Source organism: Salvelinus fontinalis, chromosome 3 (assembly GCF_029448725.1).
Source record: "Salvelinus fontinalis isolate EN_2023a chromosome 3, ASM2944872v1, whole genome shotgun sequence".
In the NCBI taxonomy this organism is placed as follows: Eukaryota; Metazoa; Chordata; class Actinopteri; order Salmoniformes; family Salmonidae; genus Salvelinus; species Salvelinus fontinalis.
In genome coordinates, this window is record NC_074667.1 from 55,994,387 (window position 1) to 56,065,516 (window position 71,130).

A 71,130-nucleotide genomic window follows, 5' to 3' on the forward strand; every position below is an offset into this window, starting at 1 on the left:
CCATGTTTCCTGATATGTTTCACGATATGCCACGGGTGTTTCCCGATATGTTTCACGATATGCCATGGGTGTTTCCCAATATGTTTCACGATATGCCACGGGTGTTTCCCGATATGTTTCACGATATGCCATGGGTGTTTCCCGATATGTTTCACGATATGCCACGGGTGTTTCCCGATATGTTTCACGATATGCCATGGGTGTTTCCCAATATGTTTCACGATATGCCATGTTTCCTGATATGTTTCACGATATGCCATGGGTGTTTCCCGATATGTTTCACGATATGCCATGGGTGTTTCCCGATATATTTCACGATATGCCATGTTTCCTGATATGTTTCACGATATGCCACGGGTGTTTCCCGATATGTTTCACGATATGCCATGGGTGTTTCCCAATATGTTTCACGATATGCCATGGGTGTCTCAGTCACCAGATCTCATCCCAATTGAACTCTTGAAAGATTCTGGAGCGGCACCTGAGACAGCGTTTTCCACCACCATCAACAAAACATAAAATTATGGAATTTCTCATGGAAGAATGGTGTCACATCCCTCCAATAGAGTTCCAGACACTTGTAGAATCGATGCCAAGGTGCATTGAAGCTGTTCTGGTGGCTCATGGTGGCCCAAACCACTATTAAGACACTTTATGTTGGTGTTTTCTTTATTTTGGCAGTAACCTGTATATACTGTACATGTATACAGTATATGTCATTTAGGAGACGTTTTAATTCAAAGCAACCTACAGTCATGCCCACTATCCTGGCGTTGCAACAGCCATGCTCTACCACACGTGTCAAACTCCCACACGTGTCAAACTCCACTTGTGTGGGTTGTACCGTGAGGTAAGACAACGTTTCCAAATCTCTTAGCTAGCTATAATAGTTAGCTAGTTAAGCTTAATAATATGCTGTCAAAACGCTTTGGGGCGTGGTTTCGACTTGGAATCGCTTGGAAGAAACTCACTGACCAAAGTGTGGTTTTGAATGTTGCTAGGCTACTTATAAGCGTGGTTTTGCACCAGGTAAATACTTTTTATCTGGTGACGCTATGGTGACGCTATGTATTTGTAATCAAGAATATATAAATTAATGTAAATAAAATGCATTCTTAATCTAAACACTACTCGTGTTTCAGAATACACTGTAAGGGTTCAGATGACACAACACTGTTTTAGCATCTACAGAATCATCGTTGCAGTGTCTAAAAGAAGGAAAAATGTCGCACATTTCACAACTTTTTATAAAAATATAAAGAATTGGATACAGATTTCAAAGGTATGCCGAACATCCTTCCCCCAAAGGACCTTTTTAGGGATTTAATTTCAGGAAGATCAAAAACATGATAAATATCTTTAGGCCATCCATCCATTCATGGAATTGCCCCACTACGGAAACATTGACTAGATTGCCCTTCTTTGCACAATGTTTGCTCCATGCTCTCTCTGTTACCTACAGAATGGGTAGTCTCAGTGAGTCCATTTCTCAAGCAGCTCTACCTGGTTTAAAGAATTGAATAAAAGGCCATGTGCATCTCTTTGCCACTTTCTTACCAGTTCATAGGTAACTACAGACTTGTAGATTTTTTTTCTAATACATGTACCATATGTCCATGAGTTTGACCTTGACTCCAGGGTTGGTGGCCAGTGATGTGGAGAGAATGTTGTTGAGAATGTTGTTGTTGATACTCTGTATTTTCAAGTATTGTGATGGCAGCATCATGTTACGGGTATGCTTGTCACCAGCAGGGACTGGGGAGTTTGTTACGATCAAAATAAATATGAAAGGAGCAAGGCCCTGGTAAGTTACAAGCACACATTTTAATGCCAGACACACAAGAATGGCTTTCCAAGAGATACTAAGTGTTCCTGAGTGGTCCAGTCTCAGTCCTGACTTAAAATCTGCTTTAAAAAAACATATTTAAGGTTTAAGTATAGCTTTTTTTTCACTTTGCCTTCTTTAAGGCAGCACAATGTGAAGACTAGGCACTGTACACTATACTCCTCGTAGCCCATACTGCCTCAATGCTTTGCTCTGTCCCATTCACAGGGAAACAGATTGGGATGGCATCTCTGCAGTAGAAAGACCATTAAGGTCCCAGATCTCTCTGGAGAAAATAGAATGCGACCATTGGCAAGGTCAAGTACAGCATGACAGGGTAAGGGAACAAATTGAAAGTATCCTTTTCAAATATATTGCGGTAAAATACATTGTCTGCATATCTCATTTATGCCTTGGTTGATAATCAACTGTGTTTACAAATGCTATAGTGTTCACAACACGCCCCTATCCTACCAACTATGTACTGTGTTCTATCCTCCAGAATGACGATAGTGAATCTTCCCAAGTCTGCTTTGGTACTGGTGCCAGGTACTGGAGTCAGGTACTGGAGTCAGCCTGGCAATTACGAATGCCTTCATCAACCTGCACGGGAACTGGAGGGTCCGATACTTCAGGTTCATGTGAGTTCATGAGTGTTCTTCTGCCCTGGTTCTAGGGAACCTCTGGGTTGTGCAGGCTTTTGTTCCAGCACAAGAGTAGCACACTAGCCATTTAAAACACTGTACAATTTCCTCTTGGGTCTATCCACACTCCAAGGGGCTCAATCAACAGCTCTTACTTTCTGTGTGACATTACAGAAAAAACTGACGGTAAATGGACTCACCATCACTGCCAGTATTGCACTCAAGAGGGATAAGACTGGTAGGCCAACGGTCAGCACTGTCAACTGTGTGGCCAACGTCATGTGTGGCCAACGTCAGCATCAAGGTCCATGGTGGGGCCAGGTAACTGGAGCATATACATGTATCTGAACTAAACACTATGATGCACTTAAAACTTTTAGGGCACACGTTACCGACTTAATCAATCCACAATGTCATCAAATTATTGCAATGTGGATTTATTGTGTTACTTGTTTTCTCAAATGCTTGGTTTCTGTTTTCCAGCAGGCTGGACAATCTTTTCACGTCCTACACTGACAAGGCCCTGCACAGTGCTCTGCAGAAACAGGTGAGGGAGAGAGATACGGGCAGTGTAATGCCAGACTACAAACTCAGCAGGTTAATCTCGTTCTGTTCTCGTGACAATAATAATCACTCTGTTCATTTTTACAGATGTGCCTCCTAGTGGCTGATCCTATTACTGCCATGAACCCACACCTCAAAACTCTCAAAACAAGATTTACAGAATTTAGCTTAATGAACATATGTGATTATTATTATGTTATTCATAGGCTACTAAATGGATCCTAAATATTTCATTTTTTCTGCCATCTTGACGATCTAGCCAAGAGGACAAGGATGCTGAAATTGAATATTACATTTTGAAATCATCCATTGACTTCAGTCTGAAGGTGAGAACTCCAGATTTGTGACTCCTAATCTTTCCTCATTTCAGAGTTGGAGTCACTAAGGCAAGAGGCTAAAGGTAAAATCTCTCTCGCTCTCTCTCCCTTTCTCGTTCCACCTCTCTCCCTCGCTCTCTCCTTCCATCTTTTTCTCCCTCCTTCCGTCTCTCTCTCTGTCTGTGTCTGTCTGTCTGTATCTGTCTGTTTGTATCTCTGTCTGTATCTGTCTGTCAGGTTGAATCTCGGTTTGTATCTCTGTCTGTATCTCTCTCTGTCTGTATCTTTGTTTGTATCTCTCTCTGTCTGTATCTTTGTTTGTTTCTCTCTCTGTCTGTATCTCTGTCTGTATCTCTGTCTGTCTGTCTGTCTCTGTCTGTCTGTCTGTCTGTCTGTCTGTCTGTCTGTCTGTCTGTGTCTCTCTCTCTCTCTGCGGGGTGAGTTCTACAACATTGTTAAGCACCAGGAGCCTCCGTTCTCTCCCACGCCCTTCTCCCTGCCTCCTCAGGACAAGTTTGGCTTCAAGAAGCCAGACCACAGTAATTCTTATGTTCTTGATAAGAGCCTATGACCGAATGATACTCTACAAGACATTACTTTATTACCGCAATTATTGGTTGGATTTGTGTCAAACCTTGTGACCTAGTTCTCAATGGCACCCATAAACATGCCATTGTTTACTTTCTCTTTACTGTATGTCCTGAACAAATCCTTCTCTGAATGGTATGAATGGAAGTCTGAAAATATGAATCTATTAGATTTGCAGAAATAACTAAGGGAATAGCTTAGACTGTTCTTCTTTGCACCATGTTTGCTCCATGCTCTCTGTGTTATTTACAGAATGGGTAGCCAAGTATCAGCCAGCCCATTTCTCAAGCAGCTCTTCCTGGTTCAGAGAAGTGAATCAAAGGCCATGTGAATCTCTTCTCCTTTCACTCTGCCCTGCCGCCAGCCAGGGAGCGACAACAACAGAAAAAAATCCACTTTCTTACCAGTGCATGAGGTAGGTAACAACGGAGTCGTGCATACAAAATAGACTGGCCTGTTTCTCTCTGTCAATTTAAAAGTTATCTCTCTTTTACAGAAGTGTGTCAGGTTTAGGTGAGCACCCCATTTTATCATTTGTGCTAATGTGTACATACTGTATGTGGGAGTGTTTTGCAGGTATTCAGGGAAAATGTATTGTAGGGTAATTTTATGAAAGCTGTCACTCCTCAATCTCCACTAAGTAAGCAGGCTAGATGATGGGTTGACATGGACATACAGTGTGGAAATTATACAGTATGTCAAAAGTGATATCTTTGTCCCTGGGTAGTTGAGAAACTGTCTATACGATTAGCGGTTTTAAACATTCTCCATTAGCGGTTTTAAACATTCTCCATTAGCGGTTTTAAACATTCTCCATTAGCGGTTTTAAACATTCTCCATTAGCGGTTTTAAACATTCTCCATTAGCGGTTTTAAACATTCTCCATTTGCTCAAGCGAGGGGGAAAAAAACACCGAAAACTGATTCCAATGGGGAAGTGGGGAGCAATCAAGAAACAGCTAACTTTCTATAGATACAGACAGTGGTGTAAAGTACTTAAATAAAAATACTTTAAAGTACTACTTAAATAGTTTTTTGGGGTATCTGTACTTTACTATTTCTATTTTTGACTACTTTTCATTTTACTTCACTACATTCCTAAAACAAATGATGTACTTCATACACTTTCCCTGACACCCAAAAGTACTCTTTACATGTTCAATGCTTAGCAGGACAGGAAAAGGGTCCAATTCATACACTTATCAAGAGAACATCCCTGATATCTACTGCCTCTGATCTGGCGGACTCACTAAACACAAATGCTTTGTTTGTAAATGATGTCTATCTACATTTTAAAACAAGAAAATGACATCGTCTGCTTTGCTTAATATAAGGAATTGGAAAGTATTTACTTTTGACACTTAAGTATATTTAAAACCAAATACTTTTAGACTTTTACTCAAGTAGTATTTTACTGGGTGACTTTCACTTTTACTTGAGTCATTTTCTATTAAGGTATCTACTTTACTCAAGTATGACAATGGGGTACTTTTTCTATCACTGGATACAGAGTTCCTTGAGAAACACACCAGTCACAAGTCTGTGAACCAAAGAAGGTGCCACTGCTCCGTAAAAGGATTGAAAATATGGGACTTTGTGTCACAAAGTGTTGATGGTATAAGGGAAGCTGCATGCAACAAAACAGGAAGTATTTGTCCATTGTAGAAATTCCCCTGCTCAGTTATAAGATTGTGGCAAAATATGGTTTCCTTATTGGTCAAAAGAAACCACGTCAGACGTAGGTCAATATTAGTGTTGAGAATACAGTGCACGTGTCTAGAAAATCAGTACAGTGGAAAATAAGGCTTTACACAAGAAACTGTCCAAACTTAATGTTCCTCCCATAAAAACGAAGCCTAAAAGTCATATGATTTCATACCTACCCAATTCTATTCATTAGACAATACACAATACACCTGTATTGTAATGTAGATATATTATTGTTTGTTCATCTTCCCTACAGGTGACTGCAGTCAAGATGTCTCCATGCTGTTTGTTGGCTCTGTTGGCTCTAATCCCCTTAACTCTGGCTGCCAACCCTGGAGTCAAGGTCAAACTCACAGACAAGGGCATTGAATATGGTATGTTTGAGGCAGGTGCAATAACATCACATGATTTTAGATCAAGATGAGGCTGTGTATTATGATCATGTGGCAAATAAATATACTCCTCACAGCCCATTCTGCCTCAATGCCTTGCTCTGTGCTGTCCTCAGGTAAACAGATTGGGATGGCATCTCTGCAGCAGAAACTTAAGACCATTAAGGTCCCAGATCTCTCTGGAACAGAGAAAGTGCCTCCCATTGGGAAGGTCAAGTACAGTTTGACAGGGTAAGGGAGAAAATCCTATGTCTTTTCCCAAACAAAATACATTGCAATCAAACACATTGTTAATTGTCTGCTTATCTCATTTATGCCTTGGTTGATAATCAACTGTGTTTACAAATGCTATAGTGTTCACAACACGCCCCTATCCTACCAACTATGTACTGTGTTCTATCCTCCAGAATGACGATAGTGAATCTGGGACTTCCCAAGTCTGCTTTGGTACTGGTGCCAGGTACTGGAGTCAGCCTGGCAATTACTAATGCCTTCATCAACCTGCACGGGAACTGGAGGGTCCGATACTTCAGGTTCATGTGAGTTCATGAGGGATGGTCTGAACACCCAGTGCATCCCCAGGACCAGGATTGAACAAGACTAAAACACTGCACAATTTTCTCTTGGGGTCTGCCTACCCATACCCAAAGGACTCAAACAATATTATTTTCTCGTTAACAATCTAGACAAGACCGTGGCTCCTTCGACCTGGCAGTAAATGGACTCACCATCACTGCCAATATTGCAATCAAGAGTGATGAGACTGGCAGGCCAACGGTCAGCACTGTCAACTGTGTGGCCAACGTGGGCAGCGCCAGCATCAAGTTCCATGGTGGGGCCAGGTAAATGGAGTATATAGAGGCACTTAACACTATACTGTACTTAAAACGTTGTGAGAACACATGTTATCGATTTAGGAATCATCAAACCACAATGTTAAAAAATGATTGCAATGTGGATTTACTTGTTTCCTCAAATGCTTTGGTTGCTGTTTTCCAGCTGGCTTTACAATCTTTTCAAGTCCTACATTGACAAGGCCCTGCGCAGTGCTCTGCAGAAACAGGTGAGGGACAGTGTCATGCCAGACTACAAACTCAAATTAATCTTGTTTGGTTCTCTTGACAATAACAATCCCTCTGTTCAACGTTACAGATCTGCCCCCTAGTGGCTGATGCTATTGCTGACATGAACCCACACCTCAAAACTTTCAATGGTAAAACAATATTTAAGGCCAAATGCAGCCAGTTTTTTATATCAAATAATTTCTGGGTAACAATTAAGTACATTATTGTAATATATTTATATTAAAATGAGCAAAAATAGCTTTTTAGCAAAACAATTATTTCTCAAGCAAGAATTTTGCTTGGACTGTCTGGGAGTGCTCTGAGGTAGGAGGGGAAAACTGAAAACAAGCTGTTATTGGCAGAGAGGTTTGGAACTCTCTTTGTTATTGGTCTATTAACCAATTTACAGCATGGCGATGTCACAATGGAAAGCCGAAAATCCCGCCCATACAAACCTGATGATTAGAAGGTCCTGTGTGGATTGTATTTTCAACCAGAAACTATCAAGAAATAACACTGATACATTTTTTTTATACTTTTACAGTGTTATTTCATCAACTGTTGTACAATATAATACAAAACACAGAAAAAACATAATTTTGACTGCACTGGGCCTTTAAACACTTATCCTCGTGAACATATTTGTATAAATCAAATCAAATCAAATTTTATTAGTCACATGCACCGACTACAACAGGTGTAGACCTTACAGTGAAATGCTTACTTATGTGCCCTTACCCAACAATGCAGTTTTAAAAAAGAATAAGAAATAAAAGTAAAAGTAACAAGTAATTAAAGAGCAGCAGTAAAATAACAATAGCGAGACTATATACAGGAGAGTACCTGTACAGAGTCAATGTTGAGGTAGAGTTATTTCGGAGCGGCAGGTAGCCTAGTGGTTAGAGCGTTGGACTAGTAACCGAAGGGTTGCAAGGTTAAATCCCCAAGGTTAAAAAAACTGTCGTTCTGCCCCTGAACAAGGCAGTTAACCCACTGTTCCTAGGCTGTCATTGAAAATAAGAATTTGTTCTTAACTGACTTGCCTGGTAAAATAAATATATATATTTTTTTATGTTATTAAATTGACAAATTACGGTGTTATTCATAGGCTACTAAATGGATCCTAAATATTTATTTTCTGCCATCTTGAAGTTCTAGCCAAAGTGGACCAGTATGCTGAAATTGAATATTCCATGGTGACATCACCCACCATTTCAAAGTCCTCCATTGAATTCAGCTTGAAGGTAAAAACTTCAGACTCCCAATCTACCTTTTAACGCTACAAACATATGGGCTCAGTAAGGCAAGATGTCAATTCTCCCTCTCTCTCTGTCTTCCTCTCTCTCTCTGTATCCCTTTCTCTCTCTGACTCTCCCTCTAACTCGCGCTGTCTATGTATCTTGCTCTCTCTCTTTCTTTCTCTCTCTGCAGGGTGAGTTCTACAACATTGTTAAGCACCAGGAGCCTCCGTTCTCTCCCACGCCCTTCTCCCTGCCTCCTCAGGACAACAACATGCTCTACATCGGGGTCTCTTCCTTCACCCCCAACTCTGCAGGCTTTGTGTACAACAATGCTGGAGCACTCAGCCTATATGTCACAGATGATATGGTGAGTCTAAATCTGATTCCCATCTACAGGGAGTGAGGTTTAACATAGTCCCATCTGCCTCGGGGGTGAGGTTAAACATAAGTGTTTCTTCCCCTGACAGATCCCTCCTAGCTCTCCCATCCGTCTGAACACTGGAACGTTTGGAGTCTTCATTCCAGAGGTGATACACCAGACCCCACTTTCACCATTCTACCTCCATATCACTTCACTTGTTTAGAGTAAAAAATCTATGAAATGAGTTTGGCTTTAGTGTCCATCCAGAGATGGAAATTAGCCTTTTGTTCAAACACATTTACTCTGTGTTTGTATCTAAGAGAGGATAAAGTTAATCAATCAATCAATCAATCAATTTTATTTTATATAGCCCTTCGTACATCAGATAATATCTCGAAGTGCTGTACAGAAACCCAGCCTAAAACCCCAAACAGCTAGAATGCAGGTGTAGAAGCACGGTGGCTAGGAAAAACTCCCTAGAAAGGCCAAAACCTAGGAAGAAACCTAGAGAGGAACCAGGCTATGAGGGGTGGCCAGTCCTCTTCTGGCTGTGCCGGGTGGAGATTATGACAGAACTATGCCAAGATGTTCAAAAATGTTCATAAGTGACAAGCATGGTCAAATAATAATCATGAATAATTTTCAGTTGGCTTTTCATAGCTGATCATTAAGAGTTGAAAAACAACAGGTCTGGGACAGGTGGCGGTTCCATAACCGCAGGCAGAACAGCTGAAACTGGAATAGCAGCAAGGCCAGGCGGACTGGGGACAGCAAGGAGTCACCAAGGGCGGCAGTCCCGACGCATGGTCCTAGGGCCCAGGTCCTCCGAGAGAGAGAAAGAAAGAGAAAAGGAGAAAATTAGAGAGAGCCAAGATTTTCAAAATGTTCATAAATGACAAGCATGGTCAAATAATAATCAGGAATAAATCTCAGTTGGCTTTTCATAGCCGATCATTAAGAGTTGAAAACAGCAGGTCTGGGACAGGTAGGGGTTCCATAACCGCAGGCAGAAGAGTTGAAACTGGAATAGCAGCAAGGCCAGGCGGACTGGGGGCAGCAAGGAGTCACCACGGCCGGTAGTCCTGACGTATGGTCCTAGGGCTCAGGTCCTCCGAGAGAAAGAGAGAAGGAGAAAATTAGAGAGAGCCAAGATTTTCAAAATGTTCATAAATGACAAGCATGGTCAAATAATAATCAGGAATAAATCTCAGTTGGCTTTTCATAGCCGATCATTAAGAGTTGAAAACAGCAGGTCTGGGACAGGTAGGGGTTTCGTAACCGCAGGCAGAAACAGTTGAAACTGGAATAGCAGCAAGGCCGGGCGGACTGGGGACAGCAAGGTGTCAGCATGCCCGGTAGTCCTGACGTATGGTCCTAGGGCTCAGGTTCTCAGAGAGAAAGAGAGAACGAGAGAATTAGAGAGAGCATACTTAAATTCACACAGGACACTGGATAAGACAGGTGAAGTACTCCAGGTATAACCAACTGACCCTAGCCCCCCGACACATAAACTACTGCAGCATAAATACTGGAGGCTGAGACAGGAGCGGTCAGGAGACACTGTGGCCCCATCCGAAGAAACCCCCGGACAGGGCCAAACAGGAAGGATATTAACATTCTTCTCAGGATTAAAGAAAGATGATGTATGTTGTTTCAGATAGCGAAGCGTTTCCCTGGAATGATGATGAAACTGCTGGTGAAGACGGTGAAGGAGCCCACCATCTCCCTTGAGCCTAACAACGTGACAGTCCAGGCCAGCGGCACAGTGACGGCCTACGCCATCCAGCCCAACACCACGCTCTCTCCCCTCTTTGTCCTCAACATGGTCAGTCAGTCTGTCAGTCACGCAGGAAGTAGAATACTGTAGCTTAGACTGTGAGAGTGATAATTAACTCTACAAGCTTTCTCTATCTCTGCAGGAGGGTAGTGTCAGCGCTCAACTGAACGTGACTGGAGTGAAGCTGGCTGGGGCTATCACTCTGAACAAGTAAGTATGATTGGCGCAAAAGGGGAACAAAAGCCCTTCAAACACTGACCAAAGTAAATTAATACTGTCTGCTTTTCACAGACTTGAGATGACATTGGGAACTAGTTACGTAGGACAGTTTCAGGTAAGAATGATATTTTCAGAGCTTATGACATGCATATAACTTGCTACCACTGAACCTAAACAATGAAATTATATCAAACAGGTTCAATCTCTTGACAACATCTTCCTGATGGTTCTGAAAGTGGTTGTGATACCTAAGGTCAATGGTGAGTGCTTTATTTCCATGTTTATTTATATTCATTGTTTCTGCACTGATTGGCCACTGGAAAACCATGTGTTTGTATCTTATAGCTCGCCTAGAGAAGGGTTTTCCCCTACCCTCTATTGGAAATATGAACCTTATCAACACTCAACTGCAAGTCCTGAAGGTACAGTCAGATATCTAAGAGCTCGTTGCTTCCTACATCTCTTCTCACGTCCAACATCTCCTATACTGTAGCCAGTGTGTGTCCTAACAACAAGCTACTGCTGATTTTCTGTCTCCAGGACTACATGCTGATTGGGACAGACGTTCAGTTCACAGGATAAGTGCCATGTAAATCCCAGTGCAAGTCATCATTAATCGATGATTGATCATGCATCAAATCATAAATCAAACCAATGAGACATGTAATGAATGTTTGCAAATCAAATCTATTATACTGTACATTTATACACTCAAACAATGCACCACATTCTGAAATGAAATACTGTATCTTCCAATCTTTTCAGTATTCCACTTCTATTCAATGTTGTAATTTATATTGAATACATTTGTATAAAAAAACAAATATCAGTAAAGCTTTCTTTTATTCGACAACAGTCTTCTTCAGTCTGTCTCTGGTTTGAGGTAACATCTTTGTCCATCAACTGCTGGCTTTATAACGAGCTATGCCCACAAAAATCCTACAAAGCACTGCTCAGCACCGTTGGGCCACAAAGGGTGTCCACTCCACACTCACCTTCAGGGAACAGAGGACTAGAGGACTAGACACTGTGTTGGTGGGTCAGACAGCCAGTTGTCCGTTATGGTGGTGGTCAGATATGTAGCTGTGTCACGCAGAGAGGTGTGGCTGAGGGCGTGGCCTCTCAGGCTCTCAGTTGGCTGATGTTATCTGCTATCTGAGACAGGCCAGTCAGTCACAGGGCAGGAACAGAGCAGGTTTGAACATGGTGCCCCAGTGACGGTAGTGTCTCATAATCCCTATAAAAAGCACTCATAAGCCATTATAAGCAATGGATGGACATGAAATGAAACATTTGAATCAAATCGAAGTTTATTTGTCACGTGCGCCGAATACAACAGGTGTAGTAGATCTTACAATGAAATGCTTACTTACAGGCTCTAACCAATAGTGCAAAAAAGGTATTAGGTGAACAATAGGTAAGTAAAGACATAAAAACAACAGTGAAAAACAGTAGCGAGGCTACATACAGACACCGGTTAGTCTGGCTGATTGAGGTAGTATGTACATGTAGATATGGTTACTTTCATACAGTATAATTGAGAGTGTGAGAGAAGTTAAAATATATATATATTATTTATTGAATATTCGAAACATACAATATACTTGCAGTGAAGCCGCTCAATAACCACATCATACCAGTCATCCAACAGATTCCCATTCAGAGCGACACACAGAAGCGTCCAGAGTCAATGCCCTGCTCATGGGCATGTTGACAGATCTACCACCAGGCCAAAAAACATGAACCAGAACCCTCCAAGATCCCTCCACAGTTCCCCAATAGCTGTCCCTCAACCATCCGAGACCGCTCCCACAGTCCCCCCAGGAAGAAAAATAAATAAAAAATGCAATTAATTCCATTCCCCACCCCAAGAACCCCCCAACGCACCAACAACCAAGAGAATGAATTAAAGAGAAAAAAGGAAAAGACAGAAAAAAACAGCAAACAACAATGCAAAACAATACATTTAAAACAAAGGACATCAAGGACAACTGAAATCATAACAGCAATGCCAACTGTATATGTTTGTGTGCATGTCTGGCACTATTACATGTATGTGTGTGTTCTTGTATGTGTTTATTTGAATGAGAGTGTGTATATGCATGTGTACAAACACCTGCACAGCATCAGCCTCAGGCAAACCGGCATTAGTTGTAAAAACACTGCCACTTAGTGTCTTTCAAATGTGCTTTTTATTATGTTTTATTTGGACTTTAATTTTTTAAAACTTTTTTATCTTTGACCATTCTATCTCTCACACAGTAACTCCACTCCCACTTGTCTCCAATTCCACATGTCTCCAATTCCACATACCAACCCTCAGTTTCCATCCGCCCATCCCATCTATCTCTGCTGGCCACCCACTTCAGGTTTCTACGCAACACATCTTTCAACTATGCTGTGATGTTTAACGTACAATTTCAATCTATATAATCGAATAGAATCCACAGATTATGATGAATACTTTTACTAAGAGTATTAATAATCGACTGACCTGGTCTCTCCAGATCTCCTAACAGTACTATTTCTAGGGTCAATTTTAGATGAATGTTATGCATTTTCAGCCATTCCTGAACCTGAGACTAGAAACAGGCTACCTGAGGGCAATACCAATAAATGGTCTATTGATTCTGTATCCTCACAACAAAATCTGCAGAGCTTCGATGATTTTATGCCCCAAATATTCAACATTTTGTTGGTGGCAAGAATTCTATATAATAATTTTAGCTGAAAAGCACGAAGTTTTGAATCCTGGTTGTTTTATATATCAACTCATACACCCTGTACCACGGAATCGGTACATCAAAAATCTCTTCCCAACTATTTTGCAATCTGTATGGCACAGTTGTCAACATCCTGATCCTCAAATGAAACTGGTATACTTTCCTATTTATGCTATTGTTATTCCTCCGCCAGTTTTGATGCTTTATATTGGGCAGACAGACCAGTTCCCCACCGAGCATCACAAACACCAGGAATCTTCTCCTGCAGTTGAACCACTTTCACATTTACCGCTACCCCAATAATCATCAGCAAAACAAGTCACAGCTCTTGTCCCCATTCACGTGGCGCGGCACGCCTGCTCCCTCTGACCAGCAGAAACACAAACAGACCACTTTGATTTTCTTCTCGTATCAGGTCAGTGAGCTATAATAAGAACTGATTGTGTGTAGATAACTATCCGTCTTTCAAATACGTCCTCAAGGACGTCCAACATTGTGGTCTGTCTTGAACCTCTTCCTTCACAAAAGGTTCCACTGTACTATACATTGTATTATACATTGGCCCACAATGAACGTGCCAGCGTTGTGCACCTTGAATGAAACTATAGAAACATTTTACCATAAAGATCAATATCTACAGTCTATACATATTTAAGAGAGAGAGACAGAGAGAGAGAGAAAAAAAAGAGAGCGAGAGAGAGAGCAAGAGAGAGAGAGAACAAGAGAGAGTGAGAGAGAGAGAAAAGAGACTGAGATGATGACCTGAACTAACATCAATGACTGCAGGAGAACCCAATAGAAAAAACTCACAAAGGATTAATCCAGAAGGTTTGTTTAAGATTGTAATGTTTTTGTGTGTGTCAATAACACCATTTGGTTATGATGGTGTCATTAATTGATAGTCTAACCCTGTCAAAGTGATGTACAGTTTATCAGAATTGCAACAACAAAAAACTATACATGAATATAATATTTAGATTGTTATCTGTATCAACTATATATGGTTATTTATTCTTCAAATAAAATTACTAAACTAACTGTTGTGCTTTATTTTGGATATATTGGTTGAAGAATCAAACAAAGCCAGACTTTGATTTTGCATTTTTTATGTATTTTACATAATAACTAAGATTTGGTTACATCCAGTATTGCTGCACTAAATAGTCTTCCTCTTGGTCAAAGTAATCATGAAAACAATGTCTACCTCTCCTAGAGAACTCCATGTCCACTGCAGTGATATCAGATCAGGGGCCAAGTGAGGAAAACTGTGGCTTCAGAGTTTTTTTCTAATGCAATTTTAACACTGACATTTTTTCTTGCTGTTTTCCAGAATTAGCCATTATGATGGAGAGAGCTGCACTGCTGGTGTTCTCCTGTCTGGTGACGTCTGTATCAGGCTCCCCACTCTGGCCATCTATTAGGTACTGTAAGAAACCAAGCATTCTGCATAACAGCAATTTCATTTCAAATCCAAAGTCATTTTAATAGTATTCAAATATGTTGCAGAATATTAACCAACATGCTAATTTGACAAATGCCTACCACGGGTTGTATGACATATGACAAAAGATAGCTTATTTTGCTTTAATGTGACTTAAAAAACTAAAATCTCAGAACTTAATGAATGAATGTTATTTAGAGAATGTTTCTAATAAAACATTATTTGAAGTTTGCTATCTGAAAATGCATTCTGATACAGCTATGGTAATTTAATACATTAAATCATTAAGTATTAATATGAATGCAATTGTAAAAGCTCACTAACCATAATGCACTTGAATAAGAAAGAACGATTTATGATTCTAGTACATTACTGCTAGAGTTTAAAAAACAAGGCTATCATCTATGTCCTATGAAGATCTAATTCAATTTAATTTTGAATCAACTGGACTTCCATGAACCCCTAGTAGCTATGTTAGTAGTGGTGTGCATTGCCTTTTGAGTGACATAAACAACACGCAAAGTAATTCTGGTGTATGGGCTTTGCCAGCAGACCAACAAAACAATTGCAATCATTAAATGTGTAAGTGTTCTAGTACCAATCTTTGGGGAACAGGAGCTGAACCCCCTATTATGTTACTCACCCTCTTGTTAGACAGGTTAATAATGTAGAGCACGTTGAGTGAAATAATCCACATCTGAACTGCAGTTATCCCCCCTACTCCGCCCCCAGTCTCATTGACCAGGGCCCAGGCATACACAATGGGCTTGCTCTGCTAGCTCCCTTTTCAAGAATTCCCTTTGCAGTCTGAAAAATGGATGTATGCTTCCTTCCTCTGATGGATGGTGTAACAATGGGAGCTAGCAGAGAGAGAACTGAGAGAGAGCATGATGTGTGGTTATCAAGGCTGGGACAGGCAGCCCAATTATTATATTTTTTTCATGAATTGGTCTTTTGTCCAATCATATTAGCTCTGAAAAATATCTGATGTGAAAAGATCTGATGTGATTGATCAAAAGACCAATTAGTGAAAAAAAGCTCAGAATTGGATTGCCTGTGTAAACACAGCCTACCAGACAGACTGGACCCCCACAAGAGGCCAGAGAGAAACAGAGAATCCCTGCAGCCAGCAGTCTGTCTGAACATGATGCACTAAATCTCTCAGGGGTCAGTCTGCCTGTCATAGTGTGCCCTGTTTTCTTGTTATGCTAACAGGGGTCAAGATGTTTGGATTAGTCACTAAAATGTGTAACATTTGTACAACACATTATTAATCACAGCTTTTGGGGACAAAGTATCAGATCATTATTATGCATATGAATGAAAAACACATCTACTGAAAATTATCACTTGACCTAACTATAATTGAGATAATGGCATTTAAAACATGGTCGTTTTTTTACATAGCATGTGAAACAAACATTACATTTACATTTTAGTCATTTAGCAGACGCTCTTATCCAGAGCGACTTACAGTAGAGTGCATACATTTTATTACATTTTACATACTGAGACAAGGATATCCCTACCGGCCAAACCCTCCCTAACGACGCTATGCCAATTGTGCGTCGCCCCACAGACCTCCCGGTTGCGACCGGCTGCGACAGAGCCTGGGCGTGAACCCAGCCCAGCCTGGGCGCGAACCCAGAGACTCTGGTGGCGCAGCTAGCACTGCGATGCAGTGCCCTAGACCACTGCGCCACCCGGGAGGCTGTTCACTTATACTACAGTCATGTCCACAAAAAAGTATTTGTTTATGTGGGCAGGCTTATCAGCATCACATGCTCTGCAGCCAAAAACCGCTTGCATTTGTTTGCGTCAGACAGACATGGGGGAGAGAGCGCCGGCGAGGCGTCTGGTGGCACGATTCTCACAATTGTAGTCTTTCTCACAGTTTTTTATTTTTATTTTATTATTTAATTTTCTCCCCTTTTCTCCACAATTTGCGTGGTATCCAATCGCTAGTAATTACTATCTTGTCTCATCGCTACGACTCCCGTACGGGCTCAGGAGAGACAAAGCCATGCGTCCTCCGAGGCACAACCCAACCAAGCCGCACTGCTTCTTTAACACAGCGCGCCTCCAACCCGGAAGCCAGCCGCACCAATGTGTCGGAGGAAACACCGTGCACCTGGCCCCCTTGGCTAGCCCCTCGCTGGAGCGCGATGAGACAAGGAAATCCCTACCGGCCATACCCTCCCTAACCCGGACGACGCTAGCCCAATTGTGCGTAGCCCCACGGACCTCCCGGTCGCGGCCGGCTGCGACAGAACCTGGGGGCGAACCCAGAGACTCTGGTGGCGCAGTTAGCACTGCGATGCAGTGCCCTAGACCACTGCGCCACCCGGGAGGCCCTGTCTTTCTCACAGTTTGAATGGTTTGAGACATATTTGACTATCATGGAAACATATCAGGAACGGTGTGTCTAGTTTAGACAAGGCATGCCCTCATTGGTGGTTCACATTCATTCTTTACTCTCTCTGTCTCATCTCCAAGCTGTCTAGAAACTGTTTTTCCATGTGTCGGGCTTTCTCATCTCCAAGCTGTCTAGAAACTGTTTTTCCACGTGTCGGGCTTTCTCATCTCCAAGCTGTCTAGAAACTGTTTTTCCATGTGTCGGGCTTTCTCATCTCCAAGCTGTCTAGAAACTGTTTTTCCATGTGTCGGTCTTTCTCATCTCCAAGCTGTCTAGAAACTGTTTTTCCATGTGTCGGGCTTTCTCATCTCCAAGCTGTCTAGAAACTGTTTTTCCATGTGTCGGGCTTTCTCATCTCCAAGCTGTCTAGAAACTGTTTTTCCATGTGTCGGGCTTTCTCATCTCCAAGCTGTCTAGAAACTGTTTTTCCATGTGTCGGGCTTTCTCATCTCCAAGCTGTCTAGAAACTGTTTTTCCATGTGTCGGTCTTTCTCATCTCCAAGCTGTCTAGAAACTGTTTTTCCATGTGTCGGGCTTTCTCATCTCCAAGCTGTCTAGAAACTGTTTTTCCATGTGTCGGGCTTTCTCATCTCCAAGCTGTCTAGAAACTGTTTTTCCATGTGTCGGGCTTTCTCATCTCCAAGCTGTCTAGAAACTGTTTTTCCATGTGTCGGGCTTTCTCATCTCCAAGCTGTCTAGAAACTGTTTTTCCATGTGTCGGGCTTTCTAATCTCCAAGCTGTCTAGAAACTGTTTTTCCATTTGTCGGGCTTTCTCATCTCCAAGCTGTCTAGAAACTGTTTTTCCATGTGTCGGGCTTTCTCATCTCCAAGCTGTCTAGAAACTGTTTTTCCATGTGTCGGGCTTTCTCATCTCCAAGCTGTCTAGAAACTGTTTTTCCATGTGTCGGGCTTTCTCATCTCCAAGCTGTCTAGAAACTGTTTTTCCATGTGTCGGGCTTTCTCATCTCCAAGCTGTCTAGAAACTGTTTTTCCATGTGTCGGCCACCAAACAAGGCTGTTTAGTTCTTCTAGGTACACACTGACAGTGTACCTAAACGGTAACACTTTATTTGGATAGTCCATCTGTAGATGCTCTACAGACTATCAGTAACATTTCAACTATCTACTAACCTTACACTCTAAAAAGAAAAGGTTCCTGGAGTATCCTTCAGGGGTTCTTCAAATTGAAACTGTGGGGGAACCCCTATGTTCTTCAAAGAGCCCCTTTTAATGGATCCTCGAATAACCTTTTGTGGTACATTTTTTAACTACACCCCCCTTCCTCCCCTATTATTATTATTATTATTATTATTATTAATAACAATAATATGCCCAGTAATAACAACAACAACACAATATTTGTTATAATAAACACAATATTATTATATTATGATTTTAGTGGCAAAGCAGAATAAAAAATCTAAATATGAAGTAAGTCCAATGGGTAAATCCTCTGTGTTGATGTTAATGAGTTGATGTTCTCCGTATCCACAGCCAGAAGGATTTTGCAGTGCATGGTGATTGAACAGGTTTCCTGTTATATTCATCAGAGGTGTAGGGAGGGTGAAGTATATTTTATACAGATGATTAACAAAATATGCACATGGCAGTATTCATACTTTTGGGGTGGCAGGTGGCCTAGTGGTTAGAGTGTTGGGCCAGTCACCGAAAGGGTGCTAGATCCTTCGGGTCGTTCTGTCGTTCTGCCCCTGAACAAGGCAGTTAACCCACTGTTCCTAGGCTGTCATTGTAAATAAGAATGTGTGCTTAACTGACTTGCCTAGTTAAGTAAATACATTGTTTTTTGTGGTGAATGAAAAAAAACTGTTTTGATAATGGTTTTCATACATATATCTTGTAATCTAGAGGCCTATGGGATATTCATTGATGAGGTAAGGAAGGAGAATGGTAAATGTGATCTGTATAACATACCAGTACCAATTGACATACCTTTGTTTGTCTCCTTGTCTGTATACCTGCAGACACAGACACAAAAGTGAGCAGTTCAGTCATCTGCACCCAATACAGCTAGCCTTTAACATGTTCTTATAGCCTACATATTCTTACCTCTTTGTTGATTGATATCCATTAAATTGTGTACATTTTCTGTTTTAGAAAGATTTTCACAAATAGGAAAAGATAGATGGTATCATCATAAAGCAATATCAATTTAGATCATACAAGGGACAAACCTTAATTTGAGGAGATCTTTACATTTTTCAGTTAAGTGCCTGCATCTTCTGTCCTTTAAAATTCAAATCCAAGGGTTTCAGTTGGGCAGTTAGGTTCCTGCAAGAACCCCCACCAACTAAGGAGGTTCCTCGATGAACCCCACCTCCTATGGGGTACTTGGAATAACCTTTTGGGGGCCATTTTCAGTGCCAAGAACCCTAAGGTTCTTCAAAGAACTTAGAAGAACCCTTGTTGAACCCCTATTTTTTAGAGTGTAGCCCTAATCCTAACCTTAACTCTTATCCTAACCCTAAACCTAACTCTTACCCTTACCCTAACCCTAGCCCTAACACTGACCCTAACCTTAACCCTTACCCTAACCTTTTTTCAAAACCTAACCGTAACCTTAGCAAGCAGTTGCTTATCAACAGATAGGTTGTTGATGGTGTGATTATCCAAATAAAGTGTGTTCTAAACATGCACTACTCCCCGTAGCTGTTTTCCCAGGATGATCTGAAGGAACTTCCTGGCTGAGATTTGACCTAGAACCTTCCTGTAGCTGTTGGTGAAGATGGCATCAGCATGTCTTCCTGATCTGAGATGAAAGATGGGAGGGAGCACATGACAGATCATTTGATGGATAGAATGAATATAATTTGAAAGGTCAGTTAACCTTATTGTTATTATTCAGTACTGTATAGCAACAAAAGCACTTCTGAGAAGGTTTTTGGTTTTATTTATTTGTATCAAAGAAAATACGTGAAAGACAAAACAGCACACATAATTATTATTGTTTTACAAATGTTGTGCAGGTGAGGTTGGAAGCCCAAATGTTGTGCAGGTGAGGTTGGAAGCCCAAATGTTGTGCAGGTGAGGTTGGAAGCCAAAAATGTTGTGCAGGTGAGGTTGGAAGCCCAAATGTTGTGCAGGTGAGGTTGGAAGCCCAAAAGCAAGACCTAAAGGGCTTGTATGAAAACCACACCACAAATATAAGTACAAAAAATATTTTGAACACAACCATGTCTTCCCAATACATATACATAGTTTGTGACTTCTGTATTGGTTGGTAAAAATGCATAGTCACTGTCCCACACCAGTTCAGATCTGTGTCACTTGGAAATGACTAACCTATGTACCCTGCAGTTGCCTTGACTAGATTCTATGTGGCTCCAAACAGTCTGGTCGTTGTTGGCTCAACTTAGCTTATTCACATAGATACCACTTAGTGCTGTTTCTTTATGTCTAATGTTTACCTCTATGTTGGACCACTCCTGCACTGTCTTATACTGTTTCTTCTGCCTACTTCCAAAGGAAATATTTTGGGCACTGGAAAATTACTAGGCGACCGGAGACTCTCTAACATGTTACTGGAAAATGACCAAAGTGCTGGATTTTTAACCCACACAGTGGGGAGGGTGAAGGTTATCGCAGTGTCTTGTGTTATATAGATGGATTTCAGAATTAACCTGGAAGAATATATTGGTTTAGGTAAAGTGTCTGGGAGGTAGGAGTATTTGTAGATGAAAGTTGATAATTGGCGTACGTCAATGTTTTAAATAGACAAGATATTGAGTTTCTTAAACAAAGGTGCAGATGGAGCCAGGTAATTAGAGGAGGTGGCTAGTGGCTAAACTAAAGGAAACACTTGTGTAAAAGAGGGATATTTTGAAAGCAGGTGATTCCACACGAGTGTGGTTCCTGAGTTAATTAAGCAATTAACATCCCATAAAATGCCCAGTTGCCCATTATTTTGACTACCATGGCTAGAAGAAAAGATCTCAGTGACATTGACAGAGGGGTCACAAAGGAGCATGTGTGCGTGTGTTTGCGTGGGTGTGTGTGCGTGCGTGGGTGGGTGTGTGTGTGTGCGTGGGTGGGTGTGTGCGTGTGTGTGTGCGTGGGTGGGTGGGTGGGTGGGTGTGTGTGCGTGTGTGTTCGTGGGTGGGTGGGTTTGCGTGCGGCATTGCAGCACAGGTTTGAGCACTGGCGTAATATCATGTGGGTAGTCACTTGCAGTGTTGGTTTAATTACAAAAATACTGGATAGCACTGGAGGCTGCTGAGGGAAGGGCGGTTCATAATAATGGCCCGAACGGAGCAAATGGAATGGCATCAAACACATGGAGAGTTGGGTTTGTGTGTTTGTGGGGGTGTTATGTTTGCTTCAAGCTGGACTAAATTTTACTAACCTCTGACAAAGTTTAACAACACACAGAGACACAGTCACGAACACAATAATGTGGGATTCAGGGTTTGGGTTAGAGGGAGTGTTATCAGTTCCTTACTTTGGTAGCCTAACATAGTATATTGGCCTACTTTAATTAGATGACAACCATTTAAACTGGCACATGGCCATCTGGATCAGCACCGTGCGACAGAAATATGATGAGGATACGAGGGGACATGACTGTCTGGATCAGCACCATGCGACAGAAATATGATGAGGATATGAGGGGACATGACTGTCTGGATCAGCACCGTGCGACAGAAATATGATGAGGATATGAGGGGACATGACTGTCTGGATCAGCACCGTGCGACAGAAATATGATGAGGATACGAGGGGACATGACTGTCTGGATCAGCACCGTGCGACAGAAATATGATGAGGATATGAGGGGACATGACTGTCTGGGACATAGTCCCAAATGTCACCCTATTCCCTACACTCTTAGAAAAAAGGGTTCCAAAAGGGTTCTTCGGCTGTCCGCATAAAAACCCATTTTGGTTCAAGGTAGAACCTTTTTGTGCTCTATGTAGAACCCTCTGTGGCAGAAGTTCTATGTGTGACGACCCTCCCACTCTGTCTGCCGTATTCTCTCTTTGTTCTTGTTTCCTTATTAGGATGCCGGTGGGCGGAGTTGGGAGGGTCGTCAGCTGGGCCCAGTGTGTCCCAGGATAAATACACCACTTCCCCATTCATGGAAGAGACTCTCTCCATGCAGACACCTTTACAGATTTTGTTGTGTATCTTGGTGTTTTTTGGGGTTGTTTGCTTTGGCACCTTTCAACACCCTGCATTATCACATTCATGCATGCAAAACACTCACTTACACTACTGATTACTGATTACACACACCATTGTATATTGTACTTAGTTAATACATATATTTTGTTATTCCTTATCTCCACGTTGTCTCCCTTTTGTTACGGGCTTTGATCCGGTTCGTGACATATGGAACCCAAAAGAGTTCTACCTGGAACCAAAAGGGTTCTACCTGGAACCAAAAGGGTTCTATCTTGAACCAAAAGGGTTCTACCTGGAACCAAAAAAGTATCTTCAAAGGGTTCTCCTATGGAGACAGCTGAAGAACCCTTTTAGGTTCTAGATAGCACCTTTTCTTCTAAGAGACCTGGGTGCTTTATGGGACAAAGACAGCTTAAACTATGCAGCGACTAGAGATTCTAGTGGTTAGCTACTACAGTTATTTTTAATCACTTTGGTGCAATTTTGACAAGTATGTGAATTCGGCACATGTGACAAATAACATTTTATTTTATTTTATTTATACAACTCCTAGTACAAAACTCAAAACAGATCATCGAAAAGGCAGTTGTTTCAAAACTCTAAGCACATTTTCAATTGACTAACACACAAAATCATACAGTTACTTTTTTTACCAAACTTAATCAGTGTTTTGTCTAGAAATATGTTTTATATTGCAATACAAAAAAAAAAAAAAAACATTAAGAACAGCTGCTCTTCCCATGACATTGATAGACCAACCAGGTGAATCCAAGTGTTATGATCCCTGAGCTATGATCCCTTATCGATGTCACTTGTTAAATACACTTCAATCAGTGTAGATGAAGGGGAGGAGATAAGTTAAAGAATGATTTTTAAGCCATGGAGTGTGTATGTGCCATTCAGAGGGTGAATGGGCAAGACAAAATATTGAAGTGCCTTTGAACGGGGTATGGTAGCATGTGCCAGGCGCGCTGGTTTGAGTGTGTCAAGAACTGCAACACTGCTGGGTTTTTCCCGCTCAACAGTTTCATGTGTGTATCAAAAATGGTCCACCACCCAAAGAACATTCAGACATCTTGACACAACTGTGGGAAGCATTGGCGTCGACATGGTCCAGCATCCCTGTGGAGTCCATGCCCCCAGCGAATTGAGATTGTTCTGAGGGCAAAAGGGGGTGCAACTCAATTTAAATACGCTGTTTTGTACATTCAGTGCATCTTTTGGATCAATAGTTGTGTGGGTGGGCGTGGGTGTGCGGCATTGCAGCACATTTGAACACTGACGTAATCTCATAGATAAAACAGCAGGGGGCAATCCATTATACATTTTGACTGATGATAACGGGCGCGTTATCAGAATTTAAGCAGAATTTAAAGGCAAGTCGAGACTGACTGACTGATTTACAAATCACCTTGCATCATAAATAAGTACTCAATATTATTTGCAGATCAGTCAGTCAGACACTATTTACCTATGAATAGGGTGGCAGGTAACCTACCAGTTAGAGAGGCAAGGTTGCCAGTTCGAATCCTGGGTCAATAAGAAAAATCTGGCACGAAGTGAGCTGGCAACCAGAGGGTTGCTGGTATCAGATCCTAGATGCCATTGAGCAAGGCACATAACCACCCACAACAACAGCTACGCAGGTGCCCAGTGTGGCAGCTCCCTGCACCGCTCCAAAACATGTGTCTATCGGAGGGGTTGCGTTAAAAGCTGAAGTAACATTTTGGTTGGACCTTGTGTGTAATTGACCAATAAAGTGATCCTAATCTTAAATGTTTTATGTTCTTGAACACGGCCAGTGAGGTACAGTACTGGCAAACACACAGACGAGTTCAAGGTCGAGTTCCTCCCCGGCTACAGCGCCTCGATAGGTATTTAACATATCAACTAACCACATATGATTTAGCAATCTGATGCCTGACTGCACAGTCGATGGCGTGGCACGCAACCATTGGTTGACGCATTGCAATGCCTCCGCATCTAGTCGGGCAGAAACTTGACCTATGTCAAGCAAGTAAAGTCATGCAAGTGTGTCGTAAATGCTAAAATAGCTATAAGAGTTGCACACACAACATACAGCATTGTGAGAGATGTGCACACTTCTCTTTTTTAGAACTATTCTTGCAACATTTCCGAAATCCGTTTTCTGTCCAGTATTCTGTCATTGTTGTACTACGGTAGTAAGGGAAGGTTCCTTCCGTAGTGTCCCAATAGCTTTTACATTTGTTTCCTTTACTTGTCTCCTTCCATTCAAGGCCCCTTCATTACATCTGAATAAACTGATCACTTTTTTATGGTAGCGAGGAGACAAGGGAGGGAAGCCATTGCAGACAAGAATTGGAACATGGCCAGCGTATGGTCGTGGTTATGATACTGTATTTAATTGTACAACTCCACCAGAATAAAAATGCTTCAAAAGTATAGAAGCAATGCAGATGTTTATACAGTACGTAGTACATTCTTTCTCTCTTTGTTTTCAGTCTTTTAAACCCAGAGAAGAAGCTGGGAGCCATAAAGTGAAGTGCAAGTCAGACATTTGAAAGGGCACCTACAAACGGAAATTCACATCCATTCAGAGAAAACAGAGTTACAGGGGACAGCAAAACAATATCAAGAAGCCGATGTACAGTTCCCACACAGAACGCAGTTTGAAAATCTCATGATTTACAGCAATCAAGTTAAAACTAGCTATTTGTAAGCATTCAAGGCATACACATACTTACACTCCCCTACGTATTTATTTGGACAGTGAAGCTAAAACTTTTCATTTGGCTCTATACTCCAGCATTTTGGATTTGAGAGCAAGCGTAATTTTTTTTATATGAAGCTATAGTAAAGTGTCACCTTTTATTTGAGGGTATTTTCATGCATATCTGTTTTACCGTTTAGAAATGAATGCACTTTATGTGTATAGCCCCCCCCCCCCTCCTCCCCATTTGAAGGTGTCGTAAGTATTTGGACAAATTCACTTATACTACAGTCAATTTAGTCAAAAGTTTAGTATTTGGCAACATTACCAATAACAGGGGAGGTATGATATTCATGCCTCTAATTCTTCACAATTTGTACATATAATCATGGTAGCATCCAAATTAATGTGGAAGTGTTCCGAAGCGTTCATTCTTATTTACAATAAAAGTGACTACAAAATACATTATTTGCCATTACTTTCTATTAGGCACAAAATAATCGGAAACACAACCAATACAAACTGCAAATGCATCCAACAAGTTTGTAGTCACAAGCTTGATGTAGTCATTGCGTGCGAGGAATATTGGATCAAATACAACCTTTGACAAAATGACTTGATACATAAAGTGCTTCCACTTCTAAACGGTAAAACAGATTAGAAATACCCTCAAATAAAAGTTGACATGTACTGTCGCCTTACATAAAACATTTTCTCAAATCCAAAATGCTGGAGTATAGATCCAAATTAAAAGTTTTAGCTTCACTGTCCAAATAAATACATAGGGGAGTGTACATTACCAATTTGTCATCTGTGAAGTGTGTTGTCACATGGAAATGCATTTTAGGAGTTAACTGACATTCCTACTTACGGTTCTCTTCCAGACTTCTACGTAGCGAATATAAGCGATGTATCTGCTGGCGATGTATCTGGCGATCTCCACTCTTCAAATGACCTGAAAGTATGTCATGACGATACTTTCTTTTTTTCCAGATATGCTGTTTTCCTATCAATGCTTAGAGTTCAAATTAACACATTGCTCAGTTCATACACTACTCTGCCAAACACAATTGTACTGAATAACGTAACCGCACAGTTTCCACAAAGCAGAGTTAGTTTCCTTCATCCAATACATTTATTGCAAAAGCACTATTAAGTACTTTAAAAAATATATTACAACACTACAAAGGGTGTATTGCACCCAGAAGAATAAGCAGTACACTTATTAATCCCCATTTCTTTATTTCATTACAAAAACATGTGATTTTTTAGAATTACCCATCAAAATTTTGTTCTAGAGGGGGTTAGGTCTTTATTGTAAGGGGAAAATAGCTCACACCCTCCACATGTAATTCATTGAGAAGACAAGCATACATTACAGACTTATAATGAACATGTCAGTGAAGCCACCATCAATAAACTTCCATCAAAAGGCCTTGTAAAAAAAAAAAAATCAATGGCTTACTTCTTGACGCACCTTTTGATACATAGCAGTGGTAAGATGGGCACAGAGAATCTGGAACATACAAAAAAACAAATCCATCCCAATGACATTATGAAACCACAAATGATATCCCCAAGCCTGTGGTGAAAAAAAATATATATATATGAAAAAAGGCATTTGCAACAGTCACCAAAAAATGAAGTGCAAGGATGGTTAGCTTTCCACCCCTCAATAGGAGTATTGTGTCAGTGAGTCTGTCCGGACCCTCTACCAACACCTTTGACTAGAACATTTATTATTTTCAAGTTGAAAAAGAAAAGTTAAACTGCATTTCAAATTGTCCATTGGATTCATGGAATAACCTCTGACAGTCTGATGGTTGACGATGTGTCAAACGAATCCTTGAAAACCAAAAACTAAGCATCTTTAAATCTTCTTCAATCTTGTCATTTAGTTGCAAGTCTGCAAGAGAAGAAAATACATACATTAGAATGTTTGTTGTACACTTTAAACAATCATCTAATTTAAAGCCTGTTAACTGAATGACAAGTCCTGGATACATGTTTAACACATCTGATGTGTAAAACTTCCTCATGCATTTCTTTACAGCATAAAGATGAAGTGTACAGGACTTTCTCAGCAACAGAACATGAACTGCAGAACAATCAGGATGACATAGGTTAATTCTGAGCTCAGCCAATGATGACACCACACACGTTGCATCTGAGAATAACTATGTACAATGGCAGGCAATATGAAGATTAATAAAATGGTGACAGACAGGATGTTAAAGGTGATAGAGCTGGGTGATATGGACAAAAATCCATATCGCAATAAATTGCCTGAACTGATGCAATAAAGATAAATAGAGTTCTAGGTTAATAACAATGTGCACCACAGCTTATTTTATTTCCCTTTAAACTACTAGTAGTTTGATGGTTGTAGCCATAAATTGTTCCATTAACAAATAACCCATATTAGCAAACTCATTTCAATTTCACATCTCTCTAGAATAGGCTACTTATCGTAATGAACGATATCAGCAAAATGCCTGCGATGAGTGATCGGTATGGTTGGTGTTGATCATTTTTGGTTTATAGTCCCAGCTGTAAAAGGTGAGCAGATGATTTTGTGGTGGGATGAGCAAGATGCTGGCCAGAACACTAGATAGAGAGTGAGCCCTGACTGCACCACACAGCCATGCATTATACAGGGCAATGGGGATGCAGTCCATAGAGATGCCCTTACTTCAGCCTGGAAGACTGGCCCTTTGTTATTAGAAAACAGGCCTTTACCGCAGGCTCCTATACTTTGCCAACCTACAACTTTGCTCTGCGGCAATCCTGAAAAAGAGAAATGTAGCAAGGAGTACATAGGAGAGTTAAGGAGACAGGCAGTCACTATAGGAGACAGTGGCTAAAGAAAGAAAAGCAAGCAGAAACAAGTCAAGATTCATCAACTGAAATTAAATCCACATCAACCAGAAGGATCATTAGACTAGCAAATGGTTGAAAGGACCCGGTTAGAAATTGGCATGAACACGGTGCAGTAATTCCACAGTAAAACTGGCCAATTAGACCTTGACGTCTTCAGCCAGTGACACACATATAACCTCTGTGTCTCTATGGCCTTTGGAGAGATTTACATGTTGAAGAAATGAGGGGAATCACCCACACGGTGCAATCTGGCCAGGCCCTCATGGTCCCAGTGGTTATACGCTCTACAGTGGAGGCTCCACTCTTCTGCTAGCCCGGCACGGCCAGGGGGTCACACCAAGGGGGCAGTGCGCCACCGTAGGCTCTTACACACCCTCTCAAGGGCCCTGAGTGAACAGTAGTCAGGCACATCTCTGACAACAAACAGAGAGGTCCAAAATCCCCAGAGTCCTTGTCATATTAAAGATAGGTCAAACTTTCTACCTGTGGTCGAGAGCTCTCCAGAAAGAAACCCTGACAGTCTGTGTTGCGATCGCTAACAGGAGCCATACCTAACCTAGGGCTCTACAGTGCGACCATGTTACTTGCATATGCGCCTAAATATTTGACAGCGCATTCTTTATTTATGAGCACCAGTGCTTCTAGAGAAATTAAGGATTCTAGCTTAAGTACCTGAAACATGTTTAATTGTGCTCCTAAATTTCTTACTGTGCGACGACATTTTTTCACATTTTCACACGTGCTCCTTGTAAAACAGGTCAGCGTAGAGCTCTGGCCATACCTCTTCACTGCTTTCTGGGCCAACATGCGGTTTCCAGCCAGGAAGGTGAGACTGCCGATGATAGCCAGGTACTTGAGGGTCTGGAACATGTTGAGGTGAGTCCAGTAGACGTACATCAGACCCAGCATGCCTGAAACAACCAGAACAGAGTAAAGGTGATCAACTAGGAACAAGATATACACCTCTTTCAGAAAGTTCACAGCCCTTGACTTTTTCCACATTGTTGTGTTCCAGCTTGAATCATTTTTTAAAATTAAATTAAGATTGTCACAATACCCCATAATGTGAAAGTGGAATTGTTCGTGGAACATTTTCAAAATGAATAAACAATTAAAAGTTGAAATGTCTTGAGTCAATAATTATTATTATATTAGAGGAAGGAAACTGCTCAGGGATTACACCATGAGGCCAATGGTGATTTTAAAACAGTTACAGAGTTTAATGGCTGTGATATGAGAAAACTGAAGATGGAACAACACTGTAGTTACTCCACAATACTAACCTAAATAACAAAGTGAAGAGAAGGAAGCCTGTACAGAATAGAACATATTCCAAAACATGTATCCTGTTCGCAACAAGGCACTTTATACTGAAAAAAATGGGCAAAGAAATAAACTTTTTGTCCTGAATACAATGAGTTATGTTTTGGGAAAATCCAACACAAAACATCCCTGAGTACCACTCTTCAAATTTTCAAGCATGGTGGTAACTGCATCATGTTATGGTTATGCTTGTCATTGGCAAGGACTAAGGATTTTTTGGGTGGGATGAAAATAAACAGAATACAGCTAAGCACAGCCAAAATCCTAGAGGAAAACCTTATTTCCAACAGACACTGGGAGACAAATTCACCTCTCAGCAGGACAATAACCTAAAACACAAGGCAAGATCTACACTGGAGTTGCTTACAAAGACAACATTGAATGTTCCCGAGTGAATAGTTACAGTTTTGACTTAAAACTACAGCAAGACATGAAAATGGCTTTCTAGCAACAATCAAAAACCAACTTGACAGAGCTTGAAGAATTTTTTTAATAATAAAAAAGGCAAATATTGTACAATCCAGGTGTGTACATTTCTTAAGAGACTTACACAAAAAGACTCACAGCTGTAATCGCTGCCAAATGTGTTTCTAACATGTATTGTCTCTGGGAGTGAATACTCATCTAATCAAGATATATTAGTGTTCTATTATTCATTAAAAAAGTATATAATTTTTCCTTTCACATTGCCGATTCTTTTTTGTAGATCGTTGACCAACAATTTCAATTAGAATCCCACCTTGTAACAACAAAATGTGGAAAAGGCCAAGGGGTGTAAATACTTTCTGAAAGCACTGTATCTGTGGAGTGACAATGCCAGTAGTTTCCATTGTAATCTTAGACTCAGAACTACATCATTGCTCAGTACTCACATGCGTGGCCCACATGGAAGAGCACAGAGCTGGGGGAGAAGCTGAAGTTTGAGATGTTGGCCCCGAGTTTGAACCACTGAACAGAGAGGGGGCGAGAAGAATAAACTATACCACAGCAGTACAAAGGATCTGAAAATAGATTGTCCAGGTAGCACACAATGCAGTGATCCAAGCCTTAAACAGTAAGGACAATGTCATCACTCAAAACTGTAAATGTCATAGAAAATACATAGCTTTATTCTAAGCCTGGGTAAATACAAAAAACAGACAGAATAGAGGCAGATTTGAACCCTTTCTAAAAGGTTACCATTGAACAGTTCCAAACAGAGAAGTAAAGTGAGCCTCACCAGAATAAGCAGCAGGAGAAACGGTGAGAGGACGAGGGCTGTGAAGGTGTTGGACACCACCGTGGGTGGCTTCTTCTCAGGCTCCCGGAACAAGTGCTACAGAGGAGGAGAACATCATTCAAGTCCAGTTATTTATCCATTTATTATACAACGGGTGGGTCTAATCCTGAATGTTGAATGGTTAAAATTGCATTGCAGCCGGTGTCTATTCCACAAGTTACCACCAGCTAAATGTATGAAGTTAAAATGCCTATTTACTCTGTTCCATCTGACTGCGCAATTCATTGTGCAGTCATTCATCTCCACTATATAAAGCATCTAGACATAATCTCACATTTCTTTTAGACTAACATTTAGTTTTCAACAGAGATTTGTATAAACCTTGCTGTCTGTCTCTCCGACATTTGCAACATTGTTTCAATATTCAAATTCAAAGACAGACAGGAAGGCAGCTTTTCACAGCCAGTAGAAATCATGAATCAGCATAACTTTTATGGATATATACACAAAGAAATGTCAATTGAAAAAAGATCAAACTAAACAATGTGCAGCTAGTTTGCAGTCATTCCAGTTTCAGTTGGAAGTTATTGTGTTAGCTGTGTTGTTGACTAGCTCCTCTTAACAAGTGTCCTTATGAGTGAGCACATTTTCTATGCACGACTCATTAGCTCATTGTTATGGATGTGTCCAGATAAATGTCACTAGAAAACAGCTTAAACAAATGCGGCTACTTTTCTGTTAGTTTGACATGACTAAGTTATCCCTGGTTGGCTAGCTAGCAAGTAAGGGATAATTACGTTGCCAGCCAGTATAGAAATAGAACATTTAGAACGAACGACTGGGTTGCGTCCATAGATACAGAACAAAAAGACTGAACGAATCGGCCACGTCTCTAGCAACCAAACCGATTGGGTAGCAACCCTAGATTTGTGTTGGGACTAAATCTTGTGGAAGGATGAAATATTATGAATAAATTCATGAAAATAATGTTAATGAAAATATGTCAATCAGTATTTGAATATGTTGTTAACCCGTTGTATCAAAGTGATAATGCCCTCGAAGCCGGTGTTGAGTATATATTAGCACGGTTTGCCAATATATCAAAACACCAGCTTCTCGGGCATTATCACTTAACAAGTTTATCTATCAGCAACTATGCACCAGAGTTAGATTTCTCTCATCTTCATTAGTCATTTCAAGCTATGACTAGTAGCCTCAAGAGTAGCGAAACAGCTAAATGTTACATAACTCATCACAATGTTAAATGATATGCAAGTGTTTGGCTTGTTGTTAACCTGAATATCTGGTTTGGGCATGTAAAGGGTCTTGGACTGGATGGCTGCTGGGGCCTCCTCATCAAGGAACTTCAGGACAACATCAGCCACGTTCCACAGAATGGGGTTCTCCAAGGTGGCATCTCCCACGATGAGGTGGAGGACATAGGTCCCAGACATGGAGTCAAACTCAGACTTCCTCTCTGCTGTGTCCAGCTCAAACTTGTAAAGGTTCTTACTGTCAGGTTCAGCAACAAACACAACCTCCTGGCCAGTTTTCTGATTGTGAAACCTCACAAAGGTCTGGAAAGAAAAACAAAATACCCTCAAGAGGTATAGCACAATGCAATGTTGACAGAATGAGAGCAGAACATAAAAATGTTGACACAGGAAATGCCAAATACCTGGTGGGGAGTGAGCTCTACTCCCGTGTTGACATCCACTAACTGGAAAGTCATGGCAAAGTTCTGGTGGCTGTCTGCAGTAAAGGAGCCCTTGGCCTTGAAGGGATAGTCCACCCTGAAAATGACATACTTTAGATTTATTTTGTGTGGCTATGGGTAAGGACAACCTCTGTGTTATGGGTCAGTATTAAAAAGGCCTTCATATACGTGGTTGGGCTCTCTGACCTGGATGTCTTGGTGCCGATGCTCTGGTCCTTATCCACTACAGACAGGTCCATATTAGTGATGGCTACGTCAGTGGACACCTTCACTTTCAGCTGAAGGCAGGTGGAGAGAGAGAGAAATTAAGGAATTAAATGGAATTCATATGATGAAATTCAAATGAAGCAGAGTGATTGTCACATGTATGGTGAGTCAGAGAAAGCTAAAGTAAAATGCTAGAGGTTAATAGTTTTGATACCTGGTCAAGTAACATAAAAAGATATGTATGCTAATGAAAAAGGCTACTTTGTAAGAATAACCTTCCTTGGCAAGCACAATGAACTGCTAACCTTCTGACAAATCCCAAAGAGGCAACTCTGACTTAACTTCCAACAACTAGAACATTTAGACTAATTGATGGTTCTCAAAATAACAAATCCAAAACTATAGACCTTTCATACTTGGTATTGTGTGTACCATGCCCCCATTTAAGAAAATGCTAAACTTCCGAATACTATATAGAAGATTCTGTTTATATATGTTACATCTGGGTACCAAATGATTCCCAATAAATTTCTCTTCAATAGAAGACAAGCTCACCTCAACCTGATTGGCAACCAATCGGCTGTCCCCGGTGACAGCCACAGTAAACTGGTAATATCCACTGGCTGGCTGGCTAGCCATGAAGTTAAGTTCAAAAATGCCACTGTAAAACAGTTGGAAATAATTATTACAAACACTACAACGCTGACATACAAATAACATACATGAACAGCAGAGACATTTCCTTGACAGCAAAGAATTGATTAAAGCTTGAATTCTATAACACTCAATATTAATCTACACAAAATTATTGCCCAGACAAATTCAAATCGGTCTGTCTACCATACTTACTCTCTGAGGGAGAAAGGTGCCTGGCTGAGTACAACACTCTTAGAGGCTACAGCTTGAGCAGATTCCACCAGCACATTGGCTGAGGCAAGAGGATTGGACAGGATGTCTGTCACCAGAAGCTGTGGGTAAAGACAAGGAGGCAGATAAAGGGTCAGTGAAAAGAAAATGTGTGAGACCATTGCCCAGTGGTGGACTAGCAAGGGCACTGAACCTTTTGCTCCTCAAGGTCCACTAGTGTTCATGTCAACAAGGTTTGGGCTCAAGTAAGAAACACCAATATTCATGTGACATCCTTCAAATGTGTTTCCAATTGATGACATCTAAATCATATATATATATATATATATATATATATTATTTTTTTAAATGTCACTGGATGATAAACACTGGAGTAGTAGAGGAGAGCATACATGCAGGATTGGCTGGCTGTGGGAGACTGTGGCAGGCCCCTGGGTGCTGACGATGACTGGCACGTGGAAGTGGTTTCTGGAGAGGGCGGCAGCAGCACAGGCTACGCTGAACGCCTCAGACCGGGAATCCCAGGACTTCTTACTGAACACAGAGTTCACCAGCTGGATCACCTGGTCCTGTGGGGATAACAGCTCACATTAGTTCCACATTTATAGAAATCTGATAAGAAGATAGCTGGGGTTTCAATTTTTATTGTCACGTGCACAAGTACACTGAAAATCTTTTCTTGCTTGCTCTTTCCCAACAATGCAGTAATCGATATCAGTAGTACTATTTGTTTTGTAAAAGTCAAGTAGAACAAAAAGACACGAGAAATATAAAATAAACAGGAGAAAGTAAGCAAGCTACTCTGGAGTTCCATTCCAGAGATCTAATACAGAACACATGATCAGAGGAAAAAAATAAAAAATCACCCCCCCCCATGCAACCTGCGTCTCTTCTACCACCCACATAAATGGTGACAGCAGGTTACCTCTTTCAGAGGAGGCGCCGTGTCCACATGGTCTGACAGTGTGTAGGCTGCTGTCACAAAGAGGGCGGTCGCCTCAAGTCCCTCCTCAAACTGGAGGTACACTCCACCCAAGTCATCCAATCGTGCTGCCAGATCCTTAAGAGGGAGAAAAAGGTTCAAATACAACATGTCTGCCTGAGAAACCAGTTTGCATGAGAGAAATTTGCAACTTTGCAAAGTAATTCACCTGACAAAACCTGTAGCACAGCACCACCTGGTGGGCTTGTGAAACTCACCTCAATCTCCTCCAGGATTCCTCCGAGCTGAGCCTGCTGGGAGAGACGGGTGGCAGTCTGGAGTGCAGTAGTGATCCTGCACAGAGAGACAAGAAAAAGAACAGTCACTTTACTATGACAAAGCGGTGTTAAGTCTTTAGATCAATGGCCATAGGAATGCGTTATCTGTTCAAAAGCGAAGTTTGTTAGAAAGGACAAAGTAACAAAAAGTTCAAAAACCCAAATATTCAAAGAAATGATTCAGCAGCAAGTCTGTTCCATCTGCCAGGCCAGCGGGTATTACTCACGCCAAGACGTTGTCCTCCTTGGCAATACGGGAGACGAGGGCAGCAACAACTTCCTGTGAAGCCAGAGGAAGCCCCAGGGAACTGAGGGCGCTGACAGCTCTGAAGATCTGTGTCACTGTAGAGTCCTCGCTGACTGCTGCCAGAAGGATGTCACGGGTCTCGTTGGATACTGGCATCTAAATAAGTAATTAATAAAGAGGGAGAACACAGAGCTAAGCGAGGACTTCACTGGCAAGGCATCCAAAACCACCATCATAAATGTTGTCTTAAGTCCATGCAAGCCATCGTTTATGTTACTGGAAGAGCAAATTTGTCATACATAAGTAAGCTCCCTATAGGACTACTTACCTCACAGTCTGAGATGGCCTGACTGGCCTCAGCAGCGAAGAAGAGGGAGTCGACACTCATGGGGTCCAATTGGGCCTTCAGAAACTGACAGGCATCCTGCAAAATAAAAAACAAGGATTTAATAAGGCAACAAGCTGTACAGTAAAACACATAGGTAAACATTGTGGTGATTATGGAAGTGAATAGCCTAAGGTAACTAAACATGCCATAGGCTACACGTTTTGGAAACAACAGTCAAGCCTCTTTCCTTCAATAATTAGAGGTTAATTTTCTTACATTTTCATCAGCAACTGAGGCTCCAAGCTTGCTCAAACCAACGATGGAGTAGTATGCTGATGCCAGGTCTGTGAAGGGTTGGCTCAGGAGGCCTTTAAGTCTCTCCACGTCTGACAGGGAGAGGTGATGTGATGGGGTCAGAGCCTGGGCCCCGAGAGCCACCGTGAGGAGGACCAAGCAGAACATACCTGTGGGGACACATGCATGATGGTTACAGCCAGGTCAGTAGGAGAGGGAAGATCGCAACTATTTGAGTTCCCATTTTAGAAATGTAGACTTGTTTGTGGTCTCGATCATGCAACCATTGCACAGCAACCCATGCAGAACACTCCATTTCTTAACTAGAGGAACCAGCTAGAAAGCTAGCTAACCAGCTAACGTGAGCGCTAGATTTTACACAAGCTCACTAACGTTGGCAATCATAATACAGACAATGTACATTTGTATACAATCCAATGGTATTCATGATGATGTAACGTTACATGTATTGCAATATATAGTTAACTACGAGTCTACGACATCCTAGCTACCTGCTAACGTTAGCTTCCACATAGGTCCTGTCACTCCAGCCTGGAGTCCAGGCGTTACATACCTGCACGCACCATTTGTAGACTTTAGCAATATCAAAATCAGCGCTAGACGATATTACTCAATTTGGGTGGCAACTAGGAATTAGAAGTTTATTTCGATCGTATTTAGAAACAACTCTTTATACTTACGAGGCTGGGCCATGTCCACTCCAATGATGTATAGATAGATCATTGGCCCACTATTGTCGTCTAATGTATCGTCACCTAAGAGCCGCAATTGCTTCCGGGTTCCAAGCCTTGGAGACTACCATTTCAAAGACATGGGGAGGTAATTGCATTTTTAGACTTGGTATGTGTTATTATTAAACAACCACCTATCACAAAACGTATTATTTCCCAAATATATTACAATAAAATATTTTTAAATCATATATCCTCAGATGCTTTGTTTTATGAAATGTCAAATCTGACAGCTAGTGTCGTTACCCCTATTCGTATAATTGGTTACAACTAACTGCTGCAAATGAATGAACGCGTTCTGATATCAGAACCAGAGGGTTGTTGGACATGTCTGAAATGTGGGCCAGAATAACAACAACAAAAAATGCATATCAAATAATCGGGTATAATCTGTGCAAATATTATACATTTACATTCACATTCTATTTCAGTGCCTTTCAAACGTTACCGGGCTCATGTGACTGCCCCTCAACGCAAAAAGGGGCGGGTTCACATGAGCATTGTGTTCGTTTTTCATTGGTCCTCATCAAGAAACAAGCCACACTCAAAATTCCTAATCTGGCCCATCAATGATTTATCACAAAATCAATAGCTCACCAACCGATTAAATCAATAAAAAGACAACATACATTTAATACTTTTTCAATCACACATTGTAAATGCACAGATAATTTTACAAATTGTTCATATAATTTAATATTTTTAGTTTGTTTACATTAGTAAAAAAAATGAGATTCTTATACATTTTGTTATTGGCACAGAACATTATCAGGTTTCAGTAGAAAAATCCTGTTCCTCTTAACATTTTGGACATGAGAATAGGGCAACCCGAGTGTATGATTCTTCTATGGTGATGCATATTCACCTCACATGCTTCTACTCTTAATTAAAATAGTAGCCTATAATACAACTACAGTTGACAGTAGACTGCATATTGTCAAAATAGATCTTAGGAAACAAACATTTCTGCAACCTCACCAACCATCTGTTCGCTTGTGAGTCAACTTGTTTCGATTCATTATTGATTGATCAGGTAATCAAACGCAACCATGACAAACATAGTTACAAACAACTCCAATACTGATAGATATAAGTGCAAAATGACATGTGAACTTTAGATATCAAAATGAAAACATTTAGACCTTTCTATTACATTTGAGTATGACAAATTTGATTTAAGTGTGGATTAAATTGTTTTTGTACAGTGTTAAGACCTTTACTAGAGAACGATGCGTGTAGATTTAAACTGCATTACATTTGAAACACATATATCCATAAAGTTGCCCTACAATACAATTCTTTCCATATTTACAAGTATCCAGGACTGAGAAAACATTACTTCAGTTGAGCATTCTCAACACAGCACGATACTTTTTTTGTTGCAAAATTTTGTTTTATAAACAGAAAACCATGCTATCATTGAAAATACCAACACAATAAAGGCTGGGTTTACTCAGGCTACCTGTATAAACGCTGCCTAAGGTTGGGAAGAGACGCATTGAAACATGTTTACCATATTTAATCCTTAAGAGTCTAAACCAGGGTGTATTTAACCTTTTATTTTAAAAGGCACTAAACTATCTCGATATATACAGTGCTTTCGGAAACTATTCAGACCCCTTCCCTTTTCCCACATTTTGTTACGTTACAGCCTTATCCCAAAATGGAATAAATAAACATCTCAATCTACACACAATACCCCATAATGACAAAGTGAGAAGAGATTTACAGAATGTTTTGCAATTGTATTAAAAATAAAAATATACCTTATTTACATAAGTATTCAGACCAGCTCAGAGACATGATTGTGTTAAGGCACAGATCTGGGGAAGGGTACCAAAAACTTTGTGCATCATTGAAGGTCCCCAAGAGCATTGTCCTCCATTATTCTTACATGGAAGAAGTTTGGAACCACCAAGACTCTTCCTACAGCTGGCTCCCCAGCCAAACTGAGCAATCGGGGGAGAAGGGCCTTGGTCAGCGAGGTGACCAAGAACCCGATGGTCACTCTGAAAGAGCTCCAGAGTTCCTCCGTCGAGATTGGGGAATCTTCCAGAAGGACTAACATCTCTGCAGCACTCCACTAATCAGGCCTTTATGGTAGAGTGGCCAGACAGAAGCCACTCCTCAGTAAAAGGCACATGACAGCCTGCTTGGAGTTTGCCAAACTCTCAGACCATGAGAAACAAGATTCTCTGGTCTGATGAAACCAGATTGAACTCTTTGGCCTGATTGGCAAGCGTCACATCTGGAGGAAACCTGGCATCATCCCTACGGTGAAGTATGGTGGTGGCAGCATAATGCGGTGGGGGTGTTTTTCAGCAGCAGGGACTGGGAGACTAGTCAGGATCAAGGGAAAGATGAACGGAAGAAAGTACAGAGAGATCCTTGATGAAAACCTGCTCCAGAGCACTCAGGACCTCAGATTGGGGCGAAGGTTCACTTTCCAACAGGACAACGACCCCTGACAACGACCATGTTTTAATGCGGCTCTTCCCAACCTTAGCACACAGCCAAGACAACGCAGAAGTGGCTTCAGGACAAGTCTCTGAATGTCCTTCAGTAGCCCAGCCAGAGCCCGGACCTGAACCTGATCGAACATCTCTGGAGAGACCTGAAAATAGCTGTGCAGCAACGCTCCCCATCCAACCTGACAGAGCTTGAGAGGATCTATAGAGAAGAATGGGAGAAACTCTTCAAATAAAGGTGTGCCAAGCTTGTAAGGTCACACCCAAGAAGACTCGCTGTAATCGCTGCCAAAGGTGCTTCAACAAAGTACTGAGTAACGAGTCTGAATACTTATGTAAATGTGGTATGTATTTTTTGTCATTATGGGGTATTGTGTGTAGATTGAGGAAAAAAAATATTTAGTCCATTTTAGAATAAGGCTGTAACGTAACAAAATGTGGAAAAAGTCAAGGGCTCTGAATACTTTCCAAATACATCGACACGGAGGAGTTTTTAACTAGGGTTGCAACATTTCGGGAACTTTCAATAAATTCCCTGTTTTTCTAGAAATCGCGGTTGGAGGAAATGAGATTTTGGGAAAACCAGGCAATTTATTGAAAGTTCCCAGAATTTTGCAACCCTATGTTTAACACAATGGAAATGTCTGCAGAGAGGACAACGAGGTTGGTGAGGGCTCAGGACAGGATGAGGGCCCGGTTAGGAGCGTGGGATTTCAGTAAACGGAGGTAACGTCTTGCTTTCTCTGTCATTATGAGCTGGTCCTTAGTACGTCCACATACCACTGCTTCCCATGCCTTGGTCATCTGAGAACACAGCAAAGCATATCAATGACTTCAGATGCAAACAGACAAATAGAGGGAAATGGAAACCATTACAAAAGATGATAAAGGACATGTACAACAAAATAGATGTTTGCATTACAGGCTATTAGAAAACTCATGATTATGATATAGTATACAAATAAACAGCTATATAATAATTATTTAACTTAGATAGCAGCCAATGGTAGCGTTTGATTAGAGTACTCACTGGGGTTGGGGGCACTGTGTTGGAATATGCACCACTCTCACTGGGTCCTAAACAGAAGCCCTGATCCAGAACATTCTCCTCTTTATCTTCAGTCTTCATACAAAAGGACGAGGAGTTGAGAGACATCTCAGCCTGCCACAAGGATGACAATATACAAATAAATGGAGGAAATCACCATCAACAATAACAGCAGAATTCAATCCATTTCTAATGGATGTACCTTAGAAAAGGTTTTGGGCTCGGACTTCATGGACTGATGCCTGGCAGTGACTATCTCTTTGCAGTCCATGACATCCAGAGCCAGAGATTTACGCACTTTCTTCATTGGAGGCCGATGCTGGAAGCAAAGGAATGGACCACATAGTCAGACCATTTCATAAGACAGAAGCATCATCTGTGTAAGTAAATTATCGTAAAATTTCATCATACTCACCACCTGCTTGCGTCTTTGCTCAGGTGGACTCTCATCCGTCACAATCAGCTCAATCCCAGCCTCTTTCAAGAGGACCTCTTTCAAGTCCTCCTCATTCGGAGTCTGAGGCTAAGACATACAGAAATAAACTATTTTCAGCAGGACATTGAAGAAAGTATCCATACAAATCGTCTGACAATCCAGGTGCTTTCATTGACAAAACTAGCAAGTGAGGGACTCACCATTGGTCGCAGATGACCATACTTCTCCATGGCATTTTTGAATGGAGTTGGAGTCCGCGGAGTGGTGTCAAGATTTGACTTGTGGTTGGGTGTGATGAACCTTTATAAAAAGACAAACTAAATATAATTCTCTACTGCTACGAGAGATTAATCATATCCCATGCCAATAATAACTTGGCGCATACAAGACAATTGTTTATCAATAATGCCTCATTACTACATACACTGAGTTTGGGTACAGCTTGGATGCGCAAACAGAGTTTTCCTTCTGTGTGAGTGGAGTCTTGTCCCGGTGTAGTGGTGTGGTAACCCCAGACTTCTGATTGCACACTGGGGTAGAGGTGAGAGATGGATTCTCCAGCTCAAAGTTGTCCTGTTTGGTCCACATGTTGAGGAACTGGAAACACACACCGCATTTAGAAACCATTTCACTAATATGACACCTAACATCCATTTGCAATAGTACCCACCACACCAACTCGCCCAAGCCTCCCCCATTTCTCCTTCACCCAAATCCAGATAGCTGATGTTCTGAAAGAGCTGCAAAATCTGGACCCCGACAAATCAGCTGGGCTAGACAATCTGGACCCTCTCTTTCTAAAATCTACCGAAAATGTTGCAACCCCCTATTACTAGCCTGTTCAACCTCTCTTTTGTATCATCTAGAGATACCCAAAGATTGGAAAGCTTCCGCGGTCATCCCGCTCTTCAAAGGGGGAGACACTCTAGACCCAAACTGCTACAGACCTATATCTATCCTACCCTGCCTTTAAGGTCTTCGAAAGCCAAGTTAACAAACAGATCACCGACCATTTCGAATCCCACCATACCTTCTCCGCTATGCAATCTGGTTTCAGATTTGGTCATGGGTGCACCTCAGCCACGCTAAATGTCCTAAACGATATCATAACCGCCATCGATAAGAGACATTACTGTGCAGCCGTATTCATCGACCTGGCCAAGGGATTCGACTCTGTCAATCACCACATTCTTAAAGGCAGACTCAAAAGCCTTGGTTTCTCAAATGATTGCATTGCCTGGTTCACCAACTACTTCTCTGATAAGAGTTCAGTGTGTCAAATCGGAAGGCCCGTCGTCCGGACCTCTGGCAGTCTCTATGGGGGTGCCACAGGGTTCAATTCTCGTGCCGACTCTCTTCTCTGTATACATCAATGATGTCGCTCTTGCTGCTGGTGATTCTCTGATCCACCTCTACGCAGACGACACCATTCTGTATACATCTGGCCCTTCTTTGGACACTGTGTTAACTAACCTCCAGACGAGCTTCAATGCCATACAACTCTCCTTCCGTGGCCTCCAATTACTCTTAAATGCAAGTAAAACTAAATGCATGCTATTCAACCGATCGCTGCCCAACCTGCCCGCCCGTCCAGCATCACTACTCTGGACGGTTCTGACTTAGAATATGTGGACAACTACAAATACCTAGGTGTCTGGTTAGACTGTAAACTCTCCTTCCAGACTCACATTAAGCATCTCCAATTCAAAATGAAATCTAGAATCGGCTTCCCATTTTGCAACAAAGCATCATTCGCTCATGCTGCCAAACATACCCTCGTAAAACTGACAATCCTACAATCCTCGATGATGTAATTTACAAAATAGCCTCCAACACTCTACTCAACAAATTGGATGCAGTCTATCACAGTGCCATCCGTTTTGTCACCAAAGCCCCATATACTACCCACCACTGCGACATGTACGCTCTTGTTGGCTGGCCCTCGCTTCATACTCGTTGCCAAACCCACTGGCTCCAGGTCATCTACAAGTCTCTGCTAGGTAAAGCCCCACCTTATCTCAACTCACTGGTCACCATAGCAGCACCCACCGCGGTCCAGCAGGTATATCTCATTGGTCACCCCCAAAGCCAATTCTTCCTTTGGCCGCCTCTCCTTTCAGTTCTGTTGCCAATGACTGGAACAAACTGCAAAAATCACTGAAGCTGGAGACTCATATCTCCCTCACTAGCTTTAAGCACCAGCTGTCAGAGCAGCTCACAGACCACTGCACCTGTACATAGCCCATCTGTAAATAGCCCATCCAACTGCCTCATCCCCATAATGTATGTATTTATTTATCTTGCTCCTTTGCACCCCAGTATCTCTACTTGCACATTCATAGTCTGCACATCCTACCATTCCAGTGTTTAATTGCTAAATTGTAATTACTTTGCCACCATGGCCTATTTATTGCCTTACCTCCGTTATTCTACCTAATTTGCACACACTGTACATAGACTTTTTCTACTGTATTATTGACTGAATGTTTTTTTACTCCATGTGTAACTGTGTTGTTGTTTGTGTTGCACTGCTTTGCTTTATCTTGGCCAGGTCGCAGTTGTAAATGAGAACTTGTTCTCAACTAGCCTACCTGGTTAAATAAAGGTGTTTTTTTTAATTATATATATAAATAAAAATATGGAATTTAATTTTAGGGAAATTAAACATGGTAAAATGTGTTTTTGGCCACGTGATTATGTACAAAACAATGGAAGTGACGAGTCATTTTACTGTGTTAGGTCATGGTGGTTGAGCCATTACCTGTGAGGGAGAGAAGGGCAGGATCTTGACCGGGGTGCTCTTGGGGGTCCTGGAGTTGGAGTCAGGGGACAGAGCTATGCGACGGCGGCTGCGGCGGTTCAGTATGGAAGGTGGGGTGATTCCTCCAGGGGAGATGGGGATCAGCTCCCCCCGGTTACCCTTACTGAGTTCCTGTAGGGCACTGCCCTCCAGACGGAACTGGGTCCGCTCTGGGCTCTGGCTCTCCTCGGGCAGATCAAAGACAGCCATGTTACACCAGCCATCCAGGTCCTCGTAGATGAAAAGAAACAGAAACAAAGTAAGGAAGAATTTATGAAAATAAATATAATTTGCCAAACTAATTCATACCAAAATAGTCAGACATCTTGTCTGCCATATGTGATCATCAAATGAGATCTCTTTGGTGTTCCATTCAAAGCAGAAGATGAACGTGGTGAAATTCAGAAGACAGAGGTATTATGACCACATCCAGCACTCTTACCCCATCCACCATCTCCATCACCTCTTTTAAGGCTGGGCCGTTGGGAGAGAGGAAGCCTGAGCTGTCCACCACCCAGCTACTGGTATTCAGTTCACCTCCTGGGGTGTTTGGCTCACTTTTGGGGGTCTTTGACTGTTGAGGAGAGACAGCCTTGTGGGAGCCTGCTTCTTTCGGTCCGCCTCTTACAGTGGATGTACTGGCATTCTCCTGTAGGGAGCGACATAAGCTTGAAAAACAGAATGGAGATCCAGAAGAATAGATTAAATGAATATGTACACACACACAGCTACAAGAGCAATGTGTACTACCTTGAAGACTAGTATAAACTAGTATTATTCTAACATGCACATGCTCTAACACACAAAACTCCCAAATGACAAAGCTTAAACAGGTTTTTAGAAATGTTTTCAAATGTATAAAAATAAAAAATAAACAGAAATATCACATTTACATAAGTATTCAGACCCATTACTCAGTACTTTGTTGAAGTACATTTGGCAGCGATTAGAGCCTTGAGTCTTCTTGGGTATGACGCTACAAACTTGGCACACCTTTATTTGGGGAGTTTCTCCCATTCTTCTCTACAGATCCTCTCAAGCTCTGTCAGGTTGGATGGGGAGCGTCGCAGCACAGCTATTTTCAGGTCTCTCCAGAGATGTTAGATCGGTTTAAAGTGCCGGCTCTGGCTGGATATTCAGAGACTTGTCCCGAAGCCACTCCTGCGTTGTCTTGGCTGTGTGCTTAGGGTCGTTGTCCTGTTGGAAAGTGAACCTTCGCCCCAGTCTGTGGTCCTGAGCGCTCTGAGCAGGTTTTCATCAAGGATCTCTCAGTACCTTGCTCTGTTCATCTTTCCTTCGATCCTGACTAGTCTCCCAGTCCCTGCAGCTGAAGAACATCCCGTAAGCATGATGCTGCCAACACACTTCACCCTAGGGATGGTGCCAGGTTTCCTCCAGATGTGACACTTGGCATTCAGGCCAAAGAGTTCAATCTTTGTATCATCAGCCCAGAGAATCTTGTTTCTCATGGTCTGAGAGTCCTTTAGGTGCATTTGGCAAACTCTAAGCGGGCTGTCATGTGCTTTTTACTGAAGAGTGGCTTCCGTCTGGCCACTCTACCATAAAGGCCTGATTAGTGGAGTGCTGCAGATGGTTGTTTTTCTGGAAGGTTCTCCCATCTTCACAGAGGAACTCTGGAGCTCTGTCAGAGTAACCATCGGGTTACCTATTTTATAATTTTTTTTACCCCCTTTTTCTCCCCAATTTCATGATTACGATCTTGTCTCATTGCTGCAACTCCCTATTGGGCTCGGGAGACGCAAAGATTGAGTCATGCGTCCTCCAAAACATGACCCACCAAGTCACGCTTCTTAACACCTGCTCGCTTAACCCGGAAGCCAGCCGCACCAATGTGTCGGAGAAAACACTTTTCAACTGACGACTGAAGTCAGCCTGCAGGCCCACCACAAGGAGTTGCTAGACCGTGAGGAGCCAAGTAAAGCCCCCCCAGCCAAACCATTCCCTAACCCGGACGACGCTGGGCCAATTGTGCACCACCCTATCGGACTCCTGGTCACGGCCTGTTGTGAGAGCCTGGGATTGAACCCCAGGCTGTAGTGACGCTGCAACACTGGGATGCTGTGCCTTATAACGCTGCTCCACTCAGGAGGCTGACCATCGGGTTCTTGGTCACCTTCCTGACCAAAGCCCTTCTCCCCTGATTGCTGTTTGGCCGGGCAGCCAGCTTTAGAAAGAGTCTCGGTGGCTCCAAACGTCTTCCATTTAAGCATGATGGAGGCCACTGTGTTCTTGACCTTCAATGCTGCAGAAATGTTCTGTGCCTTGACACAATCCTGCCTCTGAGCTCTACGGACAATTCCTTCGACCTCATGGCTTGGTTTTTGCTCTGATATGCACTGTCAACTGTGGGACATTATATAGACAGGTGTGTGCCTTTCCAAATCATGTCCAATCAGTTGAATTTACCACAGGTGGACTTTTGTAGAAACATCTCAAGGATGATCAATGGAAACAGGATGCACCTGAGCTCAATTTTGAATCTCATAGCAAAGGGCCTGAATACTTATGTAAGAGATGTATTTTTTATTTTTAATACATTTGCAAAAATAACTAAAAACCTGTTATTGCTTTGTCATTATGTGGTATTGTGTGTAGATTGATTAAATAAATAACAATTCTCATCAATTTTAGAATAAGGCTGTAATGTAACAGATGGTAGAAAAAGGGAAGGGGTCTGAATACTTTCCGAAGGCACTGCATTTATAATATAAAACACTCAAGTTTATCTGCTTTCCCCCATAGAAGTTAGCAGTGTTTGCACTTTACCGGCAGTGTGGGGTCTTGGTCTGGTTCCCTCTCCATAGAACCACCATTGTCCATCTGTAGAGACATAACAAATCATGTTTCACAGAAAAACATTATAACAAGGATTAGTTTGAGCATAGCCCAGATGTTGTCAAACTGATTTCAGAAGGAACCAACCTGCTGATCTCTACTGTGGTGGGCCATGCTCTCTTCTGGTTCCATCTGCTGACATTTCAGATTAGGATCCACCCTGCTGTAGAAGCCCATCTCAACCTTACGCTTGATGGTTGAGTTCCAGTGGTTCTTCACAGCATTATCGGTCCTGGAACGTGAAATTTTAACATAATGTTGTAGTAATCAAGATATAGCTAGTGTATGAAGTCGAGCACTAATCCAACTCCAATCCATTCAATTGCATTTATCACAAAATATGTGGAGACCAATAAACTGTTCTGAGTGATCCTGACATTTCAGCTCAGACATGTCAGAGTGACTCTCTTAACTGGAGTACATGTCAACACAGTTACCTTCCGGGGAGCAGCTTGGCGATCTCAGCCCAGCGGTTTCCCAGCATGCAGTGGGCCTTGTAGATGATGAGGTCCTCCTCTGCTGTCCAGGAGGATTTCTTCACGTCCGGGTTGAGGTGGTTATGCCAGCGTTCCCGGCACTGCTTCCCCAGCCGGCCCTTCAGGTGCTTAGCCACGATAGCCCACTGCTTGTTGCCATACCTGTTCACCAGGTCTATCACCTGTGGAGAGGAATGCAGGGTTGGTGGCAGTCTGAAAATGTGGCCTCTGAGTGGTAGTACAAGCCACTCGGAGGCTGTCCTTAGATAGGAGTCAAAGCAGCCAGTTGAAAGTATAGCTGACTGAACAACTATTGGTAAAACTCAACAACTAAAGTTTCTCTCACAAAGAAGTCTAGTAAAACTGATTGTAGAGTAGTCACCATCACAACTAACCTTCTCGTCCTCCTCTTTGGTCCAGGGCCCTTTGACCAGATCTGGATCCAGAACCTTCAACCAGCGGTGCTGGCACTGGTGTTCTGAGCGATTCTGTGCCATACAGCGTTACCATACAGTTAATGTTTAATGCAAAATAAACCACACACGCCTTCAGAATGTATTTAATATTTTTACCCTTCAGTTGTATTATTTGTATTGTCAACTGGATATAACAGAATATATACTGTACTCCGTCGAACTCGCTCACCGGTAAAATGCTGGCAATGTATTTCCAGTCATTTGGCCCCCGGTTTTGGACCAACGCTTTCAGATTGTCATCCTGAGAATAAAGTACAGGCATTTTATGAAGAGCTAAGTAACTAGCCCATTCCAAATAACCAACCATTTATAGATCAGCATTGGTGGGGGATGTGTAAGGGGACATGAACTCACCTCATCTTGTGTCCATTTCACTTTGACCTTTCCACAGTCTCTCTGTTCAGCCACGTCAGAGTCAGTGTCCTGATACATTGCCTCCTCCCCATCCTCTCTAAAAAGACAAGCAACAGGGTGTGGTGGTCGAGATCAAACTCATGCAAAGGGCGCACATGTATTGTACTGAAACGTAGCTGGCTTGGGTGTTAGTCACAGAATTCTCAAACAAAGCATTTTTATACCTAGCTATGTACTTACTACAAGCAACAGATTATGTGAGCTAGTAAACGTTTGTGCTCTCTGATTACTACGGTATGCATTAAAACATTCTCTAATTTATTGTTTCATGCCATGATTTGACTACTGTAACGTTAGTTAGCAACATCTGACGTCGACCTCAACTGGTGTGGTGACAAAAGCGCGGTCAAATCACGTAAATGCGCAAAAATAATCGATGACATTCAGTAATCTCATATTATAAAATAGTACATAGATCCCCGTCCTCTTAAAAATAACATTAGGATATGGGCATTGTTATTTATCCAACAGCTGTTGTAGCTAACAATAACAAAGGTTAGAATCCGATAAGCTAACTACTTACCCGCGCGACCACCAGGACATTTCCCTTTGCTTTACCTCCATCACTAAAATATATTGTACATATGTTTTTGGCCACGTCGTGCCTATATTTACAAACTATATTATAGGAGAAAGTCTGTTTGTCGTATATAATCCACGTTGGTAAAAACAAAAAATCGAATTGTCGCTGGGGTAGGTACACTGGATTGCAGACAACACACTAGTCCGCGCTCAAGTTCCTATCTCGCGCGCTTCTTTTCTCGCAGGCTCACGGCTTTCCCGGGAGTGACGTGACCAGAGGTGTGCGCGCGCAGAATTGAAACGTTCTATTTGTTCATATAGTCATTGATTCGTTCCTATGATTTGTCAAGGGACACAAATATATATATATATTTATTTATTTTAATTGTCCCGGATTGTCTGATTAGTGACTTTCATGCATATAAAGACTAGAGATAAATGCTCACTTTTATCACAAACTATAAACTGGGTTGTTCGAGCCCTGAATGCTGATTGGCTGACAGCCATGGTATATCAGACCATATGACAAAACATTTATTTTTACTGCTCTAATTACATTGGTAACCAGTTTATAATAGCAATAACGCACGTCCGGGTTTGTGATATATGGCCAATATCCCTGGACACAGCCATTAGCCATGGTATACTGGCCATATACCACACCCCCTCGGGCATTTTTGCTCAATTATACACCCCCCTCCACCTTATCGTTGCGGGCCTTCATTAACAAACAGGTGAGACAATCAACCAGCAGATTAAAAACAAGCTGCATTGTAATTAGGCAACCATTCAATGATTGTCTAAAAACATGGATGAGGAACTTGCCAGTGCTGGTAAGAAAACATATTTATTTGGCAAAGCAATTTGAATCTCTGCATAGGGTACATTTATGCTAATTAATATGAAGAATAATCAAAACAATTGCATGTTAAATCATGTGGTGGTGAGACATTTTAACTGCGTTGAATTATATTCACAGATGTGTCCATGAGTTTTCAGTGCCCATCTCCCTCAGAGTTTGACAGAGGCTTCTTGGACCAGAGTTTGTCTGTGTCTGCTCTGTCACTGATGGGACAGTCCACATCGGTGCTGCCTCCAAATAGAATTGTTGTTGAGTACTATGGTTCCAAACAATCTCTCCTGGCCTCCCTGGGTCAGTCTCCCAACCCTGTGTCCCCCTCTCAAGCCATGAACCTGAACTCTAAGGAGGCTACACAAACACCACGGCTCACTATACCTGTAGAGAGCAAGTCCTCTACTCCCGCTGAGCAGGTCCTCCTCCAGAAACCCAAACTAGCCTGCCCATTGGATCTGTCCTACATTGATCTGACTGCCTCGCAGGTTGCCTGGGAGGTCTCCCTAATCCGACCTGAGACCAACAGTCCAAAACCGATCCTTGAGTCAAGCACGTTGGAGACAACCTGGAGTCCCAAGTTCCAGTCTGCACCACCATCCCTGGCTGAGATCTCCCTGATCTGGTCAGGCTCACCCCCACATGGAAATAACACAGAGGACAACCAGAGGTCCTGGAAGGAGGTCACTATGGGTTCTAGTCTCAGTTCCAGCCTGAGCCAGACCTCATGTTCAGCATCAGCAGCTGAGGATGAATGGCAGAGACGCACAGCCATCCCTACAGGTTTTGACAAGCCAAAGTTGGGATGTGACAGTGCTGTACTGAAAAGTTGAGGTAAGATTCTCTGGTTCAGTGACTTATTTTTTTAGTTGCTGCTGTGTCCTGGCCAGAAAGTATTTTTGATGTAAGTGGGCCAGACCTGGCATGAGATGTCCTAGTTAAACTAAGACTTCAGAGTTCGTTTAATGGCTTGTATATTGACATGTTCTCCTATTTCACCTTTACAGACCTTAAGGAGGATATTCAAGATGCCTGTGAATTATTTTACATGAACCTATTAAAGTAAATAAAGTTTTGTATTGATTAAATCGACAATGCCTCTTGAGTATTTAGGGAATAACAAATGCCAACATTTATGATACTATAGCACAAACATACTAAATCAAATGTATATTGTATGAGGTTTCCCACATTTAGAACACTAAACAAATCAACTATCTCTTCAGTTTGATGGAGGATATGGTGTTACATTTTGTATTTAATGGCGACACTATATACAAGGATCTAGACTGTGGATTTGGCTATTTCAGTCACACCTGTTACAGACGTGTGTGAAATTGAGTGCACAGCCATGCAATCTCCTCAGACAAACATTGGCAGTAGGAGGGCCTTACTGAAGCACTCAGTGACTTTAAATGTGTCACCTTTCCAACCAGACATATTGTCAAATTTCTGCCCTGCTAAAACTGCCCTGGTCAACTAAGTAGAAACTTCCAGGTGCAACAATGGCTCGGCCGTGTTTCAGCATGACAATCTGTGCAAGGTCCAAACAAAAACACCTTTTGGGATGAATTGTAACCCAGGCCTAATTGCCCGACCTCACTAATGCTCGTGGCTGAATGGAAGCAAGTCCCAACATCTAGGAAGGCTTTCCACTAGAAGAGTGGAAGTCTGTTATAGCAGCAAAGGGGAGAGCAACTCCATATTAATGCCCATGATGTTCGACAAGCGGGTGTCCAAATGTTTGGTCATGTAGTGTAAATGCACTGCAAAATGTACAAACTCTCACTGGTTGCTAGAGTCATCAGAACTGGGAAAACCTGGTCTGTGTGTCTATCATGTTCCTGTATAGGAGAGATGGGATAAATCATTTAAATTACACTAATCGCAAATGAATGTCAACTAAGGCCTAGATCAACAAATACTGTGCATTTTTATCAAAGACTCAATTGGTCATATTGCTCACCTGGTTGAGCTTCTTGAACTCTACAACCTGGAAGAAGATGTGCTCCAGGATGTGTTTGGCATCCCTTTGGTCTTTATCCAACTTCCCCGTCACCCCCAAGACGTACCCACACTTTCTCACGTAGAACTCTAGATTGTTGTCGGTGCCTGCAGGAAGAATACAGAAAACACTTTCCGTTAATAATGCTCGATTCAAATATAACCTGGGGTTAACACTTACATTTGTTGGAGAGCTGTGCCAAACGTACTCTCAGAAGAGAAGGTTTCATGCAGGTCAAGCATGGGGGGAGGCAGGTCCCTGAAGACAGGTGGAAAGACCTGCTCAAAGCAACCCATAGGAGAACACACACACACATTTTAGAGGGATGGCAAATTGATCATTTTCTACAATGATCAAGTGTGTATTGTCACATTTTAATAAATCCCAGTCAATTAGCAAAAAGTGTTGAATACAGTCTAGTGCACATGCCATTCTCAGTTGAGTGTACAGAATCCACATCCAATCACGGCTGAGCTAGACAGGAGCTGGGTGAGATTGTGTAGAGCTGGAGAGGGGAAACCTACAGCAGGCTCCAGCTGGGGAAGGGAGTCTCAAACTGAGGTGTGATCAGCTGGAGGGGCTCATGTTTGACATCTGCTTGTAGGAACTGCAGTGGGACAAGTCAAACACATTGGTGTCAACAAACACACCGTAAACATGTAGGCAAAGCAGACAAAACATCCTGTAGCCACCAACTACAGCCTACGGTAATGAACTGATGTCTGTCCAGTTTCTAAAGCAGTATGTGTTTCCACCTGATGACTTGGGGCAAAGTGTTTGACAGCTTGAGTAGACATGTCAAACAGGGAGGTCAAAGTCTCTTGGGTTTTCCTCTCCCTCTTGCAAGCATACTCGTAGTCGCACAGACAGGCAGCCTGTGTCTGGTAGCATGGTGTAAACTGTGATCTGGGCAAAACATAGAATGATAAGTGTCACTTCTTGAACTAAAAGGTAAAACTGCAGATCCTAAAACATTCCTTGGCTTCTCACCTCGGAGTCCTCTGCATCCATCTGGTTCAGATTAATTTTATCACCCATTAGCCACTGGAAAACGACATCCTGCATAACAAAAATAGACAGGCAACATTACAACCTAATGGAGTCAGTAGGGGATCAAATAGTGGTTCACCAATCATTACATCATCACCATTACAGTCGTTGTGATCACACTCTCACAACTATTCTGGAGTTGCTGTGAAGAAGTTAACGAGCCTGCCATGAGGACGTCGTCAAATACCCTTTTCACACTCAGTACTGAGTGGACCGAGACATGCACAGCCAAGCTGTACTGTGCTGGTCCGGTTAAGCCTCCATCATAATTGAAAGAACCATGCTGGAAAGGACAAAAGTATCCGAACCAGCACAGTACAGTTTAGGTCGATATGATCATGTGAAAAGGGTAAAAGAGCGGGCACAATTGGCTCTCAAACCTAACAGAAGTCTGAGTGTTTTAAACTGACACTGCAATCACCATTAATTTACTGTTCTCCTCTTTATTCAGGTACTGGTCACTGAACATGTGACAGGACCCCATCACTGCCAGTTTGCCTGCCTCCTGCATTACAAAAAAACTATTGACACAACTAGTAAATAACTGACATACTGTATCTTTGAAAAACAACAACGTATGATCGTCCAGTGGTGTTTGCAGGTCAACGGGTCCTCTCTTGTACTCCCTGTTCACTCATGACTGCATGGCCAGGCATGACTCCAACACCATCATTAAGTTTGCCGATGACACAACAGTGGTAGGCCTGATCACCGACAACAACGAGACAGCCTATAGGGAGAAAGTCAGAGACTTGGCCGTGTGGTGCCAGGACAACAACCTCTCCCTCAACATGATCAAGACAAAGGAGATGATTGTGGACTACAGGAAAAAGAGGACCGAGCACGCCCCCATTCTCATCGATGGGGCTGTAGTGGAGCAGGTTGAGAGCTTCAAGTTCCTTGGTGTCCACATCACCAACAAACTAACTAACATGGTCCAAGCACACCAAGACAGTTGTGAAGAGGGCACGACAAAACCTATTCCCCCTCAGGAGACTGAAAAGATTTGGCTTGGGTCCTCAGATCCTCAAAAGGTTCTACAGCTGCACTATCGAGAGCATCCTGACTGGTTGCATCACTGCCTGGTATGGCAACTGCTCGGCCTCCGACCACAAGGCACTACAGAGGGTAGTGCGTACGGCCCAGTACATCACTGGAGCCAAGCTTCCTGCCATCCAGGACCTCTATACCAGGCGATGACAGAGGAAGGCCCTAAAAATTGTCAGACTCCAGCCACCCTAGTCATAGACTGTTCTCTCTGCTACTGCATGGCAAGCAGTACCGGAGCGCCAAGTCTAGGTCCAAGAGGCTTCTAAACAGCTTCTATTCCCAAGCCATAAGACGCCTGAACATCTAATCAAATGCCTACCCAGACTATTTGCATTGCCCCCACCCCCTTCCTCTTTTACACTGCTGCTACTGTTTATTATCTACACCTAGTCACTTTAATAAAACTACCTACATGTACATATTACATCAATTACCTCGACTAACTGGTGCCCAGGCACATTGACTCTGTACCGGTACCCCCTGTTTGTAGCCTCGCTATTGTTATTCTACTGCTGCTCTTTAATCATTTGTTACTTTTATTTATTCTATTTTAATAGTTTTTTTTCTTAACTGCACTGTTGGTTAAGGGCTTGTAAGTAAGCATTTCACTGTAAGGTGAAACACCTGTTGTATTCAACGCATGTGACAAATACAATTTGATTTGATAGTAGGTGCAATTTCAAAATTTGGTTGTGCATCAGCAGTTTTCCTCTTGTTATGTCAGTCACTGACAGTCACTAAATTAGCCCATGTCAGCTAACATTTTATAGATTGCTAGGTAAATTAGTCTAGCCAGTTATTTAAATAATATGGCCGAATTACTGACCGGCCACGCAAGGCACATGACCATGGGCCCTGACCTCTAGCGGACCCCAATTGATTTTGTTAGTCACTCTCACTCAGGTATCATATGAACACGAGTAGTTAATAGAGGTAGATTTTGTTAGTCACTTTCACTCAGGTATCATATGAACACGAGTAGTTAATAGAGGTGGATTTTGTTAGTCACTATCACTCAGGTATCATATAAACACGAGTAGTTAATAGACGTAGATTTTGTTAGTCACTCTCACTCAGGTATCATATGAACATGAGTAGTTTATAGAGGTGGATTTTGTTAGTCACTATCACTCAGGTATCATATGAACACGAGTAGTTAATAGACGTAGATTTTGTTAGTCACTCTCACTCAGGTATCATATGAACACGAGTAGTTAATAGAGGTGGATTTTGTTAGTCACTATCACTCAGGTATCATATGAACACGAGTAGTTAATAGACGTAGATTTTGTTAGTCACTCTCACTCAGGTATCATATGAACATGAGTAGTTTATAGAGGTGGATTTTGTTAGTCACTATCACTCAGGTATCATATGAACACGAGTAGTTAATAGAGGTAGATTTTGTTCACTCAAGACAATGAGTGTTGATTTATGACCTAAAGGTAAGGTAAAAGGTCATGTCTGTGTAGGCGCGTTGTTTAGACAATGGACGGATTTTGTTTAAGAATGTGAGTGTTGATTGATGTTCATGTACGTACAAATTGATGAACGGCAAGAGTCATACAAACGTCAACACTCAACACGTCATCAGGCACGGTTTATCTGAGACTCATCTCTTAACAGGTAGGCTGGTAGTCTTTTTCTGAAATAATTATTTTCAACTGGCTTACAGTAGGTCTGTCTTAACTGAAATGGTGCTCACATAACTTTCATTAGCTGGCTAAGGTTAGCATGCTAGCTAGTTACACTTACAGCTGTCAGTCAGTGCCCTATTTGTTGTTATTTCTCTGCTACACGTGGAGATCACCACAACATGTCCATCCCAAATTCCTGAAAATTTATTAGCAGCCTGCATCAGTCTTTGAGGTGGAACCTAAATGAGAATTTTTGCTCTAGGACAGGAATTACTCGAAATAGGTGTGGCAACTTCTTCTGAGGTGTGCCTTGTTAACATCCAAAAATGGAAGTCGCTTCACAGGCTCTCTTTTGAATTTCCTGAGAACCGGAACATCCGGCTTTTGGGGACTAGTGTTTGACAAATGGACTGGTCTGATGTGTGTGTCTGGGTGTGGTCGGAACAAGTTTCTTCACTCAGGAACATGTAATGATTGATGGTCTACATGAACAGGTACGGTTGTTTGTAAGTACTGTGCGGCTTCCTGTGCGGCGACTTTGTGTTTTTCCCCTCTCCGAGGTTTGTGTGTGTGAGACAAAGACACTATGTGTGTACTACTACAATTAGCTTGTGTACTACTTACACAAGCTGACCTGTGTGTGTGTGTGTGTGTGTGTGTGTGTGTGTGTGTGTGTGTGTGTGTGTGTGTGTGTGTGTGTGTGTGTGTGTGTGTGTGTGTGTGTGTGTGTGTGTGTGTGTGTGTGTGTGTGTGTGTGTGTGTGTGTGTGTGTGTGTGTGTTAAGCATGGGAGCAGGTGTGTGAGAGGAGGATAGAGTTTTCCGAAGAGTTGGTGAGATAGCCCAGACCCAGGTCCTGGGGTGGACAGTGTTTGAGAGAGGGAGTTTTACTAAGAGTGGAGCAGGGCGATGTGGCCATAGAGGCCCATGAGTCTTGCATGAGAAGGGGGGAAAGAGAGAGATGGAGTCTCAGAGAGAGGCAGAATTTTAGACTATGTCCATAACCAAGATTCCTAATTACTCTCTGTGTCACACTGTCTACGGTTTGTAATTAACAGGCCTCAGCTCAACGCTCTCTCCCAAGTCTTGTTTCTAAGTCATTCTCTTCATTGGCATATCTGTAAAAGCCAAGTCCTGAAATACAAGATACAGATTGTCTCGTCTTAGACCTAATCAAATCTAATGTCCTAGCCAGGCACTAATATATCATAAAGAGCCTACATAAATAAACTGGTGCCTGTACAACTCCATTTGAATCCATACGAAGTAGCTCTATATCCTCCCTAAATAGGCTTTAACTCCAAATTCTTAAGGTTAGGCCTTAACTCCGAATGTTTAAGATAAGGGTTAAGGTTTGGGATAGGCTTCAAACAAAAATATCAAACACAACTTTCTATCACTGGATTCAAACTGGCAACCTTTGGAATCAGAGGCAGATGAGCTTACAGCAATCTGCCATCCCCGTCCACAACACCCTAGCAAAACCGAAACCTACTTGAAGGTGCTCATTGTTGCCCCTAGTGGCCGATTTCTACATCATCTCCCGATGTTCTCAGACATGGATGGACGTCGAATAATGACTTGTATCACGGGTGACCTTTCTGATTATTGAAACATTGTATTATTTCACCTCCAGTGTATGAACGAGTTTGTATCTTATTTCATTTTTGTATCACAAAGCTCATTTTGTATCTCATCCGACTGTATAAAATAACTGTCCAAAGGTTCTACACATTCTACATTTTCCCTTCTGTACATACACTATATATACAAAAGTATGTGGACACCCCTTCAAATTAGTGGATTTGGCTATTTCAGCCACACCCGTGGCTGACAGGTGTATAAAATCGAGCACACAGCAATGCAATCTCCATAGACAAACATTGGCAGTAGAAGAGCCTTACTGAAGAGCTCAGTGACTTTAAACATGGCACCTTCATAGGATGCCACCTTTCCAACAAGTAAGTTCATCAAGTATCTGCCCTGGTAGAGCTGACCCGGTCAACCGTAAGTGCTGTTATTATGAAGTGGAAGCATTTGGGAGCTACAACGGCTCAGCCGCAAGGGAGTAGGCCAAACAAGCTCACAGAATGGGACCGCTAAGTGCTGAAGCGCGTATCGCGTACAAATCATCTGTCCTCAAGTTGCAACACTCACTACCGAGTTCCAAACTGCCTCTGGAAGCAACGTCAGCACAATAACTGTTCATCGGGAGCTTCATGAAATGAGTTTCCATGTCCAAGCAGCCACACACAATCCTAAGATCACCATGCGCAATGCCAAGCTCGCCGCCATTGGACTCTGGATCAGTGGAAACGCGTTCTCTGGAGTGATGAATCGTCCTTCACTAACTGACAGTCCAACGGACGAATCGGGTTTGGCGGATGCCAGGAGAACGCTACCTTCACCAATGCATAGGGCCAACTGTAAAGTTTGGTGGAGGAGGAATAATAGTCTAGGGCTGATTTTCATGGTTCAGGCTAGACCCCTTACTTCCAGTGAAGGGAAATCTTAACACTACAGCATACAATGACATTCTAGACCAGGCCTGGTCAATTATTTTCCATGGAGGGCCACATTAGAATATATTTTTGCAATCGCGGGCCAGAATCACATTACAGGATTATACATAATGTGTATGACTGACAGATATCTACTGTACACGTCCAGATATGCCACTTATTTAACTTTTTTAACATTCACAGAAATAAACCACATCCATGTTCTCCTTTTGGTAGGTATTTTCACTACACAAAGGGAAAAGTACACTGTGCATTCAGCACCACGGACAGAACTCTTGTTAACACAAAAACCCAAGAAAGAGAGAGAGCTCAACATTACATTTAAACTACTCAATCAGTGTGAAGAGTGAAGTCACTGATGGGCATTGTCTAGAGCAGTGAAGTCAGGTATAGTTTCTGACGTTGCTATGCGCAGGATTGCTGAGAGGTGAGTCAGTAAGATATGGGACTTGTTATATTTCATCACTGAAAATGTATGTTCACATACATAGGTTGACCCAAACAGTACAAATATCTTCTGAGCATGACTCCTAATCTTTGGAAAGGTTTGTTAATCGAGAGATGCATAGAACCTCGTCAGTGACATTGGAGAACTATTCAAAAAAATCACTGCATCACACTGAAGATCGATAAGCTCAAGTTGCAGGTCAGTGGGAGCATTATCCACTTTGAAGGTGAAAGGAGAGGAAACAAACAGCATGTCATTTTCCAACACTTTGAAATCCTCAGAACGATGAGAAAACTCACCGTTCAAAGCACGCAGCAGTGATGTATACTTCTCCCACTGGTCATCTGATAGGGAACAGACTAGTAGTGTTGGACGGTGGGTGAGATTGTTGGCTTCTACTTGGCGGGTCAGGAGGAGTAATTTTCCCTTGAAGGCTTTGACAAGCCTGTACAGCTGATGTGCAAAACAGTCCTTCCCTTGTAGTTTGGAATTCAGTTCATTCATGAGGGCCATGATGTCCACAGTGAAGGCAAAATCAGCCAACCATTCTTTATCTTGCAGTTGAGGGAAATCCACATATTTTCCTTTCATTTGCAAAAACTCAGCAATCTCCGACTTCAGGTCCCACACCTTTTTAAGCACCTTCCCCAAACTCAGCCATCTCACGTTTGTGTGGTGGGGAAGATCTGCATGAACCGACCTGTCTCTTCCAGCAGTGAGACAAACTGCCTGTGGTTTAAACATTTTGCTGCTATGAAGTTTAGCATTTTAGTGACTGTATCCAAAACATGGCTCATTTTAATAATGCAAAAAAAAATGTCTGATCTGGGTTCAGCTCAACTACTTGATCTCGTATCCTTTTCAAAAGGCCAACGTTTTTCCTGTCAAGTTTGGCCACCCAACCCATCAGTGATCACACTGGATAACTTTTCAAAACTCAGTCCCAGCTTTGCCACACACTTATTAACCTCCTCCAATAAATATTTCCCTGTGGTTGTGCTCTTCATTGACTGCACTGAAGCAAGCTCCTCTGTAATTTCAAAGTCTGGGGTTATGCCTCGTAAGAATATCAACAACTGCGCCATGTCACGTGCATCACTGCTCTCATCCAGGGCCAAAGATAAATAGGTGAAATCCTTTACCTTGTCTTTCAACTGTTGTTCCATATTCTCTGTGATGTCCTCAACAAGCCGTGTCACTGTTCGTCTTGACAGGGAAACATTTTCAAACAGCTCTTTCTTGTTGGGGCAAAGTATTGCTGCAGAGTCGATTAAACGTTCTTTAATGAGTTTGCCCTCAGCAAATGGCTTGCTATGTTTAGCAATTTTGTGGGACAGTACATAGCTAGCTCTCGCAATTCCGTGTTTGCTGAATGCAGTTTTGTGAAAAGTCCTTGCTGCTTTTGCAACTGAGAAAGCAACTCAGAAGACATATTCCCATATTTCTCTGCATGCTTCGTCTGGAAGTGTTGAGACAAGTTGTAGTTTTCAAGACAGCGATGCTCTCTTTGCACACGAAGCACATAGCTTTCCCTGATACCTCAATAAATGAATATTTCGATGTCCACTCTTGCTGGAACACCCTACATTCATTGTCTACTTTCCTTTTCTTTGAAATCCTTAAACTCGTTTTTCTGCAATTTCTAGCTAGCTACTATTTGTAACTGTGACGTGTGTGTCAGCCTGCCAGTCACTGTCTGTCCTTGTGCAGTTGTTATTTTACACAAAGGCGAGTATTCATTGGGCTTTTAATTTGAATAACAAATAGGTTTTTCGAGACTCTACTATCGCAAATTCTTTATGTGATCTGAGCATGTTTCTGTGGGCCATATTGAAATCAGGCCCCTTTGCCCAGGCCTGTTCTAGATGATTCTGTGCTTCCAACTTTGTGGCAACAGTTTGGGGAAGGTCCTTTCTTGTTTCAGCATGACACTGTCCCCGTGCACAAAGTGAGGTCCATACAGAAATGGTTTGTCGAGATCGGTGTGGAAGAACTTGACTGGCCTGCACAGAGCCCTGACCTCAACCCCATCGAACACCTTTGGGATGAATTGGAACGCCGACAGCGAGCCAGGCCTAATCGCCCAACATCAGTGCCTGACCTCACTTATGCTTGTGGCTGAATGGAAGCAAGTCCACGCAGCAATGTTCCGACCTCTAGTGGAAAGCTTTCCCAGAAGAGTGGAGGCTGTTATAGCAGCAAAGGGGGACCAACTCCATATTAATTAATGATTGTGAGGCACTATACATATTCGACAGTCACAAGATGGGACTTCAAATAGACCTCTGTCATGTCAAGAGAACTGTAGCCTACTGTTTAGATGGGTTAAATGGGAACTGAAATCTGGACACTGACTGTTGGTCTATAACCTCACACAGCCTTAATAATATCTCCAGCCGAATTAAGCATTTCTTGCCGTAAAATGATACACCAAATGTAGACAAAATTTGGACTTGGGAACAGGAGTGGGAGAAATATGACTTATTTCTGCATCTTGAGAGAATGCAATGCTCAGTTAGATACCATCTGTAGAGGTGCTGTCTTCATAAAAGCTGATAGTATTTCAACCACATAAAATATGCATCGAAGCCGAACTGAAATCTTATATGAAACATGTTGGGTCATTTTCACAGCTTTCTTTTTCCTTAATGTGTCAAACTGATGTAATATGGACATTTTGCACAGATTTGTTTTTTGGCAGTTTATTTATGTTTGCGTTATTGGATTTTTTCCCCCGTCTCTAAATACCTTTTCTCTGCGAAAGATGACAGAGAAAACTTTACCGATGTCAACTACATTGAAGCATTCATTCTATCGATCTATTACATTATTCCGTTGAGCAAGTGTTTATTTAGTCTTTTGGGGCAACATATGACAAAAGAGAAGCTACATGAATCTATTTATAGACAAATTGACTAACAAATAGCATCCCAAAATGTAGTAAATTATAAGCAGAAACATATCTAAAATCAGGCAACAACAAAAAATCCTGCACCCCCTGTCAAAAAACATGTCTCTGACATGCATGCATCATTCTGCATACAGTGGAATTCACTATTCGATGCAAGACTGATACCCTCTATAAGAAATGTGCTAAAGGTCATCTTTTACAGTGTAAATGTAATATTAATGGTACATTTCTTGAAAGAAATTCTCTAACATTAATGAATAACTTAAAATAAATATAACTTAAATATACATTAACCTCTTCAATTAAAATAAATGTTTGAACTAAGTATACATACCAACTAGAAAATAAACAGCTGTAAAAGTGGAAATGGAAAACAAAATGGAAATGAAAATGCCTGATGGTGGCGCTAGAGGAAAGCTCAAGTGGTCACCAAATCAATAGGTTTCTTCCACTTGGGGTCTTGATTGTGCACAACAAATTTCATGGAAATCCAGCCATTACTTTGAGATATATCTTGTTTGCAGTCTGTTCTCAGTCTGTGGGCATCATGTGTGTAGTGATCCAATATCCATAGCCATGCCATTTAACAGTTATCACTGGCCCTTGCTCAGCCTTACTCACCAAGAGCCCAGCACCGAGTCTTCTTACTAGCAAAGTCACTGATCAAGTCTTTGAAGTCCAGCTGTCTAACTAACTGACTTTCAATGGACAGCATGGCAAGACTGCAAAGCAATTTTATCAGTTTTAGCTTACTGAAAGCTCTCTCGCCACCAGCAACAGTCACAGGCAGTGTGCAAAATATACGTAAAGCAATGCACACTTCTCCAAAAATGCTTTGCAGCTGCATCTTACAAATTGTATTCAGGAGACCAAGAGGGGACAAGTTAGGGGGGAAAGTGGCAGCATATAAAGTGTTCAGGTGTCTTACTTCATTTTGAAACTCAGGTGTAATATCTCTGGAATACTTCACGATCAGTGGTTGGCACACAGAAGGGACTTTATCCTCACTAATCTGTCCAACTTTCAGAACAGCTGAAAATTCTTCTACAATTTTTGCAGTGGTGTGGAACCTAGTGTCCAAGTCACTTATGATGTTGTCAATAGCAGTAAAAAACAGTGTGTTCCGAAACACTGTTTCTGCACTGTCCTGAGCTGTCTCCTCTTGAAAGGTCTCATCATGGAATCTCTTCCTTTTCCTTTGGCGGCTGTGTTCCTTGCTAAATTGAGGTGCAACATCCATTTGCGTAGCAATCAGTGTTGCCTCAGACAGAAGAGACTCCCATCCATCTCTAAGAGCCTGCATCTCTTGCTTTAAGGCTCTGATATTGGCTGCCTCTGTGTCAAGGGAGATTTTTCCTGACTGGAGAATCACATTCCTGTCCTCAATGCATTGCAGTACCTGCAATTATGCCAACTGACATGTCATTCAACACAATGCTGCTCACCTCCTTCTTCAGTTGGGAGTAGGGCTGGTTCAGGGGTATGGGGATGGGGAGACAGGGCTGCTGAGCCTGAAGCTGCATCTGTTGGGCCTGGAACCAGGCAGGGGCAGGGACAACTGATTTATTATGAATAGCTTGCCTGCATTGATTAAATGTTGGCTAAAAGAGGAGCGAAATGTAAACACTCCGAATTGTCTGTATAGATATTAAGTAACTAATGTTAGGGGAGCAAAGGTAGCCTATTTCACTATGGACTAAGCTAACAGGTTAATTTCCACCACTCACGGACTACACCCACCTTCCTTTGAGAAACATTGGGTGACATATTGTCGCTCTTTCTTTTCTCTCTCTCCTGTCTTTATTTTCCTTCTTTTCGTTTTTGGAAGCCAGATTTTTATTTAGAAAGCTGAGACATGATGCTTCACCAGCACTCCTCACTCGCAATTCACTGCTAGCAAGTACCGTGAGGGGATACAGAGGCTCTCTGGATGTTTACTTTTTGCCAAAAACAAGAAAAGAAAAAGAACCCGTTAGTTTTATTAGTACATTGTAAATTAAATATGAATGATGATAGGTACAATTCTTTCAACATTAAATTATTAACCTCATGTTCTAATAATTGTTTAGGGCCCCTGTCAGTCACAGACCCTTAAAATCGTCCTAACTCCCCGTTCATCCGCACGTACCGTTTAGTAAAAACAATGCAGTATGCCACCGCCACAACCCAGTAGTGGCTCCTGACTGGCTGAGTAGGTGGGGTATTTTTCCACATTAAAAATATGGAAACCAAATATTTGACTCCATTCCATTAATTACATTCCTAAACCTAAACTTTTCAAATGTTCAAATCAAAAGACTATTGCAGAGAAAGATTTACAGTCGAGTACATTGCAAATTCAGAACCGCTGGACAGCAACTTAATAAACCAAAGCACTGATCACTGGGAAAGAGATCAGAATGACTGCTAAGGCTTGATCCAAGAATGACATAATTAAATAGTTAGCCTAGCGTACAAAACTAAACCAATCCATATGTTCAAATCAAAAGGACTGATTAACATGACATCAATAACGCAGCCACATAGTCCTGGTAGCGACACATTCAGAAATCAAAAGGACTGATTAACATGACATCAATAACGCAGCCACAGAGTCCTGGTAGCGACACATTCAGAAATCAAAAGACGGTTAAGTATTTAGTTAAACAGCTCGAAGAAAACAGAAATCCACTTTGAATAAATAAATAAAAATCAAAGATGTAGCCTACGATGCAATACTCGTGATCATTTTAAGGAGAACAAAAACAGCCTACATTTTAACACCACTGCAGAATCTTCGCTATTCGGCATCTTCCCAATTAAGTAGCCTAGTGTTGTTGTTTGGGTTCTTGAAGAGAACTAGAGTCTATCACTTGCAACCCACATCTTCCAATGCATTGTGGAAAAGTGTGCATCTAATTCTAATAGATGAAGAGCTGAAATGAGTACAACATCCTGGCATTTAAGCCATACTCGATTTTCGAAAATTCACATAGCCTACTATAAAACATATTTTCGTATAAGGAGAATCCGTCATGCGCGATTGCGTTGTTTCCCGCTATTCGTTTCGGTAGCGAGTCCTATTTCGGTAGCGAGTCCCCTGATACAATTGATCAGCTGTTGTCAAAACCGAAATGAGTATGACATCAGGGCATTTAAAGTGTACTTGATTTTCTTAATGTCGCACACTATACTCAAAACGGCCTACTATTTGGGGTATGGGTATTCGGGCACGGTCAGTGTCTTAGTCACACGTCTTAGAATTGTAATATTTAAATCCATACACATACTGTTGAAACACACACCTCTGAAAGGGGGGAAAGAACATTCGAAAAACACAAAGTCCGCCGCACAGGACTTATTAAAAACAACCACACCTGGGCCCGGTTTCCCAAAAGCATCTTAAGGCTAAATTCATCCTTAGAACCATAGGATCCAATTAACTTAACCTTAACATGCTTTGGGCAACCGGGACCTGCTCATGGAGACCTATGGAAACTTAGCGTCAATCAGTGAACAAAATCTGTCCGACCATGCCCACACATCGACCCAGTGCATTAGTCGAACACACACGCATATGGGGGGTGATAAGGGACATGCATAAGCCTAGGGAACCGTACCACCTGACACTGATACCAACGTCTGCGTGACTCCTGCGTTAAGCGTCTGATTTACATGACATGATACCAACGCCTTACTAACTTCTGCGTGACGCCTGCATCGCGTGTTAATGAAAGTCATAATGTGCATAGTTTATATTTATATGAATTAAATCTCAACCATAAATGTTAGAAACAAACATTTTTTTCGTGCAAGCAGACATTCCGACGTTGCCACCTTGAACTATAGTGTAGCCTATGGCTTGTGTATGTCCTGTTATTGCTAATGGCCTAGAAAAGATGATGTCCAATCTATAGGTAATATGTCTTTCCCTCAACACCTCATGGCATGGTATGTTATCACCAAATCTCGATAAGGGGCCCAAAAAGCTAGAAACAGCCCTGCTCCTTTACCTCAATAACTAATACAACCTAGCCCTTTTGAATATATGACTCGGGAAATGTATATCAGTCACTAGTCATCACCTAATATTGAGAAAAATATTTACACTGGCCAGATTGATGTACATGTATGTACAAATTAATGAATTTATTAATCGAGCAGGTGCATTGGTTTGTAGTAGAATACTCTGTAAATACATAATAAATGTGAATTGAAATAAATGCGAATTGAACCCCCAAAATTTGGAGCATGGGGATAGAGTAGACTAAATTAAGTTTGACAGACAGCTCACTTTTTGTTAGTCAACTACATGCAGCTTATCTTCTGTCTTTACTCGTTGCCCAATAATACTAAATAAACCCCTGCTCATCAGAATGTCAGAAATTGATAGAATGAATGCTTCAATCTAGTTGACATCAGTAAAGTTGTCTTTCGTCTCTGCATCTCTCATGCAGCAAAACACTTCAGGGACCGGAGAGAAAATGCAATAGCCAAAAAACGAATCATTTGAAATATTTTCTGTGCAAAATGTCAATGAAATCAGTTTGACCGGTTTTAAGGAAATCAAAATCTGTGGAAACTACCCAACATGTTTCTGATAGCACCTTTACAGACGATCCCTAATCACGCATATTTCTCCAATCCTGTTCCCGAGTCAAAATGTGGTGAATGACTTTACTGCAAGCAATGCTTAAAGGTCAATCAATTAATCTAGATCGTTTCCAGGATGGCGTAACAGTCGGACGTGTGTTTGTCTTGTCCTGTGTAAATAGTCGTCTCGTTTTTTAAATATATTTTAATCTCACTTTCCATCTACGGACTGAATATACTTTCCTGCTACCCGCCTCACCCAATGTGGTACAGATCTGCTATTTTTATACTTTAGAACCGGAACCCCCATCAGAAGCTAGCCAGCTAACTAGCTACTAGCTATTAGTCAGTTAACAATGAAGACCGCTAGCAGTGGCTAACGCGGACACCAGCCAGCTTCAGCTCGGTCAATACGTGCAAGTCTGCACAGCGCGATATCAACCCAGAGCATATCGGACTGCTTTCTCTACCACATCACCGGATTCCTGCCGCAAGCTCTGGACCAGTACATCAGATCATCGCAGCTAGCGAGCTGCAACCGAGTGGCTACTACTGGCTAACGCCTCTGTTCCAAAGCAAGCACCAGTTAGCCTTGAGCTAGCCTCTAGCTAGGCCCATCTCCTGGCTAGGCGAAGAGGTCTACCAGCTAATTCTTGGGCTACAATACCTCTTTTGCCAATTGGCCTGGACCCTTTATTGCCGACACGGAGCCCCGCCGATCCATCACGACTTGTCTGCCGACGTAATCGTCAGAGGTTGTTTCAACAGGCTTTTCCGTTGCGACGTTGTCGAAGACCCATCTGCTAGCCCCGGCCCGCTAGATTTCTGAATCGCTGTGTCTCCAGCTTGCCTAGCTCAGTAGCGATGTCACGTTCCTGACCTGTTTTCTTTTGTCTTGTATTTATTTAGTTGGTCAGGGCGTGAGTTGGGTGGGTTTGTCTATGTGTGATTTTCTATGTTGGGATTTTGTGTTCGGCCTGGTATGATTCTCAATCAGAGGCAGCTGTCAATCGTTGTCCCTGATTGAGAATCATACTAAGGCAGCAGGGGTTCACGTGTGTGTTTGTGGGTGTTTGTATCTCGTGTCAGTGTTCGTGCCACACATTTGTAAGTGTTCAGTTTCGTTTTGATTAAATCAATATGAGCACTAACAACTCTGCGTTTTGGTCCGACCCTTACTCCTTCTCCTCATCCGAGGAGGAGGAATTAGACAGCCGTTACAGAAACACCCACCACCAAAGGACCAAGCGGAATGTAAAAGGGCAGCGACAGCAGCAGCAGCAGCAGCAGCAGCAGCGCAACAAGGAGAATTGGACATGGGGGGACGTTTTGGACGGCAAGGGTTGCTACACATGGGAGGAGATCCTGGCTGGAAAGGATCGCCTCCCATGGGAACAGCTGGAGGCAGCTCGGAGAGCAGAGGCAACCGGAGAGAGAAACCGGCGGTATGAAGGTACGCGGCTAGCACGGAAGCCCGAGAGTCAGACCCAAAAATTTCTTGGGGGGGGGACACGCGGAGTGTGGCAAAGCCGGGTAGGATACCTGAGCCCACTCCCCGTGCTTACCGTGGAGTGAGAGGGCGTCGTACTGGTCAGAATCCGTGTTATGCGGTAAAGCGCACGGTGTCCCCAGTACGCGTGCTTAGTCCAGTGCGGGCTATTCCACCTTGCCGCACTGGCCGGGCTAGGTTGGACATCGAGCCGGGTGTCATGAAGCCGGCCCAACGCATCTGGCCTCCAGTGCGTCTCTCCGGGGCGGCGTACATGGCACCAGCCTTACAAATGGTTTCCCCGGTTCGCCAGCATAGCCCAGTGCGGGTTTTTCCACCTCGCCGCACTGGCAGGGCTACGGGGACCATTCAACCTGGTAAGGTTGGGCAGGCTCGGTGCTCAAGAGCGCGTGTCCTCCTTCACGGTCCGGTTTTTCCAGTGCCACCTCCATGTACCAGTCCTCCGGTGGCAGCCCCCCGCACCAGGCTGTCTCTCCGTCTTCTCTCTCCAGTTGCTCCCGCCTGTCCAGCGCTGTCTGAACTGTCTGCCTGCCCAGCGCTGTCTGAACTGTCTGCCTGCCCAGCGCTGTCTGAGCTGCCTGCCTGCACAGCACCGTCAGAGCTGTCCGTCTGTCCCGAGCCGTCAGAGCTGTCCGTCTGTCCCGAGCCGTCCGAGCTGTCCGTCTGTCCCGAGCCGTCAGAGCTGTCCGTCTGTCCCGAGTCGTCAGAGCTGTCCGTCTGTCCCGAGCCGTCAGAGCTGTCCGTCTGTCCCGAGCCGTCAGAGCTGCCCGTCTGTCCCGAGCCGTCAGAGCTGCCCGCCTGTCCCGAGCCGTCAGAGCTGCCCGTCTGTCCCGAGCCGTCAGAGCCGCCCGTCTGTCCCGAGCAGCCAGAGCCATCCGCCAGACAGGAGCAGCCAGAGCCGTCCGCCAGACAGGAGCAGCCAGAGCCGTCCGCCAGACAGGAGCAGCCAGAGCCGTCCGCCAGACAGGAGCAGCCAGAGCCGTCCGCCAGACAGGAGCAGCCAGAGCCGTCCGCCAGACAGGAGCAGCCAGAGCCGTCCGCCAGACAGGAGCAGCCAGAGCCGTCCGCCAGACAGGAGCAGCCAGAGCCGTCCGCCAGACACGAGCAGCCAGAGCCGTCCACCAGACAGGAGCAGCCAGAGCCTTCAGCCAGCCAGGAGCCGCCAGAGCCAGCCAGCCAGGATCCGCCAGAGCCAGCCAGCCAGGATCCGCCAGAGCCAGCCAGCCAGGATCCGCCTGCCACTCAGTCCGGTGTTGCCCCTCAGTCCGGTGCTGCCCCTTAGTCCGGTGCTGCCCCTTAATCTAGTGGGGTTAATTTGGAGGAGGCTACGGAAGAGGGGATTGACTATGGTGGGGTGGGGACCACGACCAGCGCCAGAGCCGCCACCGTGGACAGACGCCCACCCAGACCCTCCCCTAGAGTTTGTCACGTTCCTGACCTGTTTTCTTTTGTCTTGTATTTATTTAGTTGGTCAGGGCGTGAGTTGGGTGGGTTTGTCTATGTGTGATTTTCTATGTTGGGATTTTGTGTTCGGCCTGGTATGATTCTCAATCAGAGGCAGCTGTCAATCGTTGTCCCTGATTGAGAATCATACTAAGGCAGCCGGGGTTCACGTGTGTGTTTGTGGGTGTTTGTATCTCATGTCAGTGTTCGTGCCACACGGGACTGTTTTCGGTTTTGTCACGTTTGTTGTTTTTTTGTATTTGTAAGTGTTCAGTTTCGTTTTGATTAAATCAATATGAGCACTAACAACTCTGCGTTTTGGTCCGACCCTTACTCCTTGTCCTCATCCGAGGAGGAGGAATTAGACAGCCGTTACAAGCGACTACCGAATGGCTCCCTGACTCACCTATTGCTGCTCATTGGACCCTATGATCACTCAGGCTACACATCCCTCTCCCCAATGTCAATATGCCTTGTCTACTGCTGTTTAGGTTAGTTATTATTGTTTTATTTCACTGTAGAGCCCCCAGCCCCGCCCAACATGCCTTAGATAGATCTTTTGTCCCACCCTCCACACATGTGGAGTCCTCACCTGGCTTAACTGGTGCCTCCAGAGACACAACCGCTCTCATCGTCACTTAGTGCCTAGGTTTGCCTCCACTGTAACTGTACTCGCATCCTACCATACCCTTGTCTGTACATTATACACTGAATCTATTCTACCATACCCAGAAATCTGCTCCTTTTATTCTCTGTTCCCAATGCACTAGACGACCAGTTCTTATAGCCTTTAGCCGTACCCTTATCCTACTCCTCCTCTGTTCCTCTGGTGATGTAGAGGTTAACCCAGGCCCTGTAGCCACCAGCACCTCACCTATTCCCCAGGCACTCTCATTTGTTGACTTCTGTAACCGTAAAAGCCTTGGTTTCATGCATGTTAACATCAGAAGCATCCTCCCTATGTTTGTTTTATTCACTGCTTTAGCACACTCCACCAACCCTGATGTCCTAGCTGTGTCCGAATCCTGGCTTAGGAAGGCCACCAAGAATTCTGAAATTTCAATCCCCAACTACAACATTTTATGACAAGATAGAACTGCCAAAGGGGGCGGTGTTGCAATCTTCTGCAGAGATAGCCTGCAGAGTATTTCCATACTATCCAGGTCTGTGCCCCAAAAATTTGAGCTTCTACTTTTACCTACCTTTCCAGAAATAAGTCTCTCACCGTCACCACTTGTTATAGACCCCCCTCAGCCCCCAGCTGTGCCCTGGACAGCATATGTGAATTGATTACCCCCCATCTATCTTCAGAGATTGTACTGTTAGGTGACCTAAACTGAGATATGCTTTACACCCCGGCCGTCCTACAATTTAAGATAGATTCCCTCAATCTCACAAATTATCAAGGAACCTAGCAGGTACAACCCTAAATCTGTAACCATGGGCACCCTCATAGATATCATCTTGACCAACTTGCCCTCTAAATACACCTCTGCTGTCTTCAACCAGGATCTCAGCGATCACTGCCTCATTGCCTGCGTCCGTAATGGGTCCGCGTCAAACGACCACCCCTCATCATTGTCAAACTCTCCCTAAAACACTTCAGTGAGCAGACCTTTCTAATCGACATGGCCCGGGTATCCTGGAAAGATATTGACCTCATCCCGTCAGTAGAGGATTCATGGTTGCTCTTTTAAAGTGCTTTCCTCACCATCTTAAATAAGCATGCCCCATTCAAAAAATGTAGAACTAAGAACAGCTATAGCCCTTGTTTCACCCCAGACTTGACTGCCTTTGACCAGCACAAAAACATCCTGTGGCGTACTGCACTAGCATCAAATATCCCCCGCGATATGCAACTTTTCAGGGAAGTCAGGGAGTACAGGAGGGGACTGAGCACGCACCCCTGAGGGGACCCCGTGTTGATGATCACCGTGGCGGATGTGTTGTTACCTACCCTTATCACCTGGAGGTGGCACGTCAGGAAGTCCAGGATCCAGTGTTCCTTTTATCCAGGCGTGAAAGGACAGTGTGGAGTGCAATAGAGATTGCATCATCTGTAGATCTGTTGGGGCGGTATGCAAATTGGAGTGCGTCTAGGGTTTCTGGGATAATGGTGTTGATGGTGTTGATGTGAGACAGGACCAGCCTTTCAAAGCACTTCATGGTTACAGACGTGAGTGCTATGGGTCAGTAGTCATTTAGGCAGGTTACTTTAGTGTTCTTGGCACAGGGACTATGGTGGTTTGCTTGAAACATGTTGGTATTACAGATTCAGACTGGGAGAGGTTTAAAATGTCAGTGAAGACCCTTGCCAGTTGGTCAGCACATGCAGAGTACACGTCCTGGTAATCCGTTTGGCCCTGCGGCCTTGTGAATGTTGTTTAAAAGGTTTTACTCACATCGGCTGTGGAGAGAGTGATCACACAGTCGTCCGGACCAGCTGATGGTCTCATGCATGTTTCAGTGTTACTTGCCTCGAAGTGAGCATAGAAGTAATTTAGCTCGTCTGATAGGCTCGTATCACTGGGCAGCTCTCATCTGTGCTTCCCTTTGTAGTCTGCAATAGTTTGCAAGCTCTCCCACATCCGACGAACGTCGGTACTGGCCTAGTACGATTCGATCTTAGTCCTGTATTGAGTCTTTGCCTGTTTGATGGTTCGTCGGAGAGCATAGCAGGATTTCTTATAAGCTTCCGGGTTAGGGTCCCACTCCTTCAAAGTGGCAGCTCTACCCTTTAGCTCAGTGCGGATGTTGCCTGTAATCCATGGCTTCTGGTTGGGGTATGTACGTACAGTAACTGTGGGGACGACGTCATTGATGGATGTCATAAGGTGAATGCACCAATTTGTAAGTCGCTCTGGATAAGAGCGTCTGCTAAATGACTTAAATGTAAATGTGACTTAATGATGAAGCCAGTGACTGATGTGGTGTACTGGAACATATTCCAGTCTGTGCTAGCAAAACTGTCCTGTAGCTTATCATCTGCTTCATCTGTCCACTTTTTTATTGACTGAGTCATTGATGCTTCCTGCTTTATTTTGAGCTTGTAAGCAGGAATCAGAAGGATAGAATTATGGTCAGATTTGCCAAATGGAGAGCTTTGTATGCATCTCTTTGTGTGGAGTAAAGGTGGTCTAGAGTTGTTTTCCCTCTGGTTGCACATTTAACATGTTGGTGGAAATTTGGTGAAACGGATTTAAGTTTCCCTGCACTAAAGTCCCCGGCCACTAGGAGTGCTGCCTCTAGATGATTGTTTTCCTGTTTGCTTATGGTGGTACACAGCTCATTGAGTGTTGTCTTGGTGTCAGCATCGGTCTGTGGTGGTATGTAGACAGCTACGAAAAATACAGATGAAAGCTGTCTTCGTAGATATTAGCTTATCATGAGATAGTCTACCTCAGGCGAGCAAAACCTCGAGACTTCCTTGG

General features: G+C 42.7%; 4 protein-coding genes and 1 long non-coding RNA gene across 7 annotated transcripts; 3 read left to right on the top strand and 2 right to left on the bottom strand.

The window, feature by feature from the left end:
• Positions 1-4,204: 4,204 nt before the first annotated feature.
• LOC129851145 (bactericidal permeability-increasing protein-like) lies at positions 4,205-11,551 on the top strand. The gene is made up of 16 exons (XM_055917472.1): positions 4,205-4,353; positions 5,901-6,018; positions 6,153-6,267; positions 6,444-6,575; positions 6,723-6,878; positions 7,036-7,099; positions 7,189-7,249; positions 8,253-8,344; positions 8,532-8,708; positions 8,809-8,868; positions 10,360-10,527; positions 10,622-10,689; positions 10,771-10,813; positions 10,895-10,958; positions 11,044-11,120; positions 11,239-11,551. The coding sequence occupies exons 2-16, from the start codon at positions 5,916-5,918 to the stop codon at positions 11,278-11,280; spliced, it is 1,422 nt and encodes a 473-aa protein (XP_055773447.1). The 5' UTR covers positions 4,205-4,353; positions 5,901-5,915; the 3' UTR covers positions 11,281-11,551.
• Positions 11,552-26,226: 14,675 nt separating this feature from the next.
• On the bottom strand, positions 26,227-36,259 carry LOC129851144 (dolichyl-diphosphooligosaccharide--protein glycosyltransferase subunit 2-like). 2 transcript variants are annotated; one of them, XM_055917470.1, is made up of 17 exons: positions 36,154-36,259; positions 35,435-35,622; positions 35,159-35,254; positions 34,811-34,986; positions 34,524-34,599; positions 34,249-34,383; positions 33,716-33,892; positions 33,306-33,424; positions 33,012-33,117; positions 32,436-32,527; positions 32,211-32,325; positions 31,828-32,109; positions 30,533-30,628; positions 30,186-30,261; positions 28,772-28,901; positions 27,803-27,897; positions 26,227-27,016 (listed from the first exon to the last, which is right to left on the bottom strand). In XM_055917470.1, exons 1-16 carry the CDS (start codon positions 36,194-36,196, stop codon positions 27,846-27,848), a joined length of 1,959 nt encoding a protein of 652 aa, XP_055773445.1. In that variant the 5' UTR covers positions 36,197-36,259; the 3' UTR covers positions 26,227-27,016; positions 27,803-27,845. The 2 variants fall into 2 exon arrangements, with proteins under 2 accessions (XP_055773445.1, XP_055773446.1); XM_055917471.1 differs by lacking the exon at positions 27,803-27,897.
• Positions 36,260-36,754: 495 nt separating this feature from the next.
• LOC129851146 (myb-related protein B-like) lies at positions 36,755-50,609 on the bottom strand. Of its 2 annotated transcripts, none has more exons than XM_055917474.1 (15): positions 50,520-50,609; positions 47,119-47,215; positions 46,934-47,005; positions 46,684-46,776; positions 46,250-46,470; positions 45,900-46,044; positions 45,744-45,797; positions 43,399-43,605; positions 42,918-43,187; positions 40,581-40,753; positions 40,357-40,456; positions 40,136-40,243; positions 39,923-40,039; positions 39,703-39,834; positions 36,755-39,476 (listed from the first exon to the last, which is right to left on the bottom strand). In XM_055917474.1, exons 2-15 carry the CDS (start codon positions 47,194-47,196, stop codon positions 39,348-39,350), a joined length of 1,899 nt encoding a protein of 632 aa, XP_055773449.1. In that variant the 5' UTR covers positions 47,197-47,215; positions 50,520-50,609; the 3' UTR covers positions 36,755-39,347. The 2 variants fall into 2 exon arrangements, with proteins under 2 accessions (XP_055773449.1, XP_055773448.1); XM_055917473.1 differs by lacking the exon at positions 50,520-50,609 and adding an exon at positions 47,702-47,945.
• si:ch73-303b9.1 (uncharacterized) lies at positions 48,467-49,253 on the top strand. The gene is made up of 3 exons (XM_055918175.1): positions 48,467-48,533; positions 48,680-49,109; positions 49,211-49,253. The coding sequence occupies exons 1-3, from the start codon at positions 48,509-48,511 to the stop codon at positions 49,251-49,253; spliced, it is 498 nt and encodes a 165-aa protein (XP_055774150.1). The 5' UTR covers positions 48,467-48,508.
• On the top strand, positions 49,298-49,648 carry LOC129851147 (uncharacterized). Its single transcript, XR_008758937.1, has 2 exons — positions 49,298-49,387; positions 49,561-49,648. It is a non-coding gene; the product is annotated as an uncharacterized LOC129851147 (long non-coding RNA).
• Positions 50,610-71,130: the final 20,521 nt, after the last annotated feature.

Bases quoted from the DNA above. Each gene is read 5' to 3' on its own strand.
- LOC129851145 (XM_055917472.1), top strand. From the start codon at position 5,916: ATGTCTCCATGCTGTTTGTTGGCTCTGTTGGCTCTAATCCCCTTAACT. The intron at 6,019-6,152 runs GTATGTTTGAGG...TGCTGTCCTCAG, and splicing joins AGACAAGGGCATTGAATATG to GTAAACAGATTGGGATGGCA. The intron at 10,528-10,621 runs GTCAGTCAGTCT...CTATCTCTGCAG, and splicing joins CCCTCTTTGTCCTCAACATG to GAGGGTAGTGTCAGCGCTCA.
- LOC129851144 (XM_055917470.1), bottom strand. From the start codon at position 36,196: ATGATCTATCTATACATCATTGGAGTGGACATGGCCCAGCCTC. The intron at 35,623-36,153 runs GTAAGTATAAAG...GTGTCCCCACAG, and splicing joins AGTGGACATGGCCCAGCCTC to GTATGTTCTGCTTGGTCCTC. The intron at 32,326-32,435 runs GTCAGAGAGCCC...TGTCATTTTCAG, and splicing joins ATCGGCACCAAGACATCCAG to GGTGGACTATCCCTTCAAGG.
- LOC129851146 (XM_055917473.1), bottom strand. From the start codon at position 47,742: ATGGAGGTAAAGCAAAGGGAAATGTCCTGGTGGTCGCGCGG. The intron at 40,040-40,135 runs GTGAGTATGATG...CTTTGCTTCCAG, and splicing joins AGCAAAGACGCAAGCAGGTG to CATCGGCCTCCAATGAAGAA. The intron at 39,477-39,702 runs GTGAGTACTCTA...CTGTGTTCTCAG, and splicing joins ACACAGTGCCCCCAACCCCA to ATGACCAAGGCATGGGAAGC.
- si:ch73-303b9.1 (XM_055918175.1), top strand. From the start codon at position 48,509: ATGGATGAGGAACTTGCCAGTGCTG. The intron at 48,534-48,679 runs GTAAGAAAACAT...TTATATTCACAG, and splicing joins TGAGGAACTTGCCAGTGCTG to ATGTGTCCATGAGTTTTCAG. The intron at 49,110-49,210 runs GTTGGAGACAAC...GAAATAACACAG, and splicing joins CCGATCCTTGAGTCAAGCAC to AGGACAACCAGAGGTCCTGG.